The sequence below is a fragment of the Vulpes vulpes genome, chromosome 10, assembly GCF_048418805.1.
Source record: "Vulpes vulpes isolate BD-2025 chromosome 10, VulVul3, whole genome shotgun sequence".
Taxonomy (NCBI): Eukaryota; Metazoa; Chordata; class Mammalia; order Carnivora; family Canidae; genus Vulpes; species Vulpes vulpes.
In genome coordinates, this window is record NC_132789.1 from 67860229 (window position 1) to 67932317 (window position 72089).

A 72089-nucleotide genomic window follows, 5' to 3' on the forward strand; every position below is an offset into this window, starting at 1 on the left:
AGTGGTGGAGAGCCATACTGGCAGGTATAGAATGAAAGTCATGTCCGGACCCACAAGCAAAAAGCCACATGCAAGCAGAAGTTAAGGGGGAACAGGGCAGCCATAAAGAAGGTGCAGATATGGAGTGCAGAATTGAACAGATGGGCAGCGAAAGCAGGATCAAGAGGCCAGTCACCCCCTGTGAGAGAAGGGAACACACTCAGGTACTGACTTCACAATCCTGGGGCCCCCTATGGCCTGCTCGTACTTTTTTTTCCTGCCTCCAGATATTTCAGAGACACCCTCATCTCCTTTCCTTAGACTTTCTTTTTACTTGAAATAGTCTGAATGGCTTTCTGTCTCTTACAAACAGAAGCCTTGAACATAAGACCAGGAAAGGGGGAGAGTCACTGGATTAATGCAAGTCTGTGCGAAAAAGCCAAAGAACAACCTGAAAGCCACACAGGTGAGGGCCCAGAGAAACCCAAATTGAGCCTGCAGTTGGAGCCAGGTCGGGTTAACCAGGGAACCCTCCCCAACAACATAAATGGGGTCAAGTCTGGCAAGAAAGGGACACTGCAGTGAGAAAGGCATTTGTCTAGAAAGATTTCTGCAAAGAGACATTAAAAGCAAAACCACCGAAAAGTGAGTTCCAAAGCAAGCTAAAAATAAAAAAAAAAAAAACAAGCAAACAAGCCTGATCTTTTAGAGAATAAATCATTTTTCAAATTAATTTCATTTTTAATGCAGTATCTTCTAACCTAATAAAGATTTTTTAATTATTAGATTGCTTTGAAACTCACATTTCCATCCATTCAATAAAAGTGATTTTTAAAAATTTATTAGTTGGGCTGTTTTTCGTTCCAAAATCAATTGAGGCTTTAGTTCCCGGTCAGTTGCTAACAATTTTCTGTGAATCAAGTCTTCACATGCTCAGGTTCTCCTTTACGGGACGGACACCGATTTCCTACTTTGTGGCCTAATTCAGAAAGTAAGGAAACTTCCTAAGGTTAAGCATTCATGTGTCGGTGCTCCGGCTTAACCGTCTCACTTGGTATCAGCCATCACTTCTAGCACGTGTAAAAGTGAAAACACCTCGACATCGAGAGATATGCATATGATTTGCCTTAAATCCCAGTGTTTGTTCTAGCCTCCCAAACTACTAGAAGCCCCTTTTATTAGGAGCACGTCACAACGGATTAGCTGAAGGAGCAAGTGAGAGCTTTCGAGCGCTGACCATGTTTGACACAAATGGTCCATGTCACCAGCATGACCAGAGAGTTGTCAGATCAATCAGTGATTGCTGGCAAAGGAAGAACAGGTGACTCTTAATGGGAATGACAACAAATGGATGGGAACAGCTGTTATATGGCAGCGTCCTTCCCTATGGGGACACGACCAAGAAACCATAAAAGAGTAATAAAAACCAACTACAACTGCTAATACCTTGCTCTCCATTTTTTGGCAAACAATTCCAAACCTACTAACTTAGTACTCCAGACTGTGCTATTTGTTCCACAAATATTTATTTGAAGTTCCTATGATGTGCCAAGCTCTGGGTGTATATTGCCGAATTGCAGGAGTCCCTTTTTGGGGTGACACTTAGGATCTAGGGAGGTATGAGAGGTCTTACATGCAACCTCTTCGGGGTGTCATCCTCACCCAGGCTTCTGTCCTTCCAAGACACTGTCACCCTTCCACGGAGGATGCTTCCCCAGCCCCCCCACCACAGACACACAGGAGTAAGGAAGGGCATGCCTGAGAGGAACATATTCTTCATTAGCTCTTTCTTGCTCCTCAAACTGTAGCCCAAATGTCACCTACACTGCAAAGTGTGTTTTTAATTTCCTTTCTTCTGATTTCAAGGTGTCACCCTCTGTGCTCCCATATATCCTGTTTGCGCATCTATGAAAGTATGTATCACAATGTTCAATCTGCTCTAGTTGCTGACTTTATTGTGGGTTTCCCCTATAAAGATAAGGGCCCACATCTAGCACAATACTTGACACACAATAGGAGCCCCAGAAACGTTTCTTCAATGAATACATAAATGAGCTGCTAAGAATTGGTGGTGGCAGATGGGCTAAGAAAGGAAACAATTTTGGACATTATAAACAGTGGTTCGGGTCAAAATCCAAAAGATTTTGATATGTGAAGGGGAAGAAAAGACTCTTCAGTTCATGTTGTCTTAAGGGCTTGGGAACAGATTCTATTTCATACCTGAGTCTCTTAAGAATGGTACAGCTTGCCCTGCACTAATTCAGCACTTTACTTTAGCAAAAGCCTGGGACTGCAGCCAGTATTCTTTGGAATTGCTTGATCTAATACACATGGCAAGTGCTTGCACGCGTGCGTGAACACACATACGCACACAGTATAAGCCTTATCCTTATGGTGAATTCATTGGATGCATCAATTAACTCTTTGGAGCGCAGCGCACACAGGTGTCACATAAGAGATGTTCAACTGGGGAATTTTAAAAAAATAAATAAATCCCTTAATTTCAGAAAAAAAATCATTTTAACAGTCTCCTAAGTGTGAAATTGTAGCAGATGGCGCTAAAGAACGGATCCCATCTCCTGGACCTGGCTTACGCCACATCGTGTTGGGCCACAGTTAAACAGCCGGGTCTCCTGATTTAACTGCAACCTAGAGATATATTTGGCATTTCTATGCCACTGAGAGGCTTTCATTCATGTTCAACTTGCTTTTACACCACCTGAACTCTACGTGAGCTAGAGAGGACATGTAATCTGTCACTGTCATTAGAAAGCTGTCTTAGGGGAGCAAATGGGAAAAGAAAGCCCTGCCTCTCTGTCGCCATGGGTCTTTTGCAGACTGAGCATTTTGATTTCGGATGGTGGGTCATTCCTGTGAAAGGTACAGAGATTGGGAAAGAGTCCCTGTACAGTGGAAAGCAAGCACGACAGGGTTCACTGACCATACATTTGGAAGGCAGGGCAATGCCAAATTGCTGTAAAATTTCTGAATGCTTGCTCCCAATTTCCATACTTGTTTTGCTGCAGACAAATGACAAATAGTCCACTCCAGTGCCAGTCTGAAGGCTGCACCGTGAGTAGCACTGATCCAAAATTCTTGGGGGTTTTCTCTCCATTTTCTTAGGTTCACTACAAGGCCCAAGCAAGGTGGCTGAAGGTGACTGGTGATGATTTGTTGACACTTCTCAGGCAATGGGCAGCTTATGACATTTATTCTAACAGATGCTGACAGCAGAAGATAGTTCAACAAGAAACTGCCAAAAAATGGCCTGTTTGCAGCAGAGTTACCTTTTTTAAGGGTGCTGTCTAGGGAGTTATTAAGAAGGACAAAACAGGGGCACCTGGGTAGTTCGGTGATTGAGCCATTGGCTCAGGTCGTGATCCCAGGGTCCTGGGATCAAGTCCTGCATTTGGCTCCCCGCAGGGAGCCTGCTTCTCCTTCTGCCTGTGTCTCTGCCTCTCTCTGAGTGTCTCTCATGAATAAATAAATAAAATCTTTAAAAAAAAAAAAAAAAAGAAGGACAAAAAAAACTACAATGAGAGAGATGAGAAAGCCTCCTTAGCAGGATGTGTGCAAATTGCAGGGATTACATCAGAGGTGGCAGGAAGTTTAGCTCTCTATTGTTTATCCTCCCTTTCTGAGCCTTCAGGTTCCTGAAGTCAAACGCTACAGATAATAATCGCTAATTCGCGGGACTTGAAGGAGTATTTATAAATAAAATGGATTTAGATGGATTTTTCAACCTAGCCAACTGCCCTCTAAAATACTTAGAATGATACAGAAAATGACCAAAGGCAAAAGAAATTACATCTCCAAAAACAAAATTTGTAGCCTATTGCAAGAATCTACTGGGGATCCCTAATAAGTCTAACAGTGGGGCTGAATTTTAAGAAATTCAGAAGCCTATCAATGCTTTATTGGTTGAAAGGGAATATATCAGCCAGCCAAAAAATATGAAGAAAAAATAGGAGTTCCTAACAATCCTCTGTTCTTCCTCTCAGCTATTCGCTCTCAGAGATCTGTAGACTGTAGTCCCTCTACTGAATGGCAGCTGAGGCAGCAAAAATTAGCTCTACACCCAGCACCATTCTACAACCATTTGGAGACTAATTCCAAGAGAAAAAAATAGGTGAACACTCTTAAAATGAATAGCTCTAGAAAACATTCTAGCCATTTTTTCCTGGCATTGCCAATTTCCAAACACACTGCTCTAATTACAAAGGAGTTCCCTAAATAAGTTTCACGGAAGAGCTGCACCATGAAATGGCTTTCCAGAAGGTTTTGTGAACAGAGTTTGAGGAAAAGATGCATAATTCTTCCTTGGATGTTCACAGCTCCTATGACCATTTTGAGGCATCCTGCAGGAAATAATCATGATTAAATTTTTATGCGTCGTGTCCTAAATCCTTCTACCTAGCTTAAAAATTTACTCACATAACATTAACACTTAATATCCTACATAACAAATATTTTTCAGAAAACAGGAAGGTATTTTTCAGGAAAGCTTGTTCAAAAATTAGGAGAAGCAGAAGTAGAAGTAGACCAGATCCCTTTTCTGTACATGGAGCTGCCCTAGATGAGCATCTGATCGATTGCAAGTGGTGGACAAGAAGACTTGTCCATCAATTACACAGCATAATAAAATTATTTTCCAATTTTGATCTGAGGAGAGAATTCATCTAGCATCACAAGTGTCAGGGAGGAAAGGCAAAGACAATCTACAAATCCTATCTGGTCACAAACTCAGATAAAAAAAGAGACTTCTCTCTATTCCAGGATGAATAAAGAAAACCAAATTTAAGTCTATAAATTAGAGCAGAAATAGGAAAAAGAAACATAATCTGGAAGACTCCAAAGGAGATCATTCCCTAGAACTAATTCTATGTGCCACTCAATGTTTTAAATTGTAGATATCAATAAAATACACAACTTCAATCAAATGGTAATGTGAAACTTACAAATAAGCCTAAAGGCACTTAATAGAGCTGAAATATATTGAGAAAAAATTTTTTTAAAAAACTAATTCTAGAAAAAAAAATCTCTGGAGTTAACCTATTGTATAGTTACGTTCTTTTAAAAAACAGATAGTAACCGCACTATATAAACAATATCAGGATATATAGAAAGACACAAATCCTCCTCATTTACTTTACAAAGCTCACAAAATCTGGGCACTAAAACCACACGAACCGTACACACACCCTCTCACACTCACAAATTTCTATTGCCACTGACACAGTAAATGACAAAGAGTAATAACACAGAGGCAAACTCTTAAATAAAATTCAAATATGTATGAAAAGCATAATCCATCACGATAAAGTAGGATTTACTCCAGGCACATAAGGATTGTTGTAGCGCTGATACCCAATAATTGGCAAAGAACAGTAAAATTAAAACCCTAGCCCTGCATATGAAGAGTGGGTAAATAAGGTCCCTCCTGGCCTGTTTCAAAGACACTTAGGGTCTCAACGACTTTCATTTCCAAAGGTTTCTTCGGAGAAGACAGAAGCTGCTTAAAGACAAAACTACTTCTTGTTTTTTTGGAAAAACCTGAATTCATTGCAGTGAAGATGAGGATTTCTGAGAGAGAGGAGTGTCCTTGAGGGCAGAGAAAGGAGAGCACATCGGTTGCTTTACATTGGGTAGAGGCAGATGTCAACTGGGGAGTGATAGTGGAGACCCCTGGACCCCTGGGTGTGCTTCCCCAGGAAGAAGCTGGAGTTCAGGGTTGAGGGGGATTGCATAGGGAGGCTGGGCCCTCGGCAAGGGGCTCTCACATCACGATTCCCATGTGTGAAAAGTGAAACAAGAGCTGCAGAGTCATGAAGAAACCATGCCAACCGGGACCCTCAAAAGGTCTAGACTGGGTTGATGACAAACGAGAACTGTTCGCCAATGTATTGCCATTGCATAAACACTTGCAATCCTTCCCCAGGCCTGGAGTGGGGAAGCGAGAGCCATGAGAGACATGCACAATCCATTAAGAATCAAACTGATTTAAAAAAAAAGAATCAAATTGATTAATTTCCTTACAAATATTTATTATATTCCAGGGGTTAGAGATTCAGCAGGGATAAAAAGATGAATATCTAGCCCTCTGGAGCTTACAGTCTAAATTGAGGAGCTAGCCATAAACAATTATACAATAAAAAAGTAAGTTAAATAGTATGCTAGAGGTTTCAAAAGGCTGTGGAATAAAGAATAAAGACAATGTTTTAAAGGCTATTGTGTTCTAGTCAAGAGAAAATGGTGGTAGCAGGAACCACCATAAGAGGTAAGAAAAGAGGTGATATGAAATGGTCATATTCTGGATATATTTTGAAGGTAAAGCCAACATTATTTCCTGCAGACTGGATGTGGAGTGTGAGACTAAGAGTAGTCAAAAATTTCTCCAGGGTTTTCTACTGGAGCAACTGGAAGGATGGAATTGCCATGAATTGTTATCTGGAAAGGACTGAGGATAGAACAGATTGGGAGGAAGAGTTGGAGAGATCTGGACATTCTTTTCTTTACATACTGAGTTTCAGTTTTCTATTAAATATCCCAATAGAGGTATTGGGTAGGCTTTGAATATACAAGCCAAGAGAGTGTCATTTACGTTAACTTTCAGAAAGAGGGATGGAAGGAGGGAGGCAGGGAGGGAGGAAGGAAGGAAAGGAAAACGAAGAAAAAGGAGAGAAAACAAAGAGAGCAAGGAGGGAAGAAAGGAGAGGGGAAGGGAGGAATAGATGTGCTTTTTACACAGTAAGTTTCTGAACCAAAATTCAAACCCACTACATCATCGTCAACGACATAACAGTGCAGCATTCTAAGGCTTGTACGTAACCTCCCCGGCAGATGTTGGGAGCCATCAGGGAGATTTCAGAGAGAAAGCAAGAATTAAACTAAGCTTCAAGGCATGTATTTGAGCTCACAAGGCTGACAAGAAAGAGCAAAGCTAAGAAGATCAGGAATGCAATATACGTGAAACTTCGGGCCAGATAGGTAGGTAACCCAGGAGTGGGAAGACTGCACAGAAAGTTGGAAGAGTCAGCTGGGTCAGTGTGTGAAGGCTCTTGTAGAATTGCTAACGAATTCAACTTTCTTTGGAATATATTTGCGTGATTGCAACTGAGAACAGAATCCAAAAAGCCATGACACTGGAAAATTTGTTCTTAGCAGGTGGAACAGAATGATGCTGCACTTGAAAGCCTGAGTGAGCACAGATAGACTAGGGACTTGCTGCAAAATACTGCACATTTACTGTAAATTGAGCAGTCTAGATCTAGTGTCATCAGAGGAAAAGTATGCCCAGGACAGAAAAGAGACACTCCTCTAGACAAAGCTGCTAATAATTTAACCCCTGTCCTAGGGAAGAGCAATGATGAGATTACCCCAGAACTGTGCTTTAGTCCTGCCTATGATTCTTTGTATTTACTCTATATGTCCATGTTTAACTTTTTTTAAAGATTTTATTTATTCATTCATGAGAGGCACAGAGAGAGAGAGAGGCAGAGGGAGAAGCAGGCTCCATGCAGGGAGCCCGATGTGGGACTCGATTCTGAGACCCTGGGATCACACGCTGAGCCTAAGGCAGACGCTCAACTGCTGAGCCACCCAAGCGCCCCTATATGTCTATGTTTAACTTAATTGATAGGAAAATATTAATGTTTATTTTCCCCTTTTTAAAGATTTATTTATTTATTTTACAGAGAGAGAGAGAGAGAGAAAGAGAGCTGGGGTGGGGTGAGGAGTGAGGGGTAAGGAAAGAGAATCTTTAAGCAAAGTCCATGCAGATCACGGAGCCCGAAGTAGGGCTCAATCTCACGACCCTGAGATCACAACACCAGCTAAAACCAAAAGTTGGACCCTTAACCAACTGCATCACCTAGGCCCCCCAAAAGTTTATTTTCTTAGTGCATATTTAGTTCTTCTCAACTAAATCTTTTACTTTTTCTTCTTCTTTTTAATCAACAGTTTTCATTAAAAACACTTTTGGTCATTTTTAAAGGTGCTTGAACCAGAAAAAAAAATCAGTGGATGCCTACATTCAAAATAAACTGTTAAATAGACCAATTAAGCTCCTATTGAAAAGACGATTTACATCTCAGACATGCATGACTTTTCTGGATATTCCCGCTTTAAACACACAGGTCCTAATAGGGTGGGACACCTCTCAGCTTGCCATCTATTTACTCTGCCTTGAACTTTAGAAGATTCAAACAACCAGATCCATTTCCCTTGTGGTATGAAAATGGGATTGGGATTCATTTGCCCTTCCGTGTTGACCACATGCTTCTCAATTGCACATCCCACGTGAAGCCATGATCAAGACCACGGAGGTCAGATGCAAGGTCCAAGGACATACAGGGCACCTTCTAGGAGAAGCGTGAGTGCATACGGCCTGGGTTTTGCAGTGCTCCCTGGGACTGCTGCTTACTGGTGCATTCAGAACATTGGAATGCTCCGCATTCCACTTTTTAATCCAAGCCCAGAAATCTTTCCCAAATGGCCTCAATATTGCTCTCGCTCTTGGACCTGAGCATTTTCAATCATCAACTAAATGTTTCAAATAATCTTCCTCTGTACTTTGACCCAGTCTTCTATTCCCACTTAAAAACCTGGACCCCAGAGGGCACCTGGGTGGCTCAGCCAGTTAAGCACCCAACTCTTGATTTCAGCTCAGGTCATGATCTCAGGGTGGTGGGATCGAGCCCCACTTCGGGCTTCACACTCAGCAGGGAATCTGCTTGAGATTCTCTCCCTCTGTCCCTCTCCCCCTCAAATAAATAAACAAATCTTTAAAAAGAAAAGACCTGGATGTGGCAATACCGTTTTTTCCTTCGTGGAGCTAATTAGGGAATATTTTTAGGCGAAACAGAGTCATTAAAACATATAAAGATTAATTAGATAGATGGCAAATAAACATTTAGAATAAAACAATAAAATGAAATATCATGTTGCCCATTTGTAGGTTTAGTTTTAGGCATCGCACAAGGTGATTAATTTCAGTAAAGTCTTATAAAAGTCCTGAGTGATTCACGCCTCCAGGCATAAACCATCTTCAGAGAATCCAGAACCATGAGGTTGAGAGATTCTCCTTTTCTGGGCATTAGATACTTCTGGATTTAACCCAAAGCTTGCACTGAGTCATCAGAGATCTGCATTTTCTTTCAAAAGAAATCAGCCAAATTATTTTTACTTCGGGACTCTGGTATGGGGCATGAATGTGAGGGAGACAAATCTTTTTCTTTTGTTTTCCACTTCATCATGAACATTCAGTGCTATATATTCCCTCCCACAACAAAGGCTAAAAGTTTAACCGAAGAGACCTAGTCATAAATTCATACCATCAACTCAAAGTTTAATTATGTAAGTTTATGGTTTTTCCAGACCCAGCCTCAACTAAAATTTGTCTTTTGATACCCTATGATCCATTTTATGTCCTGTAATGAAGATACATTCTTTTATCTTCCCTTTCTTGGGAAGCCTCACTTCCACTCCTATTTCCATTTCTTTTGGGAAACACACTGGTCCCCCACCACACCACAGATGCAGGTGAGAACTACGAACCATGACCATTCATCGGCAGGTCAGAGGTACATGCCACCTGCCCCGGTATTTCCTGAAGCTTCTACAAATTGGAATATACGGAAAAGAGACAAACGATCCTTCTCTGGGTCCAGGCTTCTGGTTGAGTCTGAGATCCTAGTGACCTTGTAGAGGAGATCTGTAGAAAAACATTTTGAAAGGAGTAGAAATGAAAGCTAGAAGAGAGACTTGAAAATCTCCGCACCCCTGTTTCCAGTGACCCCAGGGACCAGCTAGGCCCTCTGCCTTTCCCTTTGGCCTAAATTCTTTCAGGTTGCATTTCTGTCACTTGTAGGATGAAAAGGGCCTTAATGAACATGGCCCCTCTCCCTGATTAACATAATCCCTTCACTAAGGGTAGAACAAAAAGGTGAAATCTCAGTCACATCCATTTCTCATTTGATGAGCAAATCTGGCAAAAAGTGTATTCGTTCTAGGAGAATCCGAGCCACCGGCCAACGGAAATTGAGAGCAAGAGGTGGAAGGAAGAAGTGTGGATCCACTCCTCTGGTGCCATCACAGGGGCAACATGACACCCAGTGGCTACCCTGTGGGCCCCATAGGCAGACCTTCACACGCTGAAGCCCTTCCTTGCATTCCTGGCTCCTGGATCCCGATGAGTTCACCAGGGTGACCTCACTTTGGAGAGCATTCAGATGAAAGGAAGTGCAGTGTAGGTGAGTCAAGGGCAGAGGCGAGACTCCCTCCTCTCAAGTCCAGTTTCCAGGCGGAGGAAGGCAAGGAGCGAAAAGATTCCAAAACCAGCTAATTTTTTTAGGCTTGTAACCAATGACTGGGCTCCCTGTGGAAGATGAGCCTTGAGGCCCCGAGGCCAACTCCACAAACAGCTCAGCCACTCCCCCACAGCGCTCATATTTTCACGCTGCAATAACAGCCACTCCTTTCTCTGGTTTGGGTCCAGAGCACAATCCCTCCCTTCTCTAATACCAGCCTCTCTGTAGTGAGCTCATGTCCTCCCTCCCCTCTCTCTCTTCCTCTCGCTCTGACTCACAGTGCTCAAAGCTTCAAGAAACAAAAACCTGTTGGATCAGCCAGGCTAGAATCATCAACTTCAAATGGGCCAACCCTTCTGTGAAAGGGAATCTTACTTTCATTGTTAGCACCAAGGCTCTAAGTTACTTAATGTGGTCGTGAAAAGTCGGGAACCTGACTCGTTCTTTAATGGCAAAAACAATGATGCTATAGGTCTTGAAAAGGAAGAGAAATAGACTGTTGGGTAAAAACAAAGTAACTCTGCCATTTCGACATTTTAAAAGAAATGTCATTCATGTAGTTTTGAAATTGGATCACGAGGACGTGGTCCCTTTACCTTGATCCCAGTTTTTTGACGTGGTTTCTCGACTAAGGTGTAAACTCTTTCAAGGAAGCAAAATGCAAAAAAGGAAGATTCATCAGTCAAGGACTTGAGTACAACTTGACCACACTGATATTTATATATGAAGCACCAAGCATGGTGTCCAAATATTTTGATTTTTAAAAATAAATATTTATAGAATGTATAAATAGAGTGATTTGCCAGTAGAGATCATAGAGTGATTTGCCAGTAGAGAACTAAGAATCAGAATAAAGATTGGTCTCCAAATATTTTGGAAGTAAGGGAGTCGTGATTACCCATATCAGGAAACAATTGGCTAAATCTGAACTTTCTCAGAATTTTTTATGAAAATCTGGATTTTAAATCTCCTGTGTAGGGGAAAAAAAAAGATTTTTGCCTTAGGTATCAGGACAAATAGAAAATATGTGGAGAAGGGGGAGAGGGTGTGTCTCCTTCATTTCCAAGCACTATCCTTAAAATCAGATTGTCATTTTATTGCCTGCCTCTCCCAGACTCTGGCCAATAGAATCAAGCAATTCTTTTTTTTTTTTTTTTTTTGAATTAAGCAATTCTTGACAAAGACCAAGATTAAACTCACTTTGTTTCCAACCTAATGGTGTCTTTTGAAGCTTTGGTACATATTTCTTATGATAAATATTCTTAGTTTTGTGCAAGGGAGCAGAGAAAACAGAATTTGTTGGGGGGAAAAATAAATCCTGGTTCTAATCCTGCACTAATCATCAGGCAGTCTATAAAACAAGGTTTAATCAAATACATTAAATATAGCAATATTTTTCAACATTATTGTCCTAACTGGCTAGTGAGCTTTGTGGATTGTTTCAAGTGGTTTGGCTAGATTAGCTTTCAATGACATGTAATGAATACTCACGTGGATTTCTTTGACCCCACCCCTTTCTCCCTTTGGGGGGGTGGAAACATATTCAACCTTTCAGACATTTAACTCTCTATGAACTATCTCCATACTCCACCAAAAGAATAATGACCAGGAAACATAATCACATGGCTGAATTCTGTCGGTATTTTGCTGGATTCTTGGGAAAATCATTCCCACTAACTTGGTATTGAACAAAAAAAAAGATTCCAAGAGAAAAGTTCGTGGTTCACAGCATATCCTGAGCACCTGAATAAAGATGTAGAAATACACTGTATCAGCCAGTTTACAAAGTGTTGGACTTTCTTATATTATGAAATGAAAGGCTCTTTAACTATCTTCAGCTCTTACTCTATAATGTATTGACATGGTCTTTTCTGAGATGGCTCACTTATAACAATACTGCTTGTGAAAAAAAAAAAAGAGAGAAAGATAAAAAAAATCAAGATTGAGAATCAGAGGTGTTCATGTAATTAATGGAGATTGGGTAGGGAGTCAATAATGGCAGAGATGGGATTTTAAATCAAGTCTCTCTGATCTGAAAGTCTGCAAGTTATTTTGCTGTATTGTCTCTCATCAGATAACATGGATGAAATATGTATGCAAGATCTCAAGTGTTTTTTTAACTCTTCTGACACACTTTTTGTAAGACTTGTGAGCATTTCCACAGCCAGTGCTTGGTGTCGTATTAAGAACACAGTGCAACTCCAGGAGAACCCAAGCAAACGAGATTCCAATTTGTCTTGGGTCATTCAGCTCTCAATTCTCCATATCAGTCTAAAGTGGCAAAAAGCCTGACAATTCTTTTCTATTCACTTCTGGAATGTGTTTTTGTATTTTGAGAACGGGTGCTTTCCTTGTTCCAGTAATTCACACCAACCCAAATGTTTTCAATGAAGCCAGGCTGTGAAAGAATGCAAAAAGAAGCAAAGAAACTCCCTGTGATTGCTCCTGACGCATCCCTGCTCACTCCATTTCACAAACAGCTGGCCTCAACATAAAGCACCATCCCAAATTTAGTATAAAATTTATTTTAGGGAGTCTTTCATGTCTTATCATAGTCTAGCTGTATAACAGTATGGGCTTTTGATTTCCTTTTCCAAAGTATTACACTATTCAAAAATTAAATCAAAATGATTCTTCAGAATCCCCTGGTCTCTTTTTTTATTTGATGAAGCTAGGAGCTCGCATCCACTCATCAAAAGTGGGGAAAGCAGGATGGGAAATGAATGCAACCTCCATTTATATACAGCATCACAACACAAGTTGTGTCTTCTAAGTCAGCTGAGCACGAAAAATGCCAACTGCTTTCAAATTTCCTGATAAAGGTTTTCCATATGTGATTGTCTTTTGAAGAGAAAGAGATGGAGAGCACTCCAATCCCAAGAAATGTAGTAACTTAAAATATTTGCATATAACATACTTTCTAAGAAGTCATAAAGGTTAACACGGAACAGTCTACATCAATGAAGAGGAACAAACTATTGATAAAACAGTAACGCAGGGGAATCTCACAGACATTGTGTTAAGTGGAAGAAACCAAGGACAAAGAGTATATACTGTATGATCCTGTTTATTATATGAACCCATGCAAATAACTCGAAACAGTGGTTTTCATGGTGTAGGGGCAGGGAGGGGTACTGACTAGGAAAGGACAGGAGCTTCTGGGTGCCAGAAGTATCTTGTATTCAACCTGGGTGATGGTTATGTGGGAATTAATATGTATTATGTACATAATAAGATATATTTTATAATATAATTATACAATAAGATATATTTTATATAAATATTTCATATATATATGGAAAGTCATTGGGCTGTGTGCTTAAGATCAGTGTTAAGTTCTTCCTCAATGTATTTATATTTATAGTTCAATAACAATGTTTTTTTTAAATTTTTTTTTATTTATGATAGTCACAGAGAGAGAGAGAGAGAGAGAGGCAGAGACACAGGCAGAGGGAGAAGCAGGCTCCATGCAGGGAGCCCGACGTGGGACTCGATCCCAGGTCTCCAGGATCACGCCCTAGGCTGAAGGCGGCACTAAACCACTGAGCCACCCGGGCTGCCCACAATGTTATTTTTTTTAAGTATAGCCCAGCAACATATCTGAAAGAAAAGTTAAATTCACATCTTGAACATTACTGATGATTTGGTTTTTCTGCAGCCCAGACTTTATTCAATGGTACTTACCATAATTCCTTATCTACAGTTATGAAAACAAAAAAGCTATAAAAACCAAGGTTTTCCAACTGACCTGAATTGATATGAAGTTATTTAACACCTCTATTTATTCCACATTCCACCTAGTGCAAATATCCATATGCCTCGTTGTGGAAATGTTTGATTATACAATGCTACCCACACCCCTATGGTGATGTTACACGATATAAGTACATGCAAGAATGTCCTAAATTTCTAAATGCTCATGAACCCAGTGGTTTCAGAGAGGATATTGTGAAGCTTATGTATTTGAAGCTGTCTTTGGAAAGGTTTAACTAGCACACCAGACCTGTGACTTCAGATATTGTTGCTTAAGGTGAGGCTAAATTTATTTAAGTAACCTGTGGGCTAAAATAAATGAATAAATTAAATAAACAAATAAATAAAAAGTGGTTCACAGCAGGAATTGGAAAAGTGGCATAGGAGTGACTGAAGTTTAGGAAATATCTTTCCAGCATGTTCACAAAGATTTCAACATGCCCATACAGAAGACCAAATCATCTACCTAAGACAAAAGATGAGGACATTGGCTTTCTTTGTACCTTCCCAGCACCAAGCAGGAACTTGCGCGTAGAAGCGCTCAACAAGGGGTTGCTGGGTTGAACTGAACTTCCAACACCCCTCATGCTTTGACTTCTGTTACATACCATCCCTGAAAAGGAAAAGAGAACATTTTGAAAAATAAAGCTGAAGACCTAGCACTTTGGTTTTTGTGGTTGATTGTAAGAAAATGTAAACCCACATCTTGGTTTCTACCTTTTAACTTTAGAGCACGTCTCTTATCTGAAGCCCTCAAAGACCCAAGTAAATCACTAAATCCCTACTGTTTATTTTGTCCTTCCAAGAATAGAAATCTTGCAAACCAACCACATGAAATTCACCACTGACTCTAGGAAAAGATTCGCTTTTTTTTTTTTTTTTTTTTTTTTGCTGACTCTACTTTGCACTGTACCTTCTGATCAGCTGCTTTCATATTTCTTCCCTTTATTCCTCTATGTTATCCCCATGGCAAAGAACTCATCGTCTGTATTATACCCACATGTATTCCGGAAGCACTGAAAATGTTTGCCTCGTGCTTCTGTATCAGTTTCGGGACCATCATAAATCAGCAGCCTGTGGACTGAGGTGCTCAGACCGAAATCGTGCCTTTGAAAACTGCGTAGCATCACTCTCCGCCAGCAGCTGCAGCCTTTTATTAATGGCTGAGGAGCCTTTCACACCTCTTTTTAAATCCAGTGCATTTGAAGTAATAAAACAGGGAGCAGTTTATAGGCAGGAAATATTAAAATATTTAATTGCTTTTTTTCTTGGCAGCAGGCAGACAGCCTTAAGCTTTGCGAGCCACATGCAGAAAGGACACCTGCCCATGCTTGAATGGACATGGAAGAGGGGATTGCTAAATTGGATACATCTGTGACCAAAATGCCTTTAAACCCACATCAAGCCCATTTTTATTATTAGTTCTAGCCGTTTCCCATCAACTATTTTTCATTTTCTTTTTCTTTTTCCTTCTTCTTGTCTAATTACAACAAAACACAGAAGAGCGTCAATTAGTTTTGTGCTCAAGATAATAATCTTAGATTCCCTAATCTATCTTGAACACAAACAGTGCACAAATTATACTTGAAAAGTTTTCCCATTGTCCAGTCCTAGAGTTTATAATCTAGAGCTATGTAGATTATAAATCCTTCTCAGAGAAAATGGGATTTAAATGTTGAAGTACAAACGGGTTGGATATACCTTTTGATAAGTTGGTCCATATGGTGGAATAAGGCAGCCTGAGATCAAGTTCTCACTCTGCTCATTGCTAGTTGAGTGCCTTTGGATGGATTACGTAGCTTCTCTAAGCTTCTGTTCATCATCTGTAAAAATGGAGAGAGTCAACAGTGCCTCTTACATGAAGAGGCTGTAGGCGTTATAGGCGTTAAACGAGATGTCAAGCATTCGGTACCATGTTTGGCACTCTGGAAGGCTCTAGGGTTAGCTATTCCTTTATTACAATTCAGTTTACAAAGAATTGTTCCCAAGGCAAAAGAAGATATGGCTAAAACCTTCCGTTAACAACTGAGAGTAGTACAAGAGTACTTACCAAATTTTGTGTTGGGTTTCTGTTGCTACCTAACAATTTTCACAAACTTAACTACTTAAAGCAACATTCATTTATTAGATCACAATTATACATTCAGAAGTCCAGCAAGGCACAGTTGGGGTCTCTTCTCCAGCTACCACAAGGCTGAAATTAAGGTGTGGGTTGCGTTGAGTTCTTGTCTAAAAACTCTAAGGAATAATCTGCCTTGGTGTTCACATGACTGTGGGCTGAATTCATTCCTTGTAGTTGTAGTTCTAAGACCACGTTTCCTTATTGGCTGTCAGCACGGGGCCTCTCTTATCTCTTAGAGGTCATTCTCAGTTTCTTCCCTTGAAAAATCCCTCCTTCTTCAAAGTCAGCAACAGAGAGTGTCCTTCGTGTTGAACCCCTCTAACGCTTTCATTCTCTCTGACTTCTGCAACCAGCCACAGGCGACTCGGCTTTTAAAGAGGTCCTGGCAATCAGATTAGTCTAACCCAGATAATCTCCTTATTTTTAAGGTAAACTGATAAACAACCTTAATATCATCTGCAAAAATCCCTTTGGCCATGTACTCTAACGTCATCATGAAGTAATACCAGGGAACAGAAATCATGGGGGCCAAAATACTAAAAATATAGTATTAGGAGTTGAGATGAAAAACCATATTTCATATTTTAAGGCAGAGCTGGGAAAGAATGTAGCAGCCTCCTAACCACTCTATCTGGTCTCCATGGGAGAATATGGGTGGAGGAGTGGTTTTGTGGGGGAAGATAATTGTTGCCAAATGGCTTCTGGGATAGCCAGTAATTTACAGAGACTATTTTAATTCTTCCTAGCCCACCTGTATGATTCAGCTACATTAAGCAAGAAAAGAAGCCTGGTTTGTCGAGTAGAAAGTTAAGAAAGAAAAAAATATATAGAAATGGCACCAGTCACTTGTTCCCTCAGTTATCCACCACTGGTCCAAAGGTAGAAGATATTCATCATCTGTTATTTCTTATTCAGTCTAGTCCAGGATGATGGAGGAGGATAATAATGACCATTTTCTCTGTCAGTTGAGTTCTTCCTCCCAGATATCTGTATGGCTCACCTCTGCCCTCCATTCATTCAGGTCTCTACATAAATATCATCTAATTACAGGGGACTGGCTGGTCACCCTTAATAAAAAACATCCACACTCCAGCACTCCTTGGTCTGCTTTCTTTTTCTACACAGTACTTTTTGACAGAAAGTGTGTGTGTGTGTGTGCGTGTGCGTGTGCGTGTGTGTGTGTGTGTGTGTGTGTGTGTGATTGTCTTTTAAGTAGAATATAAGCACCAGAAAATCAAGGACTTTGTTTATTTACCGCTGAATCAATCTCTTTCTCTCTCTCTCTCAGTGTTTGGCACATAGTAGGCACCAGTAAATATTTGTTAAGTAGATGAATAAATGTAGGGATGAAGGTCAGTTGCTCAGAAGATTGATCTTGGCTGGAGAAAATTATGTGGGAAGCATCAGAATAAAAATATTATTCAAATCATAAGAGTAGATCAATTTTCTCAGAGGAGAATACAGAGTTAGAAAAGGTTCCTGTGGAATTCTAATGTTTACCAACCTCTGTATGATGATATAGAGAAGAGTCTGCAACGGAGTGTGTGTGTGGGGGGGTGGTGGTAAGGGATGCAAAAGAAGCAGCCACAGAGTGGAAGTCAAAGAAGCCAAGTAGGAGGTGGAGGAGCATAAAAGAGGGATCAGCCATGCCAAGTGCAACTAAGAAGACAAGTAGGACAAGTCCTAGAAAGTCTTCATCGGATTTAGCAACCAAGATGCCATTTGTGGCCCTTATTGAGAGCAGATTTGGGGGAGGCATGAAGATCAGAGGCAAATTTCCATGAACTTGAGAATGAAACTCAAGAGAGAAGGAATAGGACAAAAGCAGTCAAGAGAAATACCTAGAAAGATGCTGGGCTGAGGAGAGTTGTTTTTCTTAAGATGGTGGAGGCTTGAACAAATTTAAAAGTTGGTGGGAAAGATACAGTAGAGAGGAAGAAGTTTAAGATAAGAGAGAGAGAAAAAAAATCAATACCAGGAGATCTCTGAAGTACAGGAAGGGAGGCTTCCTGAAAAAGGAAGCCTCCTCTGACCTCTCCCTGCCCCTCTTCCTCTCCATCCTCCACACTACAGCCTGAGACAAGTGTGCAAAGGTCTATTACTGAGCTTATCCAGTGGAATTGTAACTATGTTTCTGTCACCGTAATGCCGGTAGGCCATGAGCTCCATTAGGAGAGGGACAGCTTCTGATTCATCTTTTTATCCCCAAGAGCTGGCACAAAATCTAGTACATAATAAATACTCAATACCTGATGAAAGAATGAGTGAATGAATGAATAGACAGAGAAGTAGATTTATGGACTGATGGACTCAACAAATATATATTGAATGCCTACTGTGTGCCAGGCTCCACTCTGGACTCTGGTAATTCAGCAGTGAAAAAAACAAAGCCCATAAACAAATGAATTGAGGGAAGGACATAAAAATGTGGGGGGGGGGGGATAAAAACAGACTTCAAGCAAATGAAACATGAACGAAGCACTTCATAAATTCAAGAATGTTGACACTTTAGGAAGGACACCATGTCTCTTCACAGACAAATTTTTTCACATGTGAGGAGATAATTAACTAACCACTTATAAGGATTTATTAGAGTCTTACTTCTTCATTTCCTGATTTTTCATGATACTTGTAATCTATGAATCACTTGCTTGAATTTGTCTTTCTCCATAAACTTTCAAAAGTGGATTGCACTGGTCTTCCAGTTCTCTACCAAAAGAAAGACATAGAACAGAGCCAAGCTTTCATGGTACAATGAGGTTAAAAGTCTTGACTGTGGCTTATCCCAGGCACCTTCCCATTCAAGACCCCCATCATCATTACGATCTCCTACAGAGAGTAAAAGGAAAAGATGGGAATGGAGGTGGGGAAAGAGCCATATGGACATTCCCTTGCAGGACAAAGACCACTAAAGGCAGGGTTGAAGGAAATATTGCTCAAACATTCCCAAATAAGAATTCCTAGATCTGAGTCATTAGTACACATCCAGGAAGACCCTGAGCCTCATAGATAGGAGGGGCTGAGACATGAACTCACAACAATACATCTGTAATGCCAAGAAGCCATTCTAGGTTACTTATGCAAGCAACACAAGTATCCAAACATGTAAGAGACATGGCAGTCACTGTGGAGCGCTTAAGAATCCACATTCTAAAGGCTCTTAGATATCAGGTTTCAAACACTTGTTTACTTTTTACCCATTTCCTTTACTGTGGAGCCTATTTTCAAAATTAAGAATTGAATCCTTTGTTGGCTCTTTTTCACTCTGAAACCCAGTTTCTCATCTTGGTTTGGCCCTTTAAGTTTGTCCAATAATATCTTCCCCCAGTGATAGTGGCAATTGAATGATCACTTCTACCTAGATTGCTCCCAATTAATTGGTCATGAGCTCAGACCTTCATTGCAATCTTCTAGCCGGATATTTGGATGTTTCTCCAATACCACAAAGCAAACATGCTGAAAACCAAACTCATCCTATTCCTCAACAAAACCAGTTCTTCCACCCAACTTCCCAGCTTCTATTAATGGTGCCGCTGTTCTAGGAGGTAAAACTCTCAATCATCATTGACTCCTTCCTCTTTTTATCTTTCCCTTCTATCCATTCATAAATTCCATGGAAAGGTTCTCTAAGACCTATTCTCAATGTATCATCCCATCCATCCTCCTCAACATTTCATCCTTTTATTCAGTTTCCACTGTAGCTCAACGTCTTGTTTCTCCTCACCTGGACTATCGCAAACACTATTACTGGGGAAGAACAATTTCACAACCAGATACATTTGTATTTAAATCTCTATTTCATTTCTTTCTAATTATACGATCTTGCATGATTTCCCCAAACCCTTGAATCCTCAATTTACTCCATAAAATGGCCATTCATTTCAGGAGTATATAAAATAAGTTAAAGTGCCTAGTACATAACTGCTCAAAGGATCAAAGACTCTTCCAGCAAGAAAATGTTCTGATCATATCTTTTCTATACCCATAAGCCTCAAATGACTTCTCTTTTTTCTACAAAAACAAGACTCAGCTACTTATGTGCCCTCTGCAATATCACCCAAGCTACTTTTCCAGCTTTCACTTTCCAAACTGGCCATCTCGATCTTCCCCAAATAGATCCATGTTTTTACTATGTTTATCTTTCCATCTGATATGATTTTCCCATGAATCCCTACCAGTCAAAATTTTACCTGTCCTTTAAAAGACAACTCAAATGCTGTCTTCTCCATGAGGTCTAATTCTGATATCAAAATATGTGTTCTGCTGGTTAAGCAACCAAGTCTTGATTTTAGCTCGGGTCATGATCTCAGGGTCGTGAGATCAAGCTCTGCATTGGGCTCTGCACTGGGTATAGTGTTTGCTTGAGATTCTCTCTCCCTAAAAGAAAAAAAAAAAAAAAAGATTCTCCCTCTCTTTCTGCCCCTCCCTTCATCTCTCTCTCTCTCTCTCTCCCCCCCCCCCAAAAAAATGTGTTCTGCTTTTGAATCCCCACCTCACTTCCTTAATATCTATATTAAGGAGTTTATCCTATTCTGCTTTATACTATGCTTTTAAGCATCTTTGTTTTATTCTTAGTAGAAGACAGCAAACCGTCAAACTTTTTGTTCACCTCTAAAGCCTAGTACTTTTCGCTTCTTTGATACTCAGAAAATGAGCTGAATTGGTTTTAAGAACAAGTCCCTCGAAGAGTAGCATTTATCTGTTAGAATACAAATTCAACAAGGGCAATCATTTTTATCTATTTAATCAATGATCTATCCTGAGTACCCAGAACTATACTTAAAATGTAGTGACTACCCAAAAACTATCTATCACATGATCATAATCCAAGATTATCCTTTGAGCCTTGAAAAAAATCCATTATAATCCTTTTTTTTTTTTTTTTTAAGTTATGCCAATTAGAAACGCTTAAACTCTGCAGAGTCTCATCATCCCCTCTCAGGGACATCATATCATGTATGATTCACAGGACCTGGATTACCAGGTGCCCATCCAGAGAGAACATGCAAAAGAAGAAAGCCTGGCCTACATGCCCTTGGGGGCCCTTGACCAAACAGGCTTCTTTACAGCTGCCTGATAGGCTCCAATTGCCCAATATGCACCTTTCTATCTGGCTTAGACACCAGGTCTGCAATTTGGCAGGAGCATAAATTAAAACCCGAGAGAACAATCACAGGAACGCTGGCCTCTGAAGTCAAGGCCAGCCAGCAGTATGATTCAGGCCCTGATGGCGCCTCCCTCTGCTTCAGTCAGAATCATTTGCCAGCCCGGAGTCAGAAAAACACTGCTCCATTGCTGGCCAGGATCCCTAGGAAGGCCACAGTCTCCATTTTACTGTGACAAAGCCTTAAGCTGTGCCTGTAGATCTAGCCTGTTGGCTCCCTGCTGTGGTAGTCTGAGCAGAAAGAGGGAGTGAGGAGAGCAAACCCTTCAACATCACACAGGCCCGGCTTCTGAGCGTTGGCTCCATCAGTGACGAAGCAAAGCAGCTGTGGGCATAGCCTGAGCCTCCTGGGTTGCAGGTCCCTCATCTCAAAAATGATACCCACCTAACAGCATTGTTGGGAGAATGGTAATATATGTCAAGCGCTAGGCCCTAGCGATTGCTATTGGTGTTATTACTATTATTAGAATCAAAGAGAGTAACCACAGAGATTAAGTCAGCACTCCTAACACAGTCCTAAGAATTCGGCTTTACTCATTCTCTAGAATAGGTCTCATTCATCCCTCTCATAATGACAGATTTCTAAGAAAGTAATCAAGTGTCAATACCAAGAGCTCTAACACGTACTGACAAAGAAAACTTGCAAATGAATTTCAGGAACTTACCTCTGGCAGAAAGTTCATTGGATGAGGGTAACCTCATCATCGTCCCTTATCCTCTGAACCTCAAGACTCTTAATGAACAGTCCCCTAAAGGTCCCTGTGCCTCTAAGTCACTGCCACCCACAAGGATTGCTCCTCTTCTCAGTAGTTTGCCCTCATCACACCCTACCACCACCACCACCATCACCACCACCACCACCACCACCACCACCACACACTCCCTCAATCATCCTGATGGCTCCCTAGCATTTACTCAAAGCCATCCCGCCCTCATTCCTGTGGCTACCAGGCCCCAGTGAGAGGAAGGGCAGAAGAGACACTTATTCACCTGTTACCCACTGCTCTCACTCATTAGATAAGTCATGTCCTTGGTCTAATTGCTTCAGAAATACATGCTTTCCACAGTTTATCTTGGATCCTATATCTTATATAGTTTGTAAGTACGTAAGTCACACAGATCACTAAATGCTACATCCCCTGCTCACCCCCACTTCCCTGTGAGGCATGTGGATGACAGAATCACTTGCTGAATTGCCTGATTTTCTTCCGAGCTTCTTGTCTGAATCTGAATCTATGATACCAAGACTGACACTAATTCTGGAATATTCTCCCCATTGGCTCTGGAAGGCAGCATCTTAACTTTTCAACTCCTATAGTCTGAAGGTTAATGGAGCTGGCCTCCGGAACCTAAAACTGAAATGGAAGAGTTGATTGACAATTAGTTTAACCACGATGTCCTATAGTATCCACCTTATTTTGCTCATTCCCAGCTTTTATGGAAATTCCTCAAAATTGCTGAATTTCTTTCTTTTTTTTTAAGATTTTTAAAATGTATTTATTCATGAGAGACACACAGAGAGAGAGGTAAGACATAGGCAGAGGGAGAAGCACGCTTCCTATCGAGAGCACAATGCAGGACTCGATCCCAGGACCCTGGGATTACAACCTGAGCTAAAGGCAGATCTCAACCACTTAGCCACCCAGGTGTCTCAAAATTGCCGAGTTTCGATCAGTCATTTTGTCTCCTTCTAGCCACAATCTGCCAGAGCCCACATCATTTCTCAACTGTTTATTGTAAGGACTTTTTACTCCAGAATCATCCTCCACGCCAGCCCCACTTCAACTCCGCTCTTCCTAAATCATTACATTAGGTACAATCGCTTAATGGCTCCTATTGCCACATAGAATTCAAACTCCTCTGACCAGTAAATGCAGCCCTCTGTGAGCGCATCTTCTGTGTCCCCATCTCGCTGTGTCCTAAACTCACTACCAAAAACCCTGCTGCTTCTCATTTTCATGCCTCTTACCTGAAGGTCTCTGGAAAAGGAGCACACTTCCTCACCCACCTTCCAGCCTGGAAAGCTCTGAGTCTTCATCTAAGAATCTTCTGGGGGTGCCTGGCTGGCTTGGTAGGTTAAGCATCTGCCTTCAGCTCAGGTCATTATCTCAGGGCCCTTGGATCGAACCCCTCATGGGGGCTCCCTGCTTAGCCAGGAGACTGCTTCTCCCTCTCTCTCTGCACCCCCCCCACTGCTATCATGCACATGCACTCTCCCTCTCTCAAATAAATAAATAAAAATCTTGAAAAAAGAAAAAAAAGAATCCTCTCAAACCTGACCTCTCAAACAGCTAGAGATGCCATCTTCTTCCTTTCTGTCTCTACTCTTCCTCATTCTCTTATTTGAAGTATTGTATCTGTCTCACTAAATGGGTTTTGTTTGTTTCTGCCTCAACTACTGGCCTATGAGCTCTTTGATAGGAGCCATGTCTCATTTATTTTTGGCTCCTTAGTGCCGTGCAAAATGACCAGCACACAATAAGTGCTCTATGAACATGTATTGCGTCAACCTTATCTGATTCTTTTAGGGAACAAGAATCTGTCCTAAAGTGACATCAACTTGAAAAGACCTATATTGAAAGACTTCTTCCTACATTAATTGGTTGGAGTATCACTTCATATTCCAGGAACATCTGAAATATCTTTTCTTTTCTCTTTTTTTTTTAATATTTTTTTTTCTTAGAAAGTCATCTCATTTTGCCAGTTTCAACAAGCCTGGAAACTTTGGTGTTTGTTTTGAAACTGGAAAGTGCTTCAAGAGGCACTTTGTGCACTTGGACAAGGTTGAGAAGAGACCCACAAAGATGATTAAAGGCTAGAAAACAGACTATGAGAACTGGAAGGGAGAGCTAAAGGCAATTTAGTAATCGACGTCATGCATGGGAAAGGTTGTTATTACCAAGGAGGGTGACGAGCCCGTGGTGTTCATACCCTCAAAGGGGAGAGCAACAGGAAAGTAACTGAGCTACAGCACAGAAGACTTGGGTTAGATAGGGAGGAACTTTCTGGAAGAAAACATGCTTAATACTGAAGGATCCAACAGAAATGACAGCTTAGTCTTTCCTTCCGCAGACATATAGAAACATAGGAAATGTTTCCAATGGTCTGGAATGTTCCACATGCAATACTACCTAAAAAGCAGGGATGGAATTACAATTGGCCCTAGAACAGCAGTTGGGGCACCGACACCCCCACGTAGTCATAAATCCACACATAACTTTTGACTCTGGCAAAAACTTAACTACTAGTAGCCTACTGTTGACTTGTAGCCTTACTGATCATGTATACAGTCGATTGGCACATGCTTCATAGGCTATATGTATTATATCCTGTATTCTTACAGTAAAATAAGCTACAGAAAAGAAAATGTTATTAAGGAAATTATAAGGGAGAGAAAATCCATTTACAGTACTGGATGGTATTTATCAAAATAAGTCCATGTACAAGTGGACCTGAGCAGTACAAATCCATGTTGTTCAAGGGTCAACTGAATACAGCTTCAAAGGGCAGTACACATATGGTACATAGAAGTTTGGGACCCAGAGCACACTTGGTCCGACAGAATCCTTCTAACTCTAAAATTTTGGAGAAAGTGTCTCAGAGGAACTGAACTTAACTGTCACATTTCTTTCACTAAGTATTTACAACTTAGTGGCCGGCCTGTGTGAGGTACCATCATAATGGCTAAAGCACAGTTTATTCCAATGGAGGAGAGAGCTGATTGTCTCACATCCCTCACAGGACTGTCAGGTCTCAGCTCTGAGCTTTCAGTCTGTCTCACGCCCACATGTGCACACATATACACGACACAACAACCACCAAAGCTCCTTTCATTTCCTCTGAGTGATACCTGCCTCAGCTGCTCTAACCTCCAAGCCTTTGTATGTGCTATTTCCTCATTCCACTTCCTTACTAGGAAACCCCTTCTTGTCCTTAAAGACATAGTTCAGGTGTTAATGTTTTGTCAAAGCTGCTACTCCTCTCGCCCCTACTCTAGATCATGATACTGTTTTAAGACTTCTAGCTGCACGCATTAAAAACTGAGTCAAAGAAAACTATAATAAAAAAGAACTTTGGGGGCACAGCATGGGCTCGATAGTAGGTGGAGGTACAGGTTTGGAAATGCCCAAGATCCAAGGAAATTAAAGGCAAGAAGCAGAGGGCACATTTGCCTCATAGCCAAGAATCAGAGGAAATATGCCCCCCATCCTAGAGTCAAAGTCTCCAAAGAGGGTCTGATTGGCCAACCTTAGTTTCCATGACTGGCTTGGCCATCCTGTGGCTACATTAGAAATGATCTCCCCACTAATACACAATGGAGGAAAGATAATTCCCCCCAAATAAATTGAAATACAGTGGAAGAGAAAAAAATGCATGCTGAACACCTCTCTCTCACATTCATCCCATTGCAGTTCAGTCTTTAGTTTTTCTGCTCATGTTCTTAGCAAGACTGTGTATCTTTCATCCTTATACACTGTTGGGTACAGAGTCAGTGATCAATAACCTCTTAGAGACCAGACTCCTGATCCATATTTGTTGATGATATGTGAAAGTCAAGACAGTATTATTCATCCTTGTGCCTACCAAATCCAAGCTCAGTGTCTTTTGTCATTATGTCATAACATTAGCTGGGATGATGTGGCCACCTTTAACCCATTTCTTCACCTAAAGAGCAGATTGTTTGTTTTCCTAATATTTTGAGATTGCTACGGTAAGTCTTGGTTAAGGCTGACAAAAAAAAAATTCTCAAAATATTCACAGAATTGAATATTTTGCTGTGCAAATAGAGATTTAAGCATCCTTTTATCTTTGAGTCAAACTAGGCATCCATCAAACTTCTCCATCAATGCTACCCACAGACCTTAATTTTTCCCTACAGGAAAATAAAATAACAAGGAAAAAATACCATGAAGTTGAAAATAAGTTTTAAACATAATGAGTGATCATAATAAAACTGTGAGTGAGTTTTTCCATGCTCACCAGGAGGCAGGGAAGAGTGATTGGCTTGGTGAATCCATTTCATTACCACCAGCTTTCATTAAAAATGTCTATGTCCATTCAAGCCTGTGACTTTGCATGGTTTGTTTAATCCAATTTAAATTTCATTCTGAATCATACTTGGCCCTGTACAGAGTATTGCTTTCAGTGAGATGAATAAATACACACCTTGTTCAAAAGAAAAAGTCTTTGGGAATTCATTGGCAGCATTTCAAAAGTTTGGGATTTAGATCTTATAAATGACTAAGAGGTAAATTGATCTTTCCTTGGAGAAATTAGCTTTGGACTCCAAACTTACACATCTACGTAGAAATAGGCTCAGGAATCAGGCTCTGGGTCCTTCTTCAATAACTATTTCACATAAGGCTTTTATATTATCCACATTTTCTATATTTCTAAAAAAAGACAAGTCGTATAACAAGAATTTTGCGCATTCAATTGGCTGGATTACATTCACCTATCTGGGGAACTAAAGTTTGCTAGTATTAAGCAGTAAAATATTAGCAAGAGTGTTACACAGTTTCCATTTTTGAAGGTCTTGTGAAATCAAATATATTTTAAATTCAAATTTAAGATCAAAGTAGTATTTGGTAGAAATCTGTGAGTGTTTATACCAGGATTGCCCCCTTTCCATCCCATAGAATTCCCCTTAAAAATCATTTAAAAGGCAGGAACATTAGGACTCATTGGCCAAAATCTGGATCGACAGGCTAGCTGCCCTCTGGATATGGAGGACTTGAAAGAAACTATCATCTACCCTCAAAGTATTTGGAAACTGCTTTTGCTAATGGGAATCTATGATGGTGGACCAGTCTGGTAACATTGAATTGTTTTTTACTGCAGCCATGAATTACCTGTGGTTTCAATGGACTACTGTGTATGCTTTGTTTACTTTATCCTTTCTTCCTGTTGGAGAAACAGCTGGAGAACAGACATCCTGCTGTTCTGAGCCTCAGGCCTTGGAATATTAACAGGAAGCCACAATAAGCATCTTCATTACTTCACCTGTGGCATAAATGGCAGAGAGAATGGATCCCATCAGGAGGAACTGATTTAAAACAGAATGAAGCAGTTTGGGGACCATATGTCCCAACATCCAAGTAACTGCCACTGGCTTAATAAATTAGCTTCCTTCATGCAGAGTTCAACCAGGGGGAAGAGAAAAAGTCAGTTTCCTACAGAAAGAAAGAAAGGCAAGCCTCAGTAGCCTGTGGCAATAAATGGAATATTTGGTGCATTAGGCCAAAACGTTGTATCACATAATTTCTGGCAGTCGCTTTTAGCTTTTAACAAAAGATGTGGGAGTGGATGGTTGGGATATGTGGATGACAGGGGAGGAAACTAACGGCCTCACAAGATACTTTCATGTGTTTTCCATCACGTATAATTACTCATCCTAAGGCAAGATGGATATTGCATAAGCATTATTCCAAATATCTTCCCAGGTTACTTGGAAGGGAGGGAGGAGATGCAGAACATAGAAGTGAATATAAAAGCATCCATATCCTCATTCTCCAAGTGAAGAAACCAGGACAGAGAGGTTGTATGGTCTAAGGCCCATTATATAATGTCTACATCATAACAAGTCAGAAATATTCCTGGAGGTAGAATTGCCCTGTACGGATCCACCTTCCCTTCTTGTAGATTGAGGCTATAAGAAACTATTCTAGAAAGAAGGATTTTCCCCTTAAACAGGACAAAAGAGGGGTAATGATCTTGATGTTTATTAGCGAGAACACACTGAAAACCACATCCTATTGTACCTAGTAAACACTTACATAGCTGTGGGTTTTTTGACTTCCTTAGAGTCTTCCTATGCTTCTGCCCACTTTGCTAAACTGCACTTAAGAAAGGAAACGCAGCAGCACAAACACAGAAAGCAGTCCTAAGAACCATGACTCTAAAAAAAAAAAAAAAAGAAAAGAAAAGAAAAGAACCATGACTCTGAAAGTCTACCATACAATGTCGCCACTCTGAGCTTGTCACATCCCAGCTCTCCCTGTTTGGTTCTGTAAGCTTGAATAAGTCGGTGCAGACTCCTGAATATAAGAAAATCTTCCATTTTCAAAAGAAGGTTGAAAACTTTTCCTACATACTAGAGTTATGTGATATTTAGGACTATAGATAAAATAACGAAATGTCTGTTTACATTTCACTTATTAATTCAGTCATGACATACATGGAAACATCAACTCAGATATATTTGGGGTGGGGGACGTGGCACCTGCAGGGTGCAGTCTGTTAGGTGTCCACCTCTTAGTTTCGGCTCAGGTGGTAATCCCAGGGTCACGTGATCGAGTCCCATATCGGTTCGGTGGTGAGTGGGGGAGTCTGCTGAAGTCTCTCTCTCTCTTCCTATGCCCTCCCCCCCCCATATGCATGCTCTCTCGCTCTCTCAAATAAATAAATACATCTTTTTAAAGAAGAAATATTCTTTTTTCACTCTCACATCTCACACAACTGTTTTCTTCAGATTCTTGATATACCGCATTGACATCAGCGTCACCTGACATTGTCTTCACGGTACATCATCTTCATTTCCGGATGGGTTGTTTGATGCTGTCATCAGACACCGTTTCCCAAACCACAATCACCCATTCACATAACATGAAAACAACTGCTTTGTTCATTCATCCTGTAGGTGAACATTTATGCTGCTGTGTTCATTTAATGCAATATAATAACTGATATCTTGCTTTTAAAGGGCCTCTTTTTTTTTTTTTGATAGTCACACACAGAGAGAGAGGCAGAGACACAGGCAGAGGGAGAAACAGGCTCCATGCACCGGGAGCCCGACGTGGGATTCGATCCCAGGTCTCCAGGATCGCGCCCTAGGCCAAAGGCAGGCGCTAAACCGCTGCGCCACCCAGGGATCCCTAAAGGGCCTCTTTTCAAAGGCTGTTTATGATGACATCCAACCCTTGCAATTGTGAAGTCGCCGATCCACCCCACTCCTCGCAAGAATCATGAATAAATCTCTGTCATAACTTTTGCCTCCTTTTTTAGGTATTCTGCAGGTGACTTCTATCAGCTTTCGAGAGAATTTTTGGAGGTCATCTCAGGCTTCTGTGGCTTTAAACAAGTTGAACAAGTGCACAGAACCCGAGAGACTTTATAAGGACTGACTAAAGGTGACCCCCTCTTTTCTGAGGGGATCTTATATCTTAGCACATAAAGGACTTAGTTTCTCTAAGCACCTGTTTCCTCCAGTGTAGCCCAGAACTCAGAACTGTACCTTGCTCACAGAATAGTGATGAGGACATGATAAAGCAATGCACTCCGACACCTAGCGCAGTGCTGTCCACATACAAAGTAACCAACATTATCCATTGCTACGGCCCCAGTCTAGGGTTCTACTAAAAAAATTTGAAATTTAGAGTTATATCCAAAAACCCCACAGAGATCCAAGATGAAGCAGATGGGGACAGGTTAAAGGAACCTGGGTTATTGTTCCCAAAGGGCAAGAAAAAGAGTAATAAAACAGATAAATTTCTAGGATAGAAAGGACTGTTAACAAATAGTATTTCTGCTCTTCTTTCTTACCCACACTTACCCAGTGTGCTGGTCATGGTATGCATCCAAATGACAGCATAAAGGACTCATGTTGTACAGAAGGAAGAGTCTCTATTAAGTAAAAATTGTGAAAAGGTTGAATCATTTTCTAGGAGAGGTTATGAAGGATTTTAAAAACCAGGAATTGGGGCACCTGGGTGGCTCAGCGGTTGAGCATCTGCCTTTGGCTTGGGTCATGATCCCAGGGTCCTGGGATCAAGTTTCACATTGGGCTCCCCACAGGGAGCTTGCTTCTCCCTCTGCCTATCTCTCTGCCTCTGTGTGTGTGTGTCTCTCATGCATGAATAAATAAAATCTTTTAAAAAATAGATAAGTAAATAAAATAAAAAATAAAAACCAGGGATCATTTTGGTATGATTCTGCCTAAAGGCAGGGTTATTGAAGAATGAGATTTCAAGGTCCCAATGAGCCCTGTTTCTGCACATCAGGATGAGTTCTATGAAAGAAAAGTAGAGGAATGTAACACCAGTAGTGGAGCATGTAAGCCAGGGCAGGCAGGATGGAGACTAAAGGGATGACATTTTCTTGATGACATCCTTGGATATCAAGAAAATACTTTTTAAAGCAATTTTATTTTTAATGTCCCTCCTTAGGAGATTTATTTCCTTCCATAGATTGCTATTACTATTAGAAAGAAGCATAAACCTTGGAACTTCCCGCCCTGAGTTCAAGCCTCAGCTTTTCTTCTTACTATGTAACTTTGAACAAGCTTCTTAAACCCTTGGATAGTATGTTTCATTATCTGTAAAGGTGCATAAAAACATCAACAGGAGCCCTGCTCAGTCCGTTGGTTGTCCAAGTCTTGATTTCAGCAGAAGTAGTGATGTCAGGGTGGTTAGATCAAGCCCCATGTTGCCCAGCATGGATCCTGCTTGAGATTCTCTCTCTCCCTCTCCCTCTGACCTTCCACCTGCTTGTGCCCTCTCATTCTCTTTCTCTCTCTCAACAAAACATCAATGTTAAGGGGCTTTAGTGGGAATTCGATGAGATGTTTGTGAGATGGCTAACCTCAGCACCTTGCATACTGTATGCCATGTTCATTTTCTTCTCCCCCATATTGTGCTTCTGAATATACTCCAGTTGTTGGAAGCTTAAGTCATCACACATTGCCAGTTGAGACCCTTACAACTGGAGGAAATATGTCCCTCGATACATAACAAAGCCACATCATGACCTCATTTAGTTTTAGACAACAAATTCCTCTAAGATGGAACTGGACAGGGGTGAACAAACTTCTGCTCAGTCTGTGGCATTCTTATGAACATTATCATTCAGCTGCTGTGCTGAGAGTGGTTCTCCCAAAAACATCTTTTTTTTTTAAGGTTTTTATTTATTCGAGAGACAGGGAGATAGAGAGCATGAGCATGAGTGGGGGAGAGGGGAAGAGAGAGAAGGAAAAGCAGACCCCCTGCTGAGCAGGGAGCCCAATGTAGGGCTCAATTCCAGGACCCTGAAACCATGACCTGAGCCAAAGGCAGACACTTAGCCAACTGAGCCACCCAGATGCCCCTGACATACTCCTGAGGGAAACCTCATTCTTGGTCACAGGAATTCCTTAGAGTTGCTACAAATGTCTCCACTGCCTCCTCTTAATTCAGTTACAAATAGTTTGGAATGATTTTAAACACTCTAGCAAGGTAAACAAATTAGGACAAGGCTTAAGTGACATAACAAAAACGCCCCAAATAAAATAAGTTAAATAAGACAAAAGAGAGAGAGAGAGAGAGAAAGGAACAGACTCTTAACTATAGAGAACAAACCAATGGTTACCAGACAGGAGGTGGGCAGGGGGTGGGGGGAGTTAGAGAAATAAAAGATGAGGTATTAAAGAGTACACTTATGATGAAAAGTAATGATAAATAGAGAGATAGATAAGACAGAAATTATTTCTTTCCCACATAGTAGTTCAGGGGTAAGTGATGTAGGGCTTAAAGGACAGCTTTGGCATCCACAAGACACAGCTTTCATCTCTGAGTCCTAGGCAACTTCCATGCAGTGAGAAGGACAGATCATGGAACACGCCACATACCTTTCTAGTTGCACAACCTATAAGTCATACATACTTCAGATAACAACCCATTGACCAAAATTTAGTCACATGGCCACACCACCTACAAGGGAGACTGGGAAATGCAGCTTCATGTTGGGAAACCATGTGCCCAGTAGCAGCTCAGGAGGAGAAGGATAATGAGAATGGGAGCAGGACCATTAGCAATGTGTGGTTCACAAAACTAAGGAGGGACAGTTGTCTGGATAATTTAACTCTTTATTAGGAGGCCATCTAAGTTTTTGAAAGGACAATCTACCTTTCAACCTGACACTCACTGTACCAGTGATGAATAAAATGCAATGAGTAAAGACCCTAGCAACATAAGTGAGGCAGGAAGTATAAACCTTTTTGTTTCTATAACAGAAACTTGAGTCATTGAGTCTTCCTGAGGCCAAACTACATCTGGGAAAATCTGAATATGCTGACCCAGAAAAGAGTTGGAGAAAAGAGCTGTGTTGGAACAATGACAGCTCTTTGACACTATTTGCCTCAATCTTTTAAAAATTCAGAAGTTATGGGGAGGGCCCCGAACGAGCCTGGGCTAGCTTAGAGAACTCCAGAAGAAGAAAGAGCCCCACTCTGATGCAGAGTTTATGGTTTATGAAACACCAGGTCAGATGAAGTGACAACACCACCCCCGTTTGACTGCGAGAAAATATCTCTTGCGCCAAAGAGTAGTAATTCCTATTTGCAGTCAAGAATGGGTTTACCAGATGCCGTTTTGCAAAATCTTATGGAAACCTTCTCCAAACCGCTTGAAAGACTTTCACATGCTACTTTATTTCATTGACTGAGCCTCACATTTATTTTACTCTTGCAGAAAATACAGAATATTTTATTATTATGTACTTGTTCATTAACTTTTTTAAAACAGTGTGTCCTAATCACATAAATGTTTTCATTAACAGGTGGTTCTCTTCTCTGCATATTCGTTTGGGAAGAACCTCCATACTTTGCAGAAGGGGAGTTTTCCTCAATTTTTTCCAACAGGAACGAGAGAATACACAGGGATTTTTAGATCTTGCAATAATAAAAAGAAAAACCTCCAAAACACAAGCAAACCGAAGAGCAATCCTAATCACTTGTTTAAAATCAATATAACTAAAAAGAAGTATACTCTTTGAACTGCCCAATAGAGGAAGTAAGAAGTTGCTATAAAATTGAGATGAACAATCATTATCAGTTTTGAAAATTCTTAGGGCGGGGGGGTGGGGGCGGAATCATTTTCTGATGGAGAAAATCCTGCATGAAGAAGCCAGAAAATTCAATTTGGGTCTCAGTCCAGCCAGTAGCTAGGTATGAACTTGGGCAGATCCCAGAATGTCTTTGGACTTCAAATTTCTCATTTGTAAAATCAGGAAGTTGAAAGACATTTCTAAGGTCTTTTCTAATTTGAATAGTCCAGAAACTGCTAGTTACTGAATTTTTTAAAAATTCCAACATCACAAATGTCACAGAATCATATTATTTTTTTTCTACTTCATACACAGATTTAGTGAATGATGAATTCCACCCCACCTCCAGCAATTAGGGGGAAATCCAGATTCTGAAGACATCTTGTAAAGCTAAAATTAAAAAGAAAAAGAAAAGTAGAAAGAAGAACTCAACTGTCTTTTAAAGAGCTCTCTGGCTTTTAGAGATGCATGTGTCACTTTATTGATTCTTTGTGCCAAAAGGGTATTTGGATATGGTGGCTGTTCCTTCCAAACTTGGATTATTTATGATTCATATCCTGCTGCCAGTAAAATGTTTATAGCAGGTGAGCTCCCCATTAACATTAGTTTCAAAGGACTAAAGCTATTTATGTCATTGGTCTTGATTACACTTATGCTAACTTAAACTTGCCCTGGAATGACATAACAGTGAACCCCCGACTCCAGTCTCATCCCCTCCAGCACCAGTCCATCCATCTTCCACAGTGCCCCCAGTGTTCTTCCTTTTTTTCCCCCACCCCAGGGCTCTTCCTAAACCGCAAGTGACTGTGTTTTGGCAACTCCACAAGCTCCATTGCAGGCTACCCAAGCTATGCCATGATTACTTCACTCCTCCATGGCTTTGCAAGTGCTGCATCCAATACCTAAAGTGCTAGTCCCAGGGCCTCTCCTTGGCTATAAGGAAACATTAATGCTAACTTTCAGTAGATCTCCCCTGCAGGCAGATGCAGTTCCAGAGGCCTGATTCAGAAAGTAGAAAGGAATCTTGTGCAAAGAGAAAGGTCCCACTTTCCTTGCAGGGGGAGCAGACCTGCCTTAGGGTACATGCTGGATTTCAGGGCAAATACTATACAGTCGTACCAGGTGGCCCAGGACTTCTACCTTCCTTTGCTCCCTCCCCATTCCCTTATGACCTGCCTTGCAAATCCTGACCATCTTTAAGAATTGACTGAAATCTCTCATTCTCTGAGAAGACTTCACTGTCTTCTCCACCTCCTGCGCAGGGACAGAAGTTTTCTCCCCTGTAAGCCCACAGTAGTTCATGCCTATCCCTAATGTACCCCATTCTGTTGTCCCTGAATCCCCATCACATTCCTTAATTTCCATCTATTAGGACCATTGGGTTACAGCTGTTTCTCTGCAATAAATCATAATCTCCTTCAAGGTAAAAAAAAAAAAAGAAAGAAAGAAAGAAAGAAAGAAAGAAAGAAAAGGAAAGGAAAAAAAAAGTCACAGTCATCTCTACCTGGGTTGCCTAGGACAAAAGTCTGCTCACTTTAAGTACTTAATAAATGCCTGTTTAAAGGAAAGTTTGTGTTATGAGTGTTCAAGCAGTTACAGCATTTAAAATCCATATAACCAAACAGCTCAAGAGTAACATCAAGTGTTGGCTCATGTCCTGAATACATCTCTTATACACAACCATTTTCCTTCTCAAAGAAAGAAAGTGGATTAATAATTTATATCATTTCTTTCTGAATTGGGATGAATATCTCCTTTTCTACTGAAAACTTCAGAAGTACAAGGTAGAGAGTAATATTCAAACATTGTTTTCTACTGTTTCTCTCTATAAACTTCCCCACTTCTGCAACTTCAAAAGACACAATCTTTTCCCCAAAAAATGTAAATCAGGCAAATTCTAAAATGAAGAACTGATCCCTATTGACTAAGAAAAATTCAGCCCTTTGCACAGGAATGGAAATTCCCTATTTCCAGAGACACAGATCGTCTGCTGTCGTGTGCTGGGAACCAAGGCATCCACCAAATCTGTCATGTAGTGAGGCTCAATTCAGAGTCTCTAAACCACGACACCAATGATACTGTGGGCCAGATAATTCTTCATCTGGGGAGTCATTGTGTACATTGAGGGCTGTTTAGTAGAATCCTGGCCTCTACCCACTGGATGCCCATGGCAGTCTCCCAGTTATAACAACTAAAGTGTCTCCAGACATTACTAACTACCCCATGGGGGGCAAAATTGCCTCCAGTTGAAAACCACTGCTTTCAGTATATGTAGATAGTAGATATATCTGGCTTTAAAGCCAAACATATAAGTACAAACATCAGCTCCACCACTTAGGAGCCACATGACCTTGAGCAAGTTACTTAATCCCTCTAAGCTTTAGTTGCTTCATATGCAAAATGGTGCCAGGAAAACCCATTTTTACAGTCCTTAGGGTCTACATGGGAAAATGTACACAAAATGCTTAGCATAGTACCTGGTACTTTGCAAGCTCCTAGTAGCTGATATGTATTATTGTTACTTGTGACCATACTTTAAGTATCGATTTTGCTGGATAAAAAATACTACAAAATTTGAATGTAATTTGATTTTTTTAAAAAGTTCAGAACTAATTTAGAATTTCACTCTTCCTTAGTGTCTTCACCGTGAGCATCAAAGGCCAGTGCTGTATAGTTCAGGAAATCGTGCGACAGTTCCAGGCAGTAGAATTAAAGAGGAAGCAAATTGCTTCAGTTGTAGAAGAGACTCTAGTTGTCCCCCAAAAGCTATTCCCGGTTCTAACCCAATTATGAGAATTTCAAACCCCAGACTCCTTCCCAGATAGGAAGGGATATATGACAGTGTTCTGGTCAATGGAGTATAAGCAGAACTTGGAGGTACAGTTTCTGAGATGTATATTTGAAAGAAGAATGCCTGTTCCTACTTCCTCATTTTCCATCTTGCTGCTTGGAATATGGATGCAATGATGAGAGCACCAGTTAGGACCATGTCAGTGACAACAACACCCAAGAGACGATGAGGTGGAAAGTTGAAGCAAGCTGAGTCACAGCTGTCTGACACACAGTACTGCCATAACAGCTCTGAATTGCCTACCTCTTGACTTTAAAGAGAAGGAGAAAGAAAACCTCTCTCTCTTGTTTAAGCCACTACTGTGTTGAAACCTTATTAGTCACAGCCACGCATATCTAATGATTAGCTTAAAATTGTGATAAGCATAAATGTGTTAAGCATATCGACACTGGAGACCAACAACCCAACCCAACCTACCCAGCCAACCCCCTTGTAGCTCTAAGCCACAGGGCTGAAAATTCAAAACATTGGCTCTTATCCCCTTTAATAAATAATCATGAACAAGATTAGCTCCACCTAGAACTAACCAGTTGCAGAAACAGGAGTGAATTCAGTTTTGCCTATGGTTTGCAATCCAAGTTACTGGAAAAGCCTATTGAATTTGGAGCCTCTAAAGAATGAAAAGAGAGAACTCCTTCTGTATCCAAACTGATACAGAAGTCCTTTTAAAAGAAATTGTAGACTTCGAAGGAGATTAAATCCTGTTTTCAGCCTTTGTCATGTGAGAGTTTTCCGTCAAAGGGAGCCAGCCTAGCAACAAAGATCGTATTCAAGGTGTTGTCTTCCCATCCAAGCCCCTGCTCTAGGTAACCATGAAGGATATGTTATAGGCTGACTTGGATTCCCCAAAATTTTTATGGTGAAGTCCTAATCCCTGGTATCTCAGAATGCAACTGAATTTGGAGATAGTGTATTTAAAGAAGTCCTTAAGTGAAAATAAAGTCATTAGTGTGAGCCCTCATCCAACATGACTGATGTCATCATAAGAAGAAAAGATTAGGGTACAAGTAGGCACAGAGGGAAGACCACGTGAGGAAACAGAGAAGACGTCCATCTGCAAGCCCAGGAGAGAGGCCTCATAAGGAATTAAGCCTGCTGGCACCCTGATCTTGGATGTCTAGGCCCCAGAATTGTGAGAAAACAAATTTCTGTTGTTTAAGACACCTCATCTGTGGTACCTCACTCTGGAAATCCTAAGAAACTGACTCAGGTAGGCAGAGTGGAAAGCAAAACACAGCAGCCAATAAGGAAATCTTATTTTAAATCTTTAATAAGATTTAAAAACCACGTGTAAATGAGTCCCTGGGCTTTGCTCATTCACAGGAGTACTAACCAGAAACAAAAAGACCAGACACTTACTAATTTCGCGAGGGAATTGTATTGCCAAAGAAACCACAGGCCTGGCCTGACTAAATCCTGTGATCATTCAAGCCCTAAAGCAACCCCTGGAACCCTGGTCCCCCACGAGCAGGAAGGAGCCCGAGAATGAGGGCAAACTGTCCGAGGTCTGCTTCAGATGTGTTCGGGGAAGATAACAGAAGTAGAGAGGTCCTCCCAGATAGTCAGAACCAAGATCCCCCAGATGCTAAGCACAAAACTTAATCCTCCTCACTTCTTCCCCAACTGATCCAGTGGGATTTGGTGTCTACTATAGTCTCCTGACTGGGATGGATTTGCATTTCTGCCTTTTCCACATAGGAGTGTTTGCTACGGTTATTACGTTACTGCTCCACTGACGACTACTGGGTAAGGTGGGCCCAGAAAGTTATGGACCTGAAAGGAACATTGTTCCGACCTCATAGATGGAACCAATAATCACCCAGAGATCCTAAACCTTGAATTTGATTGCAATAACTGCAATGGGATTTGAACTGCATTTTTGACTTTGCATGGGATTTTGAACTGAATCCCTCAAGAGAGGGAGCGAGTATATTCTAAGTGTGAGCAGGAGAAGCATACAGCTATTTAGGTTTCCACTTGGACAGACAATAGTAGAAATCGTTGAATATCTCTAAGTTTGTTCTCCACTTCCTCCTCATTATTAGGAGTTCAAAATTTAAGCAGGGTACACACAACTAGGTATGGCGATGTGATTGTGACTGATGAGATGTGAGCAGAGATGATGTATATAACTTCTAAGATGTGTAAGGAACATCTTTCCCCATTTCTCTGTCCCATCAATTGGAACTTGAACATAAGGCCTGCCACATACTCAGCTCACCACCTGTGCTGACACAGACAGCTAGTAGCAAGCCATGTTCCAGATGCCTAAGGAGCCTCCATTCCAGCCTCTACACCTAGACTTTCATATAAGAGAAAAACAAACATATGTCTTAGGTAAGCCACAATATTTGGAGGTTCCTAATATTCACAATGGAGCCCACAGCCCAACTAATAGATGATCTTCAGTGTTTCCTGTTATCTGTAGACCGGAAAGGGATAATAAGGAATAAGAATAAAGGCAAAAAACTATCATATGATTCTTAATTCCAATTCCCCTGACCCCTGAGGCAATGTGTCACCCATATTTTGCATATGTGTATAGCAAGTGAGTCAGAAAAAAAGCAAAGGAGAAAGAGTAGGAAGTTGGATAAGAAATGAAAGAGAGGTCCAGAAGCTGGATGAATGGTTTAGAAGCAGGCCAGCATGAACTGCTGAATGCTGTCCTTATGCTGAGTCCAAATAAAAGATGCCAAGAAAGACAGAAAAGGAGTTCAGACCTGCATCCTGAAATGGGCTTGGCTGATTTTCTCGATCATCCAGGCCCATCCATATCCATAAATGATTCTAAAGTGAAATGATGATTTTCATACATTTTTTATTTGTTTCTGAGATAAAGGAAAGAGAAACAGTTTCTTATGTGAAAGCCACTCGTTGGTGCACCCATGCTCCCCCAGGAGGGCCCTGGTTCTCGCCCACACGAATCCCATTTCTATTAATGAAAATTGTGTTGACAAAACTCCAGCCAACATGTTCCATGTTTTAGGAAGCCTGCTAGCCTGTGCGGTGCTCAGACACCATAGTAGGGATATCTTAGTGATTGTTACAGCAAAGAACATGTGCCTTTATCAATAATAGACTTTCCTAATCACAGACCCCCTCAGCCAAAGCATTTTGAGAGACATGTTATCTAGCCCAGCAATTTGGAAATAGCAGCTGCATAAATCAATGAGTGTTTGGCTGCAAAGTTCTGGAGGTACAGGTAGAGGGAAGAGAGGTATAATATCTTTTTAGAAGAAGTTACCCAAATTCAATCAGAAGTCCCTGCAATGACCCAAATGAACAAACTTCTTCTTGCCCACCGCTTCACCACATTATTTTTGCCCCTAGCAGCAGGGCTGGTGAAGGCCTCATTTAAATCCCTTATATATTATAATTTTCTGGTAAGTGGGGCAAAGAGCACATGATCTCAGTCACCTGCTAAACATATGACATGCAGTGTAAATTCATTTATTTGAGCCTTCGTGTTAAAGGACTTTTCTTGAATTTAAATCAGCTGATACCATGTTATGACTTCAATCCAAAACAGACATGCCCTGGAGAGTTAAGAGACCTTTTCAAAGACAAAGAAGGCTTCTAACCTGCTCACAATTAGCCATTACATGCTACTAGGAGCTGTTTAATTGGGACTGCCACTCTCAATTAACTGGCGACAAGTGACTAGAAGAGTAACCAAAATTAGGGACACATGTTACCCATTACTTCCATTAGGGATTACAATCAAATTGTATACTTTGCTTTGATTTTTCTTTCTTCCTAGTTCCAAGAAAGTATATAAATTAAAGTATGGAGGGAAGGAAGATTAAAACTAACTTTTTGCTTCTAAGTGTCAAAGAACCACCACCTTGAAGCTCCTACAGAACTTCAGCTATGCTATTCCAGTGTCATTTGTTCTGCAGTGGAATTTATCAGAATCCCATCTGAATTCCTCAAAAATAACCAGGTGAGGCTCCTTGTGATTCAAACATGAGGCGCATTCCTTTTTTATTCCCTGAGGAGTAACAGATCATTTAGCCAGGAGACAAAATTTCCCCTTTGCCCGCTAAGAAGCAAGAACGTTCAGCTTTTCTGCTGTAATCCACTTGGTTTCTGATTGGCAGTATTTACTGAGGAGGTGGAAGGGGAGAGGAAGGGAGGCCTCAGTGACAAAGAAGAGTGAAACACAAGAGTATTCCATTCATTGCATTGAACTGAAGAGATCTTTGGCTTATATCTGCATTTGGAGCTGGTTAAAAGAGCTATCCCCCCAGAACTGCACTTTAAATTTTAATTCCCAGGACCAGACAGCTTTGAAGTTTGTATCTAAATATGCGTACCTAAATACACATATTTAAAGGTACATACATATTTAAATACAAATTATTTTTAAACTTTTGGGTTGTATGTACAAAGCCCTTGATGTAAACTGATCATGAGTAAAATATAAACTCTAAAGAAAATTTGTACAGTAGCGTGACTTGATTACCATTAAACATTGACCCTGTTTGATATTTTATTTGTAGTAAAAAAAAAAAACAAACTATAAGAACCCAGACATATTTGGAAATTGTCATCCCCCCCCCTTTAAATATCATCCAGTTCTGTCTAGATTCTATTAAAATAGTTGTGTTCCTATGGTTGTTTTGCTGGTGGTTCCCCTTAAGGGAATTTGTATGACTTTTAAGTGTTCTTTGGAACATGGAGATATGATAATGTGTGCAGCTGATCCAAAAGTTAAATAACTCCATGAAGGGCCCTTCTAACACTTACTCAAGAGTGCTGAGAATTTGAGTCTTCCAATCACGAGCAGGGTCAAATCAAGAGCTCATGCCTTTTTCAAGCATGGAGACAATTATGTAAATCAGCAGTCTGCAAATTTTTTCTGCAAGGATCAGGTAACAAATATTTTAGGCTCTCCAGGCCATGAGGTCACTAAACTCTGATTTTATACTGCAAGTGGCTATAGACAATATGCAAACAAATGAATGTGGCTGTATTTTAATAAAACTTTATTTACAAAAACAGAGTGTGGGCTACATTTGGCCCTTGGAGTCTTATGGTTTGCTGATCCTAGTTTTAGCTCTAAAATTTTTAATCTTCCATGTCATCACTCCAGAAAATAAAGATCTTTAGATATTAAGAGGTAAGGAGTCAGGGACCCCTGGGTGGCTCAGTTGGTTAAGTGTCCGCCTTCAGCTCAGGTCATGATCCCAGGGTCCTGGGATCGAGCCCCACATGGGGCTTCCCACAGCATGGGGCTTCCTGTTCTGTGGGGAGCCTGCTTCTCCCTCTTTCTCTACAGCTGCTCCCCCTGTTTGTTGGTGCTTTCTCCCTCTATCAAATAAATAAATATAATCTTTTTAAATTTTAATTAGTTTTATAAAAAGAAGAATTTGGAATTGAAGGGAATGATCTAGAATCATTTGAGGAAGCTTGATAAAAATATTGATTGACAGGCCCTCCCCCAAAATTGTTAGTAAATCTTGTGTGGGTCCAGAAATGTGAATTTTTTAATGCTCCCCCAGTTGATTCTGAGTCAAAGTCAGATTTATGATTTCTTAGTGTGGATAATGGTCCCAGTTTCTCCAGTAACTTTCTAATGTTAGGAGTATCACCTATTATATTGATCAGGGCAATGAATGCTAGCCGCTACAAAGCAAACCTCAGACCTCAGGGGCTTAATCCAATTAGAATTTATTTCTCTCCCTTATCAGCATCCTCTATCTAAGCGCTATTCCACCTGGAACTCTTAGAAGAAAGAAATGGAGGAAGCACACCAGCTCTTAGACGTCGGCCCAAAATTGCCAAAGCACTTCTGCTCACTATTCATTGGCCAGAGCTATTCATAATGCTCCAACGTACCTGCAGTGGAGGGGGTGCAGGGGGAGAGAAAAAGGAGCAGTTAAAATTTGGTGAGCCCTAACCGCCTCTGACACACCTGCTGTATTTTTATCTGACTCGTCATCTGTAATTCTGTGATTCCACCTGCATCCTCCAAAGCACACAGAAGGAACAGATGCTCAAAAAAATGCTTGCCCATCAACGAAACTGTTAGCAACTCTGGAATGGACAACATCCAAAATATAACTTACATCTAGCTTTTTGGCAAAGATTTGATTCTTGAAAATTCCGGAGTATAGCTGATTTTTAGAAATCAAATGAAGTTCTGGGGGTGGTGGTTTTGTTTTTGTTTTTGTTTTTATTAGCCAGAAATTCATTGTGTGGAACTAAGACTACTGTGGTTCCTGGCCTCTGAATTGGATATACACAGATAGATGTCCTGGCAACAGAAAACAATAATTCACTGTTTCATGAATCGTCCTCGTATTTTCGGTTAAAAAGGTCAAATGTCAGTTCCTTTAAGTGATTTCGTGTATAGCCATGATATTTCATGTCAGAAGGTGTGGAGGTCATGCAGACTTTGCCAGCTCCATCCAGTAGCCCACAGCTGTTTTTCAAAAGTAGGGGGACTAAATATGTACTTTATGTTGGCTCGCTGAGTTTAAATTTAAAAAAAAAGAAGAGTAAAAGGTCAAAAAAAAAAAAAAAAGTTGAGGTAAATACCTGAATGGGAGATATCTCCTTTAAATGTTTACAGATGCAGATATTATTTCAAAAGTTATAGCCCTCTTAAAAGGGAACAAAAAAAGGCCTCCCCCACTCCAAGAAGAAAAAGATAAAGAAATGTTACAGATCTTTAAGCTCTTCTGAGAGAAAACAGATTTCTACCCAAGTAAAGTTTCAGCTAAATGCTAGGAAAACTGCCTGAAGACTTAAGGAGGCTGTGGCCTTCCCGAATAAGAACTTCCCCACATAAGAATGTTTCCCCATGAAAACATTGCCCGAGGAAGCTTCCAGCAGGAAGAACTAATAAAGTACTTAGGAAAATCACAATTTCTGCCCTGTGATAACTTAGGGCTCAAGCTGTCTACACCTGCGATCTGTTCATTCAGACTAAAAAGAAATGCTAATCAGTAGTAGAAGGTATTGTCCTTCCGTGCTCAGTGCTCAACCCTCACTCACGATAAACGGTGAGCTTAAGTCTTGCACAAGAATGTTCTCTAACAGACCTATGAGTGATAACACTTAAAGTGGCTATTTAAACCCTGTCTTTTAACCTTTCATCTCCGGGCCTGTATCTGAATCTCTTGTTTATTAACCTGGTAACTCCCTTACCAAGGCTTATCTTTCAGGTGCTCCAAGCGACTCCGTCTCTAAATAACCAGTCACCTTGGAGAGAGTGCAAAGCACTTGCTGAACCCACTGGGTGGTATTTGGCGGTTCCACCCTCCCCTGAGGATCTTGGAGGATCTTGGCGTATGTATGACTACAGCTATGACAAGACTGTCTGCAATCATTTCAACTGTTGGACTCATTATCTAAATTCTGAAAAACCCTTCACAATTTTACAAACACACAAAACCCAGAAAATCAACTGCCTTTTTAAATATAACGGATTTTCTCTGATCCATTTCCCGGGATAACTAACCGTACATTACAAATACCTGTTACAGCACCATGGCTTAAAACCAGGGACTTCCTCTGAATCTTCAGCCTAATACCTTTTAATCAAAATAAGCAAGATTTCTAGAGTATCACACTGGGAAGGATATCCTTATTTGTGTAGGAAGAGTGGAGTTTTGGGTGAGATATTTTTCCCCTTTGTTTCATTCTTAGAATATTTACAGGTCTGCAAACTCTTTATCTCATGATTACAGAAAGCTTACATATATTTCATTTCCAATAGAAAACAAGTCAATGACCCTGCATAGATAAGGATTTGAAAGTAAGCAACTATCTAATAGAGGTGTTTAAATTAAATTGCCAATTAAGTCTCATTTCCTATGTAGGAATCAGGAGTTTATCATTCATCTATAACAACGCCTAGAACAAGTATATTATAATTACATGGTTTAGAGATATAATTTGTTGACTTATATGTATTACAAACAAATGCCCTTTCCCCTGATTTTAGGATCTACAGATGGTGGCTTTGGTTTTTCCACGTTCTTGTGACCATTGCGTCCATAAGTCACAGATATTTAGAGGAGACATGATCTTAAGAGATTATCTAACAACGGCTTTGCTCTACAGATGAGGAAAACCAATCTTGGAAGAAGGATGAAATCCAGGCTAAATTTCTCCAGTCCGGTTGTACCTGACTGTCTTCCTTCATCCTCCATTTTCCAGCTACACATCAATAGAAGAGGGTGGTTTATCTATGTATGCTTTCGGAAACTGGTAACTAGAAAGACGTTTGAATGAAAGAATTCATAAGCACTCCTAAAGGAGCAGGAAGTGTTGGCTGCAAGGTGACCCAACTGCCAGTCACAACATCTGATTGACAACTTTTTGCTCATCCACTGAAATGTAGTTACCTTAAAAATAACATTTTCCACTTGCCCCTAATTCATTCTTGTTAACAGTGACAAATGACTCATTGAGAAATCATTTTTGGCAGCTTCCAATCGCCTGGTGAATTTCTATAACTGCCTTTTACTGGGTCAAGGAGCAACCATGTGTCACCCTTTGGGGCCATCATTGGGTGTAAACTCTGTGGCAATTGCACTTGCTACATCATTCATTTAATTGGTTCATGTCTAATGCCAGGAAGACCAAAGTTAACATGCTCACAGACAGGATGCCTCATCACAAACAGGAAAGAGAAATATCTGCCCTTGGCTCCAAGGAAAATCAATTCAGAGAACGCATAAATAGGGATGGGAACATATCCATTACTGATCCTCCAGCGCAATCCTGAGAGCATGACCTACTGACTAGGGGCCCCTCATACTTCCATTTCTATGTACGAAAGCCTGCATACATACTTCCACAGAATTATACAAGATAGAATCCTTTGAGTCATAAGATTTTGAAGCTTTAATCTATTATTTCATAGTTGAGAGAAGAGATGCACGAAGTCTAAAGTATCCATGCACTCAAGAGCACACAAGTATTTGACAGGAGAATTCAGACAAGAACCCACTTCTCTGATACCTAGTCTAGTGTTTTTCATTGTACTATAGCTCACAATAATTCTCTACTATTTCTAACAGGTCTCTGTGTTAAAACAATCCTGTATGATGGCAACATTTAGATGCCTGACTATTCTAATCTAATTTTAATCTATTTTTTGAAAATTCTCTTCTATTTGAACAGTACTATTGTGGCTTGTTGCTACAACTTCTCTTTTTGTCTTCACTAAAAAAAGCTACTTTAAGACACAGTAGAGTAGCAAATGTATTGCTATGCCCAATAGTGGCAATACTGCCTGAACTAAAATAAAAATTGTTTTGTCAGGGTATAAGAATAAAAGAGAAATATTTCTCATTTCCTTTTACAATGTTTTAAAGTTGATCTCAAAATGATTACCTCTTGAAATATAGCTTATGCTCTCACTTTGAAAATTATTATGGGATCTAAGGAAAAGGGAGGACCCTGAATTTAAGATTAACCTTGAGTTAAAAAGGAAAAGCAGAGAGATAAGATCAAAGGCAAAAAATCACCCCTAAGGGCTTCAGGATCTCTGAGGAAAACTGTTTTCTTCCCCCCAGATCTCATCAATTAGAAGAAGGCAAATGTACATTTCTTTACTCAGCCAGATACAATCAAAGCATGACATTCTGTATCCATGGAACAGGAATTTCCACAAATTGATAAGGACAATCTGTTTGGATAGAAAGTCAAAGGAGTCCTTTTTAAGTTTGTTAGAACTTCTGTTAGTACAGTTTTCTTTCTCTCTCTCTATTTCCAGAAAGGAGATGATTAAGACTATAGTGCTGAAGAAAAATGTGCTACTGAGTCACAAAGCTAAGGATGTCTGTAGTCACTCTCCTAATATAAGTTTTTTGTGGGGGGAGGGGTGGGTGTGAAGATTTATACTTGTGCTGATTCACAGCTGCCCACACACTGAGGTGATGAGGAAAAAGAGTAGCCTCCTCTTCCAGTTAACTATAAAATGCATGAACAAAAAAAAAAAATCATATGATTGCTTCAGACCAGTTGGACTCTTTATATTTATAGAAATTAAGATTCTCTCAATTAAATATTTTACAATGAGTCATTTTGGGATGGGGGAAGATAGCATTGTGGAGGGAAAAGGATACTCCCTCTGGTTTCATATTTTTAAAAAAATCACAAGGACAAATGCAAGCTAAATCATACAGTTAAAGATGATCCCAAAAATGAATGAATGGCACTGGCATAGAGCCCCAGCTCTGACGAGCCAGCAGACATTGCTAGTCACCGTGCTCTCTCCTTTACAAGCAGTAATTCTTCTCAAGGGGAAGGGAATGAACATTAAATGGCCTTACTACATGCTGTGCCAGAGGCTTTCACTCACTAGATGCCGTTAAACCTCAACGCAAGCCTGTAGCATATGATTCCCTCCACTGCATACAGATAAGAAAGGCCCCGACATGGAAAGGGGAACAACATATATTAACTACATTATAGACATTCGTTCAATGAATATTATTTGAATGATTAAGTGTCCACTCAGAGTCAGGAGATTTTAATAGCCTGAGTTTACTTAAAATTAAATTGATAAACCTAATACTCATGACTCGGAGATAGGAGAGCTAAGAGAAGTGTAACACACTCATTTCAGTTTACCACCTACAGGATTATTACAGGATTATTGATCATTCATAGAATGTGTAAAAATGAACTAGTTGCTCAGAATCCATATCTGTGTGTGAAATCATCCAACCTTATGCACTGTGCATTAAAAGCAACCACTAGCAATATATAGCAATTATGTTTAAAGTTAAATTATGTAAGAGTCAATAAAATTAATTTTTTAAAGATTTTATTTATTTGAGAGAAAGAGCATGAGCAGGGGGGCGGGGGGTGTTACAGAGGGAGAAGAGAAGCAGACACCCACCCCCACCCCCTACCCCCGCCCTGATGAGCAGGGAGCCCCATACAGGGCTTGGTTTTAGGACCCTGGGGTCATGACCTGAGGCGGAAGACACTTAACCAACTGAGCCACCCAGGTGTCCCTAAAAGTCAATAAAATTTAAAATTTAGTTCTTCAGTAACAGTAGCTACATATCAACTGCTCAATAGTCACACGTGCTAAGTGGCTACTGCACTGGACAGCAGAGGTGTGAAACACCGTCATTACGAAATGTTCTACTGGACATTCTAAGCCTTCTAAATTAGGAAAAGAATTTAATATATAATCTTGTTTCAGAGGTTTTTTTTTTTTTGAAAAATACTACTTTACTTTTTGCATCACACTCCATGTTTTCCCAAGACTGAAAAAGATCATTTATCTGATCCATGCTAAAATTACCCCCATACTATAGTAAGGAATATGAAATCTAGGGAAACTGAGTGACTCATATATCAGCACCTGAGAGCAGAGAGGAGAAGAATCTAGCTCTGCTAATCCCACATTTTCAAGGCAGAGGGCAAAGTGAACACTCAGAAAGCAAACACACCTTTGAATCCCAGCTCCAGTACAAACAGACCAGTTTTGCAGCAAGGAAAAACATTTAACTGTTCTGGGCTTCGGTTTCCTCAACCAAAAAACTGGGTTGGTAATGAGAGCCTTACGCAGAGTAGCATCAATCACCGGTGGTTAACGTGGAATGCTACCCAGTGAGACAGAGGCCTTCCTCCTGAACATCAAGCAAGATTTTTCCTTTTACTCTTAATTAAAAATTTTTTTTCAAAGCTATATGCTACAAATAGACTCAACAGAAGTGGTTCACAATTTAGGAAGCTGATTTTGAGTACGCTGACATTTCCAACTGTTATATATACTCTCCTCCCAGCTGCTGTATTTGTGTTACCTCAGAATTGTTGTCAAGATTAAATGAGAGTTTAAATAGCATATAATTCTGACACATAGATGTTTAGTAAATGCAAGTCCCCTTTTTGTCTTCTTCCCCTACCCTAATTCCCTTTAAGGCTTCTAGGTGTCTACCTATGGCCCCACACAATTTGGGGAACCTAGATTCTATCCCGAATGGTTAGATGACTCAGGAAGCTTATTTGCAATCTGATAATGCAACATATAGTTTCTATAAGAATGTATGTTACACATTACAGTAGAAATCAGTAGTAAAATAAGATTAACTCTTCAGAAATTCATTCTGCAGAAAGCTTTATGAATGTACTTGTTCTACATATTGATTGTGCAGCTAGTGGAGATGTATATTCTAAAATATTTCCTCTATTTGGCCTAGAAATGCATCACAGGATGACCCTAACATAGAATTATCTTCCTCATTTTGTTGGGTTCAGGACATTAAACTTGATCTGCCTTAGGTCAATGATTTAGGTCATCTCTGAATCTTTTTAGCAGCTCTATGTTAATTCACTTCAATTTTTTTGAAATAGATTTGTACCACATCGCTCCTCCAAAAAGTCCTGACACAAAGAAATGACGAGAGAATGGTCAACCTCAAGGAGTGGGTGCTTTAACCATCTTCTGGCGGTGCTGGGACCAGCTGGCCTGAGAATAGGCTGACAGATGCGAATCTTCAAAGGCCTGCCAACAATCTGTCATAGAGCGCTAACATTTTGCCTCTATGGAGGCTCCACATAGACATTTCACTGGAATACCAACTGATGCCAACTCTGCAAAACCTGAAGTAGGTTAGGTATTATCCCATTTTATCAGGTGAGAATTTGAACATTCAAGAGATTCTTATTACACAGATAATTCTAAACCCAGGACCAGAATTCAGGTTGTTTACACCTTGTCTGACATCTTCTCAATTATCGAAACCACCAAAGTAAATGACGCACTCATTAGAAGAGGCCTGAACATGGTACCTACATTTTACTTATTAAGTTGAAACCAGTGTGCAGGGAAAGGCCACAGTGACCAAACAATACATGGCCAGGAAAATGGAGACCAGAGAAACCCACAGGGGTCAGACAGGCAGTAAGAGGGCATCAAATTAGATAAAGTCATTTAGCTCCATCCATCCCTCCAGCTTCATGATCACATTTGTTTTCTCCAACATTTTTATTCATCAATGGGGAGATATATAGCAGAAAGTATATGGAGTTTATAGATAGCACAGGTTTAGAAGAATGGTGTGAATGCTGGAGAACAAAATCAGTATTGAAAAAATTCTCAATGAATGAACAATAAATAAAATCTAACAAAAGAGGAGTTTTAGTGAGATAAATGTGAAGGCCTGCTGTTATGAGCTGAATCACAACCCCCCCCCCAAGATTTATAAGTTGAAGCCCTAATTCCTAGTACTTCAGAATATGACACAGATGCGGATGGGTCCTTTAAAGGGGGAATTAAATTAAAATGAGACCATTAGAGTGGGCCCTAATCCAATCTTGACTGCAATCCTTATAAGAAGAGATTAGAACACAGACAACCACCAGAATGAGGGGTGACTATGTGAAGATACAGCAAGAAGGTGGCCAGGCCATCTGAGAGCCAAGAAGTGAGGACTCAGAAGAAACCAAATGTGCCAACACCTTGATTTTAGACCTCCAGCCTCCAGAACTGTGAGAAAATAAATTTCTATTGTTTGAACCTGTAGTATTTTGTTGTGACTGTCATCACAAACTAATACACCTGGATTTGTTCAGCAAAAAAACAAAACAAAACAAAAATACCTGTTGAGTAGAAGATGGATGATCCTTAACAATGTTGTGCAATGGCAGGGGAGAAAGAGAGGCTTCCATTAAGAGTAAGCTCTGCTTAAGTCCATGTGTTTGACCACCAACCACAGGATAAATTAATAAAGGTCTAATATAATAGGCAGCAAGTTCTCCGGTGTTGGACACACCGATCTGTTCCAAACTTTTCATTTTCTAGATGTGTCACCTTGGGCAGGTCATCTGTCTCTGTGTTGTAAAAGGAGAATACTACACCTTCCAGCATGGTTGAAAGGATCTTGGTATCAACATTAGCACCAAGCGTGGCATGGGAGAAGCAATAAGGGAAAGCCACGGTTTTTATTAGTGTTGTCCTTACCATTGGCATTGGAGGAGGACAATCTCACTGTTTGGTGATGGTCAGATCACATCTGAGTATCAGTTCTGGCTCTTCAAACCCCACTTGTAAAAGCAGAATGATAAAAATAACAGCAAATACCACTTATTTGAGTGTCTGCTCTGTGTCAAGTGTTGTAGTTCACCTCTCAACTTTAATCTTTACAACTCCCCTTTAAACTCTGTGTCATTATCATGTGATGAATGAAGAAACTGAAACTGAAACACATAAAGCCGCTAAGTGGAGGAGGCAGGATTCAAAGCTGGGTGTGTCTGACTCCAAATCTTCTCTTCCCTTTCCTGTATGTGCAGGCGGAAGGGACTTGAAACAACACCTAATAAGAAAAATGACATGGGGATGGATATTAAGAACACTCCTGAGAACATAGCATTATTTTTCATATTATAAAGTCTGTTACTGAGAAAATGGATTAGATTTTAGATAATCAAATGGATTAGGTATTGGATAATCACTGGGAGTGGAAGTTATGAGGACACTGCAACATAGAATGTTCTAGTAGAATAATCAAAATATGGAATCAATTTCTTCAAGAACATTGACACAACCACTTGGCAGGAACGTTGAAAAGTTGTTTCCCAGTATTAGCCAAGAAGTTGGGGTCCCTCCCCAACCTTAAATGATCTATGAATCTATATGTGCGCCATCAGGGATCTGTGGGCAGTAGAATACTGAGAAAGGCAGAGATCTAAAAACTTTCAGTTGCTGAGAGTCCTAGAAAACAGTGACCGGCAAGAATATGCATTAGATACTCAACTACAGGGATTAAGATGTGCAGCTCCAGACCCAGAAGAATTGGAATACTAGACAGAGAAAAAGGATGGTCACAACATGAAGGAGCATGGCCCAATGCTCTGGCTACTGGGCTATAGCCTGTGGGCAAAGGAAACGAAGCAAGATGATTTCATGGCTAAGAGCAATGAGTGCTGTACGTTCAAACCCCTGTCTCACCACTGACAAGCTGTGTGTGTTTGGCCACGTTCACATGGTTACATAGTACGTGATCACAAAGGGTTGTTGGTTCACATTATGACTATTCCTGAGCATAGATTTTGTCCCAGGATACGGAGCAGAGCCAAAGCTAATCATTTGCTACCCTTTCTCAGAAGACTGTAGCAATACAGAAGTCAAGACTTCGGTAAACCGTGGAGCCTTCAACTTTAAAACTAGAAAATGCGAGAAAGCTCTACTTCTGAGAATCGATACCACTTATGAAAGTTTCTGAATTTAAGAAAGTATGAAGCTTAAATTGTGGTTAAAGTGTCCTGTCCTGGTTCTTCCCTTATGTAAAAGAGTTTGTATGCATAGTTCAATTCAAAAAGCATTCACCGGTAGGGCGCAGTGATTAAGCCTCTGAGCTCCAGAATCACCTTCTTGGTGTTCAAATTCCATGTGGATCATTGCTAGCTGGGTGATCTTGCCAAGTCATTTAAGATCTGTGGGCCTCAGTTCCTTCGTAAAATGGAGATGATCATAATACCCACCTCAGAGGGTTGTATGAGGATTTGTAGAGCGCTCACAAAAAGTGTCTGCCTACACAGCAAGAGTTACCTATTATTACAATTATGGTTAATTTCCAGGCAACATGATAGGCACAAGAGACACAATAATAAATAAGGCCAGGTTTCTGATCCTAGAGGGGTTTCTGGGCTAGTGAAGAAGGCAGATTCATAAGCAGAATTCCAACAAAATATGCCAAGTGTTACAACGGCTTCACCTACCCTTGGTGTGATGGGGGCAGAGAGGGAGGGGGAGCTAATTTAACCTGGGAATGCTTCCTGGAGAAGGGAATACCTGTACTGTCTTCAAGGTTGAGTACTTGGCAAAGTTCTGGGATTCTTTTAGCCAAAAAATATTTCACCCAAAATTTGAGCAAACAAAATCCTTTCCAATTGCCCGGGTTGATTTTTAAATAATAAGAAGAAACAGCCAGCAGATTAAGAGAATTTGATCTCATATCAGCTAAAACAATCCTTTTGTCCAATTTCTAGCTAGCTATTGCCCAGTGATTTATGGGAACAGATTTCAGCTGAGAAGTATTGCCTCAATAATTAAGAAAAGAAAAAAGTCACTTGGAAAACAGGTACTAAACCTCACATCTCAGATTGCTTAAGGAAAGAAAATAACGAACAAGCTCACATACAAGTAACTAAATACAAAAGAACTAATGAGATGTGACTTGTGCCTGGGCCAGTAAACTGGATTCTCTTTTAAGGCAGGGATGTTTCTCACCCACTTCGTAGCCCCAGTTCCTAAAGCAGTACGTGGGAAATAAATGTTTGATTGATTAACGTATGGGCAGGTAGAGTTGGATCACTAGCTTAAAAAAAAAAAATGAGAGTGATAAATCATCTTTGAAAGGAACATCAGAATAATTACCAACTTTTATTAACCGCTTATAACACAGTAGACTCTATACTGAGACTGCGCATGGGGTGTCACAACGTAAGCTTGGCTTTTATTCCCACTTTGCAAATGTATTCACTGACTTAACTAATATTTATTGAGGGGGGCTGGCTGGTACTTTCAGGCACTGTTCTGGAAGCTGTGGACAGAGGCGTGAACCCCAGAGATAATGTACTTGCTCCCATGGAGGTCGCATTCTAAGGAGGGAGACGAACCCTAAATAAGACAATATGATACCATCTAAAATGCAATGTAAGGAAAATAACATAACACAACGTCATATAATATAAGGTAATGTAATTAACACAGCACAGTACGATACAACACAATACGGCATTGTTTCCTGTGGGCTTCCCCAGGAAACAGGCTGAGACACTGGAGGAGATGGAAGCGGGACTTGGGCAGAGGGAGAAGCTGAACCGGGTTTTAGGCTGATCGAAGGTCTCAAGAAACCAGGCAGGGAGCCTTCAGACTGGAAGGGCCTTGAGTCTAGGCATCTGGGCCTTTTTATCTCCATAGTCTTCAAATGGAAGCTGCAGGAGAAAGAATCCATGACCTTGGGCGAGGTAGCTCTCTTTAGCCAAGGGTAATTCCCAAAGAGGGCTGACAGCTGCGGGCAGATGACTGGCAACACTCTCAGCAGCTGGAGATAAGTCCTTCGGTCCTAAATATGATGCTCTTGACTCAATGTTGGGCTCTCGTCCACTAGAATATAAGCTCCAAAAGGGCAAGGGTCTGGTTTCTCCTCTAATGGTGCCCAGGTGCCTAGAACAGAGTACCTGCAACGTGACAAGGACTTCACGGTGTCTGTTAAATTAAAAAATTAAATAATAAATTTTTGGATCAGGGAATATAAATCCAAACCAAAAATTTCTAAAGATCAGGTCACGTTGGGATACAGGATATTGTTAAATAATTTGTATTTATTGTTGGATACAAAACTTTAAAAAAAATATGCTTCTTTTAAAATCTTGGTTTCAAAATGTGATCAGTGATTTGAAAATCTGTTGATAAGTTCAGTTTAATAGTTGACTTTAATGGCTATTGCTAGGGGCTGAATTGTGCCCCCTCCCCAAATTCATATGTTAAAGTGCTAACCACCATCCCCTCATCCTTGCTAGTAATTCAGAACATAACCATATTTGAAGAAGAGGTATTTAAGAGGGTGATAATTAAAGTTAGGTCTTTCGGGTAGGTCCTAGTCTGTTATAACTGGTGTTCTCATAAGAAGAGGAAGTTTGGACAAAGACACACACACACGCAGGAAAAGACCAAGTGAAGACAGAGAAAACAGCCATCTACAAGCCCAGGAGAGAGGCCTCAGAAGAAACCAACCTCACAGACACCTCGATTTGAATTTCTAACTTCCAGACATGTGAGGAAATACATTGCTGTTGTGTTACCCACCCAGTCTGTGGTACTTTGTTATGGTAGCCCTGGGACACTACTATAGCTCACATTGCTATTAAAAAAAAAAAAAAAAGGTACCCTACAAAGGTACAAAAACCCATTATGCATATACACATGGGGTGAGGACCATCACCAACAAAAGACAAGAGATAATAAGTGTTGGCAAGGATGTGGAGAAAAGCAAACCCTTGGTGCCTTATTGGTGGGAATGTAAACTGGTGCAACCACTGTAGAAAACAGTATTAAGGTTTCTCAATAAATTAAAAATAGAACTACCATATGACCTAGTAAGTCCTACTTCCGCCTATATATCTAAAGGACATGAAATTATGTCAACAAGATCTTGGTACTCCTATGTTCATAGCAGTATTGTTCACAATAGCCAAGACATGGAAACAACCGAAGTATCTGTCAACAGATGGCTGGATAAAGAACATGTAGTAACTATATACATAATGTAGTACTCTTCAGCCTTAAAAAGAAGGAAATCTTGTCATTTGTGACAAGATGGATGAACCTAGAAGGCATGTTGTTAAGTGAAACAAGCTTAGAAAGAGAAAGACAAATACTTTATGGTGACACTTTTAAATGGAATTTTTAAAAAAACTGAACTCAAAGAAACAGAGTAAAAAAGTGGTTGCCAGGGACTGGGGGGTTGGGGTTTAGGGAGCAAAAATGGAAAGAGATTAGACAAAGAGTGCAGACTTTCATTTATAACACGAATAAGATCTGATGATCTAATGTATAACGTGGTGACTATAGCTGATAATAACACTATAGTGTATAATTGACATTTGCTAAGAGAGTAGATACAACTTGAGTGTTCACACACACGCGCATGCACACAGATAAATGGTAAATATGTGAGGGGGATGGATATGTCAGTTAACCTGATGGGGGAGTCCTTTCACACTATACACATATATCATCAAATCACCATCTTGTACATTTTTAATAACTTACGATTTTGTCAATTGTAACTCAACAAAGCTGAAATACAGTGACTATGAGTCCACATTTTAAATAATATTTATGATAATTGGAAAAATGTTACCTTAATTCTTAAGAGATCTGAAATGATCATTTTTCCCTTGTCATGTAGCTCCTATCAGGAGAAGGCAAAAATCCACCTTCCAATACCGTGATTGTTCACCTGTGCTTACGTTAATAGTATTTTTTAATCTGTAAGTTCCTCACTAGGGGCCTTTTCAAGCCACTAGCTAGTGGGCATTCATTAAGTTAAAACAAGATAATATGATCTGAAAAGCCACTTACTAGATCCTACTTCAAAATATTCTGAAAGGAGACAAAAGAATGAGGATCTCGTGGCCTCCTTTCCATCTTCCCTTTGTGGAATTCCATTCCCAACTCAGTTAAACTTCCACACTTTGGGGCACCTGGGTGGCTCAGTGGTTGAGGGTCTGCCTTTGGCTCAGGTCATGATCCCAGGGTCCTGGGATAGAGTCCTACATCAGGCTCCCCGCAGGGAGCTTGTTTCTCCCTCTGCCTGTGTCTCTGCCTCTCTCTGTGTGTCTCTCATAAATAAATAAATAAATAAATAAATAAATAAATAAATAAATAAATAAAATAAAATCTTTAAAAACAAAACAGAACTTCCATGCTTTTCAAGATACAAGGCCATCTGACATACAGACCCAGAAAGGGTGCCGGAGTACCAGTCACCATCATTCTATAGATGTTGGGACAATGAATCTCCTTTTCACATTTTTAGATAAAAGTCAATAATAGTTCCAGTATTTTCTTCCCAGACCCCAGATGATGTCTTTAGCCAACCTCTGGGATGCGTGAACCCCCACCTTGGAGACCAGCCAGGCTTGAGTAAACGAAGAGAACTGGCTGTTTCTTGAATCACTTCTCAGACAAAAGCCATCTCTGCCTTGCTCTACTACGTGTAGAGTTACGGAGGCCCAGAGTGACCTGCCACTCTCGGAAATGCCTCTCAAACAACAAATGCCAGCTTTTGCACTCCTTATTCCAGGGCATTCATTCTCCTGTGGGTTCTGCACCTGATTGCCCTAAGTGTGTCCCTCCCTACCAGATACAAAATTGTGAAATCACTCAGCATTCCCTAAAGAAAATCTGGGGCTGGGTGTTATTCTTTGGTATTTGAATCTCTTAAGTTCAACTCAGAGGGTGCACAATTTAGAAGCAATATAATTGAATTTCCTTTCACCAGCCTGCCTGGGCTTGTCTGTCACTCATCAGAGCCCAGTGTCTTTGTAAAGGGCTTTAGGAACCACATCTTAATGTCACTGAGCAGATAACGTATTAACTGTTAATTGACACAGGAAAATGTTCCAGGATTGTGTTCCTGTCTTTGTTAGGAGATGATAAGTGACTTATTATTCACCAGTGCCATTTTTTTCTTATAGTTTTCAGCGAGGTTATAATCCTAACTCCCCTCACCCTCCAAGTGTCGGTGTAAGTCAAAGCGTCTCTGTTTTTGTGGCCAGATTGGTTTTATTATTAAATTATACTAATATCTTTCAGAGTTGAAATGATTTTTAAACGGATTTTCCCTTGGGGTAATGGTGTTTTATTTTGTTTTGTCTTGTTTTGTTTTTAAATCACATCAACAAAATTTCCCTTGAGGGGAATTTTCTTAGAATTTTAAAAAGATGTGATGAAAAATGTTTATTATTTGCAAAAGTATTTATATTTCTTCAAATTATCTCCCATTCTTTATTAAGATCTTTATATACAACCATGTGTAATGTTATTTTAAGCATACACACACTGTCTTGTTTTCAGCGTTTTCCAATTAAATTTATTTTTTATGTGAGGATCAGCTGACTTGGGCACCTTTTCCTTGAGAGAAATACCTACCTCTCTAAATTGCTTTGTGGGTTAAATTATGCTAACAAAGGTGAAATCACAAATCACCCACAAAATGAGGGGAACAGGCTTAAATTTGAGTTTAATGTGCATGTAGGGACAAAGCCCACAAAACTGTAATTTAAATAATAATTAATTCCCTCATTGTTTTTGAAACAATCCATTTAGCCATTTTAATGTCAATGCCTGCAAGTGAAATTGCTCAACACATTTGCTATATTCATAAATTGTATCCCACTTGCTTCTGAAAAGGATACAAAGTAACTGACATTTGTCATCTTCTTATTAATCTGTCAATAAAAATGGTAAGAAAAAAACGTACATTTATGCAATGAATTACCACTGAAAGATGTCTTATTCACTTATAGTGAGTCTATTCACTTATTCACCTGTTACAGACCTTATAAGGTTGATAGCTATCATATATGCTTTACAGATGAGAAGATAATTGAGCTTCAGAGAGGCCACAGTTTCAGGTAGATCTGTTTTCACCTTCTAGATGCAACATTCTTTCCAAGATAGTGGAGTCTGGACCCACCGCTCACCAGGAAGAGTCGCATTCTAGGGTTTTCTTATTGTGGCTTATTTTTGTGAGTCTAATAGGTTTTCAAATATGCTTTTTACATTTCGTTATTTGCAAACAAGTCTGTATAATTTGCCACATGCGAGTCTACTGCACTTTCTATTATGCAAACTGTCTATTCACACTCTTTGAATGCACGGGAAGTAGAGTCTTTCACCACATCCTCTTTAGCCTGCATCTCTGGCCTTATAGTAAACACAAAATATTTTGTGTTCCCTATCATGTTCAGCTCCCTGGCAATTATCTCCCAACAAGATTAAGTTGTTGGAAAAGATCTTTCTCACAAGCCTAAGATGTTTGACAAATTTATGGGAACCAAAGCAATAGACAACTGTGCCCTGAAAACCCAGGATCAGTGACCCCAAGGGTTTGACTCCTTAGGAAGCAGAATGCTTCTGTCTCTACAGACCTAGCCAAAGTCCACCGAGTTAGTTCCATTTCTGACCACTCTGGCACTGCTCTGAATCCCCAAACAGGTTTCCCACATGTCTTTCAGAGAGGGAATTTCCTAGAACCACAGCTGACCTCCACTACCCCCAGAGTGTCCACACTCTTGGGGTTTGTCTGGAGCCCATCTGGCCTTGGAGATTGGGAAAGGGGATGGTGGTCAGTTCCCCAGGGCTTTCATTCCATACTGTCTGATTCAGGGAGGGACTTTTTTTGTTTGCTCCCAAACCTGCGAGGCGTGCCAACTTCCACTTTGAAGCAGTTGGGGAAAGTGATGCTTCCCAAAGGCAAAAGAAGGAAAGGCTGTATCAAGAAAATCTCACTCTTTTTAAACTCCTGACCTGATTAAACATTTGGAAGAACAAAAACTGTTGACAGTCTTAAACCTGTTGAGTACAATAAGCCAAAATTCATTCTCAAAACTGAGTCTTGATTATCTAACTTAAATGATTTGGTCATTAGCTTTTGGAAAGGCCAACATGAACAACTGCATGTCTGTAGTTCACTGAGGCCCAGAAGGAAACAAAGAATTGTTTCAGCAAAAGAAGTTAGCTTTGTAGACCAACACATTTCTATCACTGGAAATTTCTAGCATCATCATCATCATCATCATCATAAATTATTTCTTGTTTTTAAAGATTTTATTTATTTATTTATTTATTTATTTATTTATTTATTTATAACACAAGCAGGGGGAAGGAGCAGAGGGAGAGGGAGAGAAAGAATCCCAAGCAGACTCCTCACTGAGTGCAGAGCCCCACACGGGGTTTGATCTTATGACCCTGAGATCACAACCTGAGCTGAAATCAAGAGTCAGACGTTTAACCGACTGAACCAAATAGGCGCCCCACGATAAATTATTGCTTAAGTGATATTGGCATATTACCAATACATTGTCCATGTGCTGCTATGTGTCATCTCGTCTGACTTTTGTAGGAAGTGTCAGGGAAAGTATTATCGATTCCTCTCCACTTTTTTAAATGAAAAAGTGAGGATTTAGAAAGCTTGGATGGTTTGCCCAAGGTCACAAGCTAGGCAGGTACAAGACTACAAGCCAATTATATTACTCTTATGGTGGTATTACAGCTTACTTCTTTAGACATAGTTTTCTTGTCAGTTTAGTGCCCTTTCTTTCTTTCTTTTTTCCTTTCTTTTTTTCTTTCTTGCGATTCTCATTGATAGCTCTTTTTTACATTTTTTTTGTTTCATCATCTATTGACACCATTTTGCCTTGCTAATAGCACTAGTGAAAAGCACTCATATTGGTTAAATAAACAAATAATTTGATTCTAAACCCAAGAGCACAGTCATAATTGATGAATATGATGTGATTACATGAGAGTTTTAGGTGGTCGATGCACACGAAGCAAACATATTCATCACTGCTATTTGAATTAAGCATGAAGTACAAAGGGACCAAGTTTTCTGCTTTCATTGTCATAGCTCTGTTTTTAAAGTTTTCCCTGTCTTGCTCTACATGCTGTCTTTTTAGCTACACTTTGCTGCTTTTTTCCATTTCTATATGAAAACTTAAAGAAAAAACAAAGTCATATGGAGTCTTTCCACCCTGGAAATTAGAGCAATTTTGTTCCATCCTCTAGCATTCAAATTGTGTTCCTTCCTGTTTAAGTTGGATGACTTTTCACTTAGAGGAACTGAGTGTATTCCACTGAGTTCTTCCCCTGCATTCTCCACCATGTGTGGTCAATTAAATCCCAGCAGTATAGAGAGTTTTCACTTAAACTAGTGCACTTCCTGGGAAACAGCGGGGTTTACATTCAGTTTCTAAATATTGTTGGATCTTGATGGGGACAATTTCTTCTCAACAGCCTCAGCACAGGACATATCAAGTTAGGCGTGACCTCACCTCCATCTAATTTGGCAGCAAACCACTCTTTTAAGAAACTTCACTGTTTTTATTAAAGATCTCAATTGTTCCTACTCATCATAGGATTGTCTTTATTTTCTATACATGCTTTCACGCAAATATGCACCTGGATTTTAAAGTGGATGCACCATCCAAAACCTACATAAAATTACCTTGAGAGAAAAAAAAAAAAAAAAAGAACACAAAACAGATGCCTGGAAGGCGATGATGACAAAAATGATGAAAGCTAACTGTAAAAGAGATTTTTGCACTTATTTTAGTGGAGGTTTTGTTGGTGGTAGTGGCCATAGTAGTGCTGGTAAGTGTAAAGATGTCAGAATCAACTTTTAAACTATGACAGAGCAGTGCAACGCTTTGTGGTTGTTTTTGGAAAGTGCTCCTTAAATCTGGTCATTGAAAAGTATTTTCTTTTGGTTTTAGACATGTATTTAAACGTACCTGAAATAAACTAATCGTTGTTAGGTTATACATAGAAGAAGAAGGCATGTGATTTATAGTGGAGAAGGATTTTTTAAATGTTCTTAAAAACTATGTTAACATGGATTTCTCCCTGACTATACATAGCCATTCATCCTGGAGATATTAATTAGCATCTAATAATTGCTAACAAATTTAAGTATAAATTAGCTTTCAGGAAATATCACCCTATTTAAAAGAGCAAACTGTATTGTAGATTTAATATTTACACTTAAATATATTTCATTTTAAATATATTTCATTTTATTTGTTCCTTCTTATTTTCTGTTTTTATGCAGAAAAGTTATGCTCATTATACTCCAGAGTCTGTGATTTTCAGCTGCTGCAGCAAACAACCACCAGGTTTTAGTAACACTTTATCTTATATGTATGCATTTTCAAATAAAATTATTTTTCTGTTAAAATCATGTAATCCCAATAAACCTTCACTCTAAAGTGTTTTTGTTAAGAAAGGTGTATCGCACCTGGCTTAAAATGGCAAGAACAAAGCCAAAATAGGAGAAACATCAGCTTGTTACATAATCAAAAAAAAAAAAAAAAAAGATTACTCAGCTCAATTACAGTTGCGTGTGCTCCCATAATTAAGTTAAAAATCATTTAAATAAAAAATTTCAAATTTGGATATTCCCAATATTCCCAAGCAATGTCAGAGCCTGGGGGGGTGGGGGTTACTCCATCTTACAATGACTGAAACACAAAAGAAATGTCTTCAATACTGCTGATCTGAAAATAGTCTTTCCAGAATAAACATTTTTTTGTGAGGAGCTGAAAAGAATAGGCTTTTTTTTTTTTTTTCCTTAGAATCAGGCTTTTGAAAGCCCCTATTGCTTGCTATGGTCCAGCAGCATTGGCATTTGGCATTCCATCTGTTCCTCAAATAGGCCTAGCTAGGCATTCACAAAGTCATCCTCTCTTCCTAGGATACTCCTACCCCTTCTGCTTACCCAACCGGATCTGGGACCTTCTCTTTCCTCAAGTGTAAACATCATCTTGTCCAGACATCTTCCCATACCAATCAATCCAAAGTAGGTTCCTGGTTAGTCTCTGCAATAACACTTTTTCTTCACTGTACTTGACATAATGTATGCATACAACACCTCATCAAATTTAGAATGCCAGCAATTGTTAGACATGCCACTGTATTCCATATCACAAATGGGGGGTGGAGGTGCTAATTAAGCTATGACACTCTCTTGATTTTAGGATACTTCCTGATGTCAGAATATATTAAAAGATAGAGGAAAAAATGTGTGCCTTAGAATTGATGGGACATCATCTATGTGCATATAGATCTGTGTCTCTCTGTGGTCAAAAGTGTGACAATCAAGGGCAAGAACCATTTCTGTATTGTTTACTTTGCAGGCCTAGCAACCAGCACATTGTCTAGCACATCGTCCATGTTTAATGAATAAGTAAGTAGATGGCCAGATGGCCACGAAGATAGTTGGTTGTAAAATAACATGTTATGTGAGAAGGTCGGATTCTCATTCACATGTCCATTTTTTTCACACTCAGAAATGTGACCTTAAATCATGATAGTAAAAGATAAGAAATAAGAAATAAAAGGATTTCCCAGGACCACTCCTCTTAACAAACAATAACCTTTTATAACATGGATCTAATGTCTACCCATGTGTACCTCTAGTTCAACTCACTTCGTAAATTTTTTGAATCTGATATCAAAAGGGATCAGAAGGGTCATGTGGTACAACTCCAGTTAATTTCTGGAACCACATACCACCCCATTTGTACAAAAGGAAGATCAAATTAGACAATCTCTACCGTCCCTCTGATCTATTAGACACTTGGTGGTGGAGAATTTAACATCTTATAGTGTGTACGTTCACTATCTAGTTGACGTTGTCTGCATTGTCTTAAAAAACTGAAGAAGAAAATATTATTCAGCCAGCCAATATTTAAACTCACATTGGCCTGTGGATCTATTTTTCATATTAGCTACATTTTTATTTTCTTTTTTTCTTTTTTAGCTACATTTTCTTAATTACTGGGGCATGTTTTACCTGGGAAGTGAACATCCGATGCTACTGTAGCCCCAGAGCAATTCTCCACAGAAGCTGAAAAGAAGTCTAAACACCTATTTTAGCTTATAGCATTATTGCCTTAGCAAAATAAAAATGCTCTTGGTGAAAATCCAGCTCTTACTGAAACTATCATTAATGTTCTTTAGGTTTTACTACATATAGGTATAAAAATGCATATTAATAGGAGATCAAGTAAGTTGTAGTAACAGCAGAAGGTGTGTGTTTTGGCATCCTCTGTAATGATGTATTAATTGCTCTGTGGCAGTATGCCTCTCTTTCTTCTTATTTTCAGTCCATAAACCATGACCTCGGCTGATCTAGGACAGTAACAGAGGCAATGCCTTGCTAACATAATGAGGACAGCGCCAATGAAGTTGCCTGGAAAAGATTCCAGGTTACTGGACCGGTTCGACTTAATGCTAATTTGGGCATAGAATTATCTTTTTAAAGCTCTTCAGTATTCTTAGCTGAAAGGCAAGATGACAAGTACAGCAATTCAAGTGTTACTGCTCCATTGCTTTTTCACTAGGTGTGAGACAACGCTTTGCCCTGTTAAATCAAAGCAAATAATGTTACAGAGTCATTTCCAGATTTATAGCTCAACCCAGAAGGTTGATGCTTATTGGGAAGTTTCCAGAATTGGATCAAATTTTCAATTCAAATGAATAGAGCGGCTATGCATCCCATGCCTCATAAATCTCCAAATTTAACTTCAAGCCTGTTCCCTTCCTCCAGATGGCTGGGGGGAAAGAGGGAGGATTAGCAAGCAAACCCAAAGAGACACACTTCCTGTGTACTCAATAATGTTTCCCTCCCAACTAGCTTGTATTGAAGTTAGCCTTACTAAACAGAAATTACCCAGATAAACAATACATTTTAAGTATGTGGACGGTTTTAACCCCTTAGGGAGTGCCCCTTCATAAAGCCATTAAACTAGAGGGGTTTTTTTTTTCCCTCAAAAATAAAAGGTTAGATGGACAGAATCAACAATGAAAAAATCATTTGCCCGAGGGTATCTTGGGTCCTTTCTCCTCCGTTATAAGCCAGTACTTACCTTCACAGGGATGGCTTGTGTCCCCACAAATCAGAGACCTCGCTCAGGCCTTTGGGATTTTGTGGGGTGATGAATGACTTCTCTCCCCCTTACTTCATTCCCCAGGGGAAACATGTGTTAGGCAAAGGCTGAAGAAAGTATGAAGGGAAAAGGCAAAGCAAGGAGGAAAGAGAAATCCAATATGGCCTTTTTTCCTCATCCATCTCCAAATCTTTTTAATATCAAAAAATATGTCATGAGGATACATCTATGCATTAGATGGAAGTAGTAGACAGTGAAGATATGCAAGAATATTTACAAAAGATTTAATGCTTACTACTCGCTTTCTAGACTCTTCTGATGAGGTTTAGGTCTTACAAAAGCTCTATTGATTTTTTCTATATTTGTTCACTGTTTTTATTTTACCTACCTTTCACCCATCATCAGCATCTCTTTATTGCTCTTCAAGCAATCGGAGCCTCAAATCAGGTGGAGGAGATTTCCTCCTGAAGGAGTGGAATTTCACTTTGTTTTTTCTCAGGGGATCAGAAGGCATCAGAATTCCCTCAGCTCACTCAGATAATCCTCCCTTTCTTTCCTTTACCTCATTCTTTATCTTCTCTTCTAAACTTTTGATTATTTCTCGTCCATCTTTCCCATCTCCAAGATCTTCATTGATCTCAGAACACTGTGTCTCATGACCATGGCAGGTGGTAAAAAGGTATGTGTTGGAGCTGACTACGGGGCAAAAAGTAAAAATATCGCATGTTTACAAACACATGGACCAAAGGGGATGCCATATACATCTTGTTATCATGCATGTTGGTACAACTCCTTCGGGAAACTATCTAACTCTACCTATTAAAGTTGAGCATATGCATACTCCCTGACCAAGAACTGCATTAATAAATATGCAACAGAAACTGCACCAAAAGTCATATAAAAGAATGTTCAGCAACATCGTTCATAATAGCCAAAACCTGGCAATCGCCCAGTTGTCCTTCTTCAATAGAATGGATAAATTCTACAACCAAATATTATATAAATATTAGAAGAAGTTATTGCTTCACATAACATGAGTGAATCTCACAACCATAATATTAGATTAAAGCAAACAAAAACAGTGAGTACTGTGGAGAGAGAAGTTTCAAGAATGGGAAAAAATAACTCATGAAGATAAGTTAAGATAAAGGACTCTGATTTCTCCACTGTAAGAAAATGCCCTTTATACCCTTTCTTACAACCCTTCAAGGTCTAGCACTTGAATAAACTTTGTTTACCTCCTGAATAACTCCTAAATTTTCCCTAATTGCAACAGCTCAGAATCTGACCTATTCCCTGAATGATCTGACGAGCATTGAATCTAACTAATACAAATCATTAGGTAATATCAGTCGACCTCCCAAGTCAACTATGAAACTATGCATGGTAGTAAAATGATAAGTACAATATACGGTAATGAGCTAATAATTTTTAAGTGGAGAGAAGGAGAAGACAATCATCATGGCTATATCGTATCCAAAAATATTAAAGGAATAGCAATCATACATATACATTGAGTCTGACTATCTTCTGGCTCAAAGTAATGGGCTAAAACTTCCTGAATTTTATTCCCCTAAAAAAAAAGAAAAGGGTTGAGAGGATAACCGTTGATAGATAAAAGTGAGAATGGCGATATGATAATGATTGCTAACATTAATTAACTCCAGATGCCTGTGTTTATCCACTGTTATTCTAACTCCCCATCATGCAACACTGGGGTGTTATTCTATTCATGCAGGGTCCACACTTATATTTACATATCCCAGTGTGTCATGCTTGACCTTTTTCAACAACGCTGCTCAGTTGACTTATGCTCAACGCTGCTCAGTTGACTTATGCTCAACTGAGTATCTACTCTAATGCCAGATCCTGTTCTGACAGAAAGTTACATGACAAATAATATAAAAAGTTGGTCATCAGAGTAGAATACAATATTGTATATGAGAAAAATTAATTTATAGTTTATTTTTATGACTGTTGACTGTACTTTGCTATTATTCAGATATAGCAGCCAGTCTAACCCGGGACTGAGATGACACGGACACTTTGTCTTCTATAAAAAGCCTGTGAGGACACAGTGGGTGTGCTGGCACACAACACATTCTTGAATGATGCATATTATGAGGCTTATGCTGTGAAAGAGCCACAAAAAATTTTAATCCTAGAATATAGCTCTGCCCACTACAATCTCCCATTCTACAGTTTAGGATATATACCAACTAATACTGACATTAATCTACAAGAAAATATTTTCAACGAAAGTCTGTTACATTACATAACATATTTGTACACTATATGCTTGTGTAGCCAAAACCAAATGGAATTGATTTCTTAAAATTACCATGAGCTGGCTATATCCATACCACTCCTATACGTCACTAACAGAGAATCAAAACAAGGTCAAAAATTGCCTTGACAGTAAGAAATTTTTCTTTTTCCAATATCTTCTGGGTCCTCTAGTTTACAAGTTGTTACTCTAAACGGTAAAACAAGAATCATCGTATTCATGTTTTTCCAATTCCCATTGGCAGATACACTTTATTCTTAGAACTAACTATATGACCCTTATTTAATAATCCTTATTGTGTAGATTAACCCCACCCCCTTGGGCTTCATTCTGCTTTCCTAACTTTATTTTCCCATTTCCTAATTTGTTATGCCTATTTTAACTCTCTCATCATATTGCTGGTAGCTGGGTAAACCATTTTACATTCTTTTCTGGAAAACAGCAGTTGTGCCAGTTGAGGTCCTCTGAGAAGAAGATGGCAAGATGTGATTAGGCATGTAAGAGACTTTTCCGGGGGAATGCTGGGGAAAAGACAAAGAGGAGACAGCAAAAGGAACCAGGAAGGGGCCTCCACTGTAAGATGCAGACAGGACACTTCTGAAAGCAAAGGAGAAGGAACCTGCGTTGAGGAAAGAGTCTCTGGCTGCAAGGCAGCTCTGTGATAGCTTCAGCCAGGTGAATGGGGAGTTGCTGAGCCAAAACTGGTCTTTAGAAAGGTCCTAGATCCCAGTACCATGCAGCCATTGGCCAGGGTGGCCCCAGTGGCAGATCCTAAGGGAGGGTGGCTTCGGCTCTTCCTAGCTATGCTCCCCTAGCAGGTGCCTCTGAAGGAGATGTCAGTGGCAGGTCACCATGGCCATCACAGCAGTATAGATGGGAAAATAAATACACGGGAAAATACTCCCAGGCCAACACGTCTTTGTCATGTCGAAGCTGTGACACTAATTCTGTCCAAACACCTACCTCCTTAAACCTAACAATTTCACTTGTCCAGATTAGAACAGATGAGAATCACATACTGAGATGTACAGTGGCCGAACCACGTTTGAGCGCCTCCCCTTCATAATAGACCAAAAAAAAAAAAAAAAAAAAAGCCCCAGGTCGTGACTTCCTGACACCTGTGATATTGGATTTGCTGGCAATGTGTAATTGTTCTCAGCTATTTCTCCTGTTTGGTTCTTTTTCACTGTGCCACGCAGCAAGATAAAATAGGAAGGGGATCTCAGGTTTTGCTTTCCCTTCTGTTTCCATGGACACAAGTTTAGAATTTCATATGAAAGTCAAAATCTGTCACTCTCATTAAGTCTGCTCTTGGAGCTACTTTGCTAACAGCTTAGACTAATGCAGTAAAATAATTAGGAGCCAGCAAAGAAAACACACACACAACAAAGGGAAATGAGCCCCTTCACAAAGATGAAGGACTGGTGGGCGCTGTGGAGGGAGCCTGTGTCTAGGGCAAGGGGTGAAAAGGCAACAGAGTGCTTACAGGACACAAGTGTTGCAGAGCCCCCGATGAAATCTCGGCATGCAGCGTGGATGTAGTTGGCTTTTAAGCCAGAAACAATAGAATTAATGTTCCTTTTAAACAGAATGCATCCTAATGGTTAGCACCATACCCGCCTCCCGCTGGCTCTTACACAAACATGTGAATGTAGCCGCAGAACAGTTTCAAGAATCTTGCCATCAACACATTTACCATTCAAAAAAAAATTCCTAATTATCTTCAGCCTAATTGATTTTGGCTAGTTTACCATTTTGCATGCCCCAGCTCTATGGAGCCCTGTCGTATCATTCTCATCACATAAGGCTTACTAAGGCCTTACTGTGTGTGAGGGGCCCTGGCAGGCTACATTTACGCAGAAAAAACCTGAGGGAACTTTGTTCTAAAGTGGTATTACATCCCAAAATATAATTTCCATCATAATCAAAACTATAAATTTTTAAAACCAAAATAAGGAAGGAATTACTAAATTATAAACAGCTCCTCATTTCCCTGGGAGGATTTATTTCAATAATATCACAACACTAAAATGATTAAATTTGTGCACTTAACCCTGTCGCTGAAGTGTTTGGTGTGGAATTGGGTTGTATTCTTGTTACGAGCTCCTACATTCAGAGCTGTCCACCTGATTAGGTCGGACCCACCCAAGATAATCTTTGTGAATAATCTAAAATCTAATAATAATAAGGAACCTTCCTTCCATTTCTGAAATCCCTTCACTTTTGCAGTAGGATGTAACCTAATCAGAGAAGTAAAACCCATTATACTCACAATTCCACCTGCCAGCAAGATTTGGGGATTACGCGGGTTATCTACACCAGGGGCTGGGAATCTTGGAGGCCATCTTAGAAGTTTGCCTACCACAGATGAAGACTAAATCTTCTCTTGATAGATAGTGATAGATTTGTATCACAATAATGAAATCATAACTGGATTTATTTGTCAAAATGCTATGCCAGATGAGCATCAATAAGTATTTTTAGCTAGATTTAGGAGCTCCCATACATATAGACTTTGATTGAGGGTAGCCATGGTAACTGGAAATTCCATTATAGTCTTAGTACAAGAAGTTTTTCCCTCTATCATCCCAATCCTGAGAGAGCGTGCTTATGTGTGTGGGCACCCCTGGGGTTGAGGGTTAGGGGATGTATTTTTTCTAAGTAGAAAGGTTGATATTTAAAATTAATCAGAAATATATCACCAACAAGTGTTCGATGATATTTTTAATGTAAGAATCACTTCAACATTTCTTCTTCAGAGAATATGAATGATTTCATTCTCCATATGAATATGAAGATATAAATAAATATCTTCTGTATACCATATGTATAGGGTATATGGGGTGTGTGTGTATGTGTGTGTGTGTATTTTCTAGGCAAGTTTGAACACTATTCAAAGATTGGTCTTCATTTTAAGTTAGACATTTAACACCTCTTAGGCCAAAATTACCTCTCCATGGGGAATCTCACTCTAACAAAGTTTCTCTGACATAAAATTTCCTGATCTAGGCAGTGGAATTCTGTATTAAACTAAGCAAATACTTTGCAACAACCTTTCAAATATCACAGTCAAAAACCCATGAAGAATTATTTTCAAGACCTATTGTGTGACAGGCACTATTCTAGACTGTGGAAAAACAGATAGCTATTTTCTAAAGGATAGTTTAAGCAAATAAAAAATAATAATAAAATAAATAAAATCTTTAAATAATAATAATAATAACAAATAGGAGAGTTGCAGATAATGACACATGCTATGAAGAAAATGATTGAAGCTGATTGAACAGGACTGATTGAACAATCAGTGATTGTGATTGTGAACAATCACAAGCTGATTGAACAGGACTGAATTAAGAGCAGAGGAGACAAGGGGAAGTTAATTTAACTTATTTATGAAAAAAGTTCTCATTGAAGCATTTACATTGTAAGTGGGATGACAAAATATGAGACCAGTTAAGAGAAAAGATGAAGACAAGAGCTTCCAGGTAAAGGGATCAACAGGTGCAAAAACCTATGGTAGAAACTATCGTGGTGTGTTCAAGGAATACGAAGAAAGCCAAGTGGTGCTAGAGTCCCATGGAGGGAAAAAAAGGAAGAATGAAAGTCAGGTCACGGTTTTTTGTTTCTAGGTACAATTGGTAGCCATTGTAAGACTGATTGGAACTACGCTGCTTTTAAAAAAATCACTCTGGACGCTGGATTAGGAGTGGTATTTGATAGCAGCCACCCATATGTGTTGATTATCACTGAAAACACAAATGCATAACTTGTCGTAGGGAAACACTTGTTTTATTTTCACTGTTTAGTATTTATTTTTGTTTTTAACATATCTCTCAATTAGCAAGATATCTTTCTATTTGGCATAGATCTTGTAACAGTTATTTCTGATTAAAACCTTAAAAGGAAGTGTCAAAGAAATGTCATAAATATTTTTTCTCCACTGGCTGTTATTTTAAAAAACCCAAAGGAAATGTGAACTCCAAACTTGTCCCTTCATCAGTGTGTTCTTTTTCCTCCATTAATATGCTATGGTTTGTTATTTTAGAGTTGCTAAGGAGTACAAATATGATTTTATGGCCTTCATATTCTTAAGCAGGAAAACCAACATTAGTGCACCTACTTTGCAGTGAAAAGGAGTAAGATTTTTTCATGATAGAGGAAAGTCAAATTTGACAGGACTCTTCTTTTCTTCTTAATAACTTGTTTTCAACAGCTATTAAACTAGCTTTCCCAGCTATATTTTGGTATGCATGAACACACGTCCAGTCGATCTCCCCAACAAACCACCATCATTTTGTTCACTTTAAGTAGTTAGGATTTTAAATATCTAAGCAACTCACCTTGCAGTGCTAAAACAAAACAAAAGAAAAAAACCCAAACTAACAAAAAGACAAGAATATGAGTAGATTTCAAAAGATTTTCACTCCTTCGAGCAGTATAGAAAATAGAGCCCAGGAAACCTAAAGTCAAAAGTCAGGAGCACCAGGGGTATTCTGATTTCAGTAATGAGAGACTACATAATGAGAACAAGTTCTATGGTATAAATGCTTCTACTAAAGGCATTGAGGAACCAAGAGAGCAGCAAAGAGGACCCAAGAGAAAGCAGAAACCCAAAAAGAACAATTCTGCATTAGAGGCCATTTTTTATGTGCGTGCCAGTACCAGATAAAGTGATTGAGAAGCTGAGAAACTTAGCTGGAGAGATTTTGCCGGTTGGCCAGAGCTTGGGGGACAAAGTTTGGAGCCAGGGTCCACCAAGGAGGAGAGCCTGGGTGAACCCTCCTTGCTTTCTGTTAAGACCCTGAAAGATCCATCTCATGGATGAATCCAGAATAGACAGGCCTTTAAAGGATTGCAGCACTTTAAAGGTTACAGCACAAAACGTATCATACTGCAAACTCAATCAGAAGCCTGACAGAAGAAGGTGGCATTATCCAAAACCTCAAGCTCTTTTTATAAACAGTTGCGCAGAAATACAACAAAATACAACCAAAAATAACCAGGCACCAGAGAAATAAATAATATAAACTTAAAAGAGCAGAAGAAAGAGACAATAGATAGCAAGTGATAAATAATGACACTTTTTTAAGGTTTTAGACTTACCAGACACAGACTTTAAAATAACAATATTTACAGGTTGAAGAAGATAAAAGCCACGATCAAGAATTTTGGCAGAAAACTAGAAACTATTATTAACCAAGAGACACATCGAAGCTCTATAAGCTTCATTGAAAAACACAACAAGTGAACTTAAAAATGCAATGGATGAGGTTAACTACAGGTAAGATGTCAGGAAGAGAAAAATGTGACATGCAGCTTATAAATATTCAGAATAAAGTGAGACAAAAAAAAAGTAAACATATAGCTGAGGCCACGAGAGATTCTAACATATAACAGGAGTCGTAAAAAAAAGATACAGAGGATTGGGACAGAAGCAATATTTGAAGGATAATGGCTAAAAAGACAAAACCAAAAATTCAGGAATTCCCACTTAATTGGTGCAGTGTAAAAGCTTTCTTTCTGAAGCAAGACCCAGGACACTGATGCCCCCATTAACACCTTTATTTCCCACTGAGTTAAATATTCTAGCCAATAAACTAAGGCCCGCCAAAATAATAGAAGCTTTAAGAATAATAACAAAGAAACACAGCTGGCATTGTTCTCAGACAACATGATTATGTGAATAGAAAATCCAAAAGAATCTATAGTTAAATTATTAAAATTACTGTACCTACTTCAAGCTGAGACACAACTACCAGGTATTGGCTGAGGCTCTGGCACTGATTCAGATTGTACCAGGCACTGTGGGGGATGAAGCAGTCAAAGTTGATCCTTCTTTACCAAGACCTCATAAACTATTTAGAGAGGACTATGGACACAATCTGTTGCAAAACAGTGTCTCATCTATTCCTTTGGGCGTTTGCTCATTCAGCAAAGGGATATCGGCTTCCTGCCTACCATGAATTGAGCATTTTTTCTGAGATGCTAAGAAATATAAAGCTGACTAAGACTTGTTAAATATTTGAAGGATCCTTGTTTAAGGTGGAATCAGGAGCGTTCAAAGAGATAGGCAACAAAGCCTGACAGAGACAGGGAATGTTTCACAGAGGATGCAGGACCCGAACTAGGCTCTCAAGAGTAGACAGAATTTGGATAGAATCAAGACTAGGAGAGGAAAATAGAAATAAAGACTGTGTGGTCATACCTCCAGTCTCCCTAGACCAAAAGTCCAAAGGAAAATTAGGAGGAGTAAGTATGGTTTTGTTTTTTCATTTAAAAATCCAGTAAAGGAGTCTAGAATTCAGGCAGTATGGCCATGGGGATGAACTGTGGGCTTTTTACACAGAAGAAATCTCAAGGCATACCCATAATTACCTTTACTCTCCATTTCCTAGCGTTGACAAGTATTCATTGCATATCTATTTTAGGTAGATGAGCATAGTGGTTAGAAGCATGGATTCCAGAGCCAGCCTGCCCGGGTTTGAACCCACCTCACCACTTACTAATTGCAAGCAGCCTAGACATTTTCCTCACACGGAAAATGGGATAATAATAGTATCACCTCAGAGATCTTTTTTAAAAACCTAAATGAATTAATCCACATTATGTTCAACCAATGCCTGGGACAATATAAACAATATAAACACTGTATATTTCAGCTATAATTACGA